The sequence below is a fragment of the Rosa chinensis genome, chromosome 7 (assembly GCF_002994745.2).
Source record: "Rosa chinensis cultivar Old Blush chromosome 7, RchiOBHm-V2, whole genome shotgun sequence".
Lineage (NCBI taxonomy): Eukaryota > Viridiplantae > Streptophyta > Magnoliopsida > Rosales > Rosaceae > Rosa > Rosa chinensis.
In genome coordinates this window covers 20,866,192-20,934,734 of record NC_037094.1, presented here as the reverse complement: position 1 = coordinate 20,934,734, position 68,543 = coordinate 20,866,192, and the positions used below count along the sequence as shown (strand labels likewise).

The following is a 68,543-nucleotide window of genomic DNA, read 5'->3' as shown; positions in this document are numbered from 1 at the left end:
CGTCCAGGGTAGGGGCGACCCGGCTCACCGTTCAATGCTCCGACTCCCTCAACTACTACAACTCTGTCTCCGAATGGCAGAGCTCCTGCTCCATTCTCGCCAGCAAGGTTGTCTCCTCCAAGCCTGAACAATCTGCTGAAACCATCGCTGACCTCTCGCCAGCACCTATGCACGGCGCAAAGCTGCGCGTGGCTTACCAGGGCGTTCCCGGCGCTTACTCGGAGGCTGCGGCCGGTAAAGCCTACCCAAACTGCGAGGCCATTCCCTGCGATCAATTCGAAGATGCTTTCCAGGCCGTGGAGCTCTGGATCGCCGACCGGGCCGTTTTGCCAATTGAAAACTCCCTCGGCGGCTCAATCCATCGGAATTACGATCTTCTCCTCCGCCACAGGCTCCACATTGTTGGTGAGGTCCATTTACTCGTCCACCACTGCCTCTTAGCACTTCCTGGGGTTCAACAAGACTGCTTGACCCGAGTCATCTCTCACTCTCAGGCCCTGGCCCAGTGCGAGCTCACTCTCACCAAGCTCGGCCTCAACGTCGAGCACGAAGCCGTCGACAACACCGCCGGGGCCGCTGAGTTCATCGCCGCCAACAACCTTCGGGACACCGCCGCAATCGCAAGCGCACGAGCCGCCGATATCTACGGCCTCAACATCCTCGCCGACGGTATCCAGGACGACTCGAGGAACGTAACCCGGTTTGTGATGCTTGCCCGGAAGCCCATAGTTGCCCTGACAGACCGGCCCTTCAAGACCAGTATCGTCTTCGCTCACGACAAAGGGACGTCGGTGCTATTCAAGGTGCTATCGGCGTTCGCCTTCAGGAACATCAGCTTGACCAAGATCGAGTCGCGGCCGCACCGCAACCGTCCGATCAGGTTGGTGAATGACTCGAACGAAGGGAGCTTCGAGTACTTGTTCTACATGGACTTCGAGGAGTCAATGGCCGAGGTTAGGACTCAGAATGCGTTAGAGGAGGTCCAAGAGTTCACGTCTTTCTTGAGGGTCCTTGGTAGCTACCCCAGGGATATGATCCCCTTGGTGTCCTTTGCGGGGTGACTAGCGCCATTTATTACTTTCAATTTTCTCATTCACTTTGTTCCTTTTTTTTTTTAATGGACTCTCGCTCGCATCCATAAAATCCAAAAATTCACCACCATCGGAAGCTCTGCATGCTTCAGCTTCTTTATCCCTCGAAATTGGAAACTTTCGCGCCGTTGAGAAGGGAGGAGATAGGACGTACTGTTGGTGCAGTCTGATGTAGGACGAGAATGAGCCTGGTTTAGCTGAAAAACTAGAAAAATAAAGAAGTGCCGTGAAATTAAGAAGAGTGATTGGAAAATACGTAACTCACACGTAATCAGATTACTAGCCGCTGGAATATTCAAGAAAATTTGGTTTTGGACTTTACGGATTTCTCGTGCGAAAAGTCAGGTTTTGATTTTGAATCAGATTTGACTAACTTTTGGCCAGAATGTCCGTTTGAGACGCATGATACCTTTCCAAAATGAGAACGACGAGATCTTCAAGACTCACTTTAGTGAGCCATATCAGATTTAGGCCAAAATGTATCGTCTTAATTATCCGATTTGTGATTTAATAATTTTTAGGCTAGTTTTGCATTCTTTTTATTTTAGGTTTTCTAGTTTATTTTGGATTTGTTTTATTTTAGGGGTTTCATTGTTAGTCGCTCTAGGGTTTCTTTTCCCATATATAAGCAACCTTAAACTGCTACAGAACTATCTTTTATCATATTATCAATCAAATTGAGATTTATCTCTGGTGGACTCCAGAACCTTTGTTTTAGGTCTATTGCTTGTAAACCTAGGTGATCTTTTCCGACTGCGTCACATTCACTGAAGAAAGCTGGAGGAAGGTGAAGTGGTGGATGTTAGTGAAAAGATATATGGGCTGAATGAGGACATAACTTAATAGGATATGGTACTGGGTTGCAAAAGGGATGATAGGTTTGATCGATTTTGTGCCTTCACTTTGTGCACTTAATATTCAGGTACATATCGAGTATGTAATGCTGTTTACTTTATGCTAGTTAATTTATCTTAGTACAGGCTCTTTCTTGATACCAATCCACATAGATATAGATATATAAAGATTAAAGAGTACTGCTAAAAATTCTATATTTTACTAAATCCTAAATGATACGGTGTCTGAACTCTGACGTGATAAATGCAACATTGCTGTTGGGAATGATAAGTTAAAAACAATAATGTACCACTTCATTTACGCTACAGATTAGGTAAATATACTTGGTTAATTCTCAAACATTTTGACTAGAAAACTAACTACAACTGTTTTCTTATAGTATTGGAAATTCATTTGGTATAGTGGAATTTTTCTACTTGTACAACATGCCACATTTCACAACGTTCTCTACGCTTTAGCAAGTTAACTGGTCATCCTTTTGTTTTTGTTTTTTAATAAAGAATGGCATGTTCGGGTAAATGACTAAACTGGAGATGAAAAAAATAAAATGTCAGCCAAATCAAGTTTTTGGAAGGTCAGCAATTAAATAATATTTTAGCTTAAACAAACCATCGTCAATTAATCCCTACTCTTTTTTTTAGTAAAAGAGGTCATCCCATTATATAATTTAGCAAGCAATACAAAAACGATTCACCCTTTTGGGGTCTACAGAAAGAGCCGTTCCTTAGAAACTATTAAAAAGTCACCCCTAACAAAAGAGCCAACAAACTAGTAATCTCCTAGCACACCCACCTTTTAGGATTAAGCCCAAAACAAAGAAAAGTAGAGCCCCGAAGAAAATAAATTGATAACAAGGTCTCTCTTTTCTTTGCGATCTCTCCCGCTCAATGCAAGAAGTAAATAGGCCCATCATTCCCAAAAGAATGAAGGCCCAAAGTTACATTAAACCCGAAAGACAATATTACTTCCTGGGTCAAAAAAACCCTAGCAGCCCCATACCAAGCCCAACCATAAGACCTATAGTACAACCTAGATGAAAACATAGTCCAGCCGCTGCCGCCATACATGCTGGCTGCTATCCTGCCTCCATCGCCGTCGCAAGCACCAGTGGTGGCCACCAGAACAGTTCCAATGTCAACAACCTGAGATCCACCACCATCAAAAACCATATACCCTGCCGTCAACACCCAAAGCCAACCAACTGCACCGATCGCGAGATCTGCACCGCTAGGACCATCAGAAGACGGCGAAGACATGGAAAAGAAGACGAAGTCGTTGCTTCGCCCAGATTCGCCATACTGTTGCATACAGTCCCGCCACAGATCACCACCACTGCCAACAAGAGGAATTTGGCCGCCGCCATAGATTGACGGATCAAGAGCAAATCCATCCTCACCCTTAATAGGAACATCCCACCAGAAATGGTCGATCAAGATTTCATTTCCAATCCCCCCAACATCAGTAAAACCGCCTCCTCTAACCGAAGAAAGAGGCAAACGAAGAGATTTATTGCCGCTTCCATAGAGAAGCAAGCAAGAATTTTAGTCGCCGCCGCTCGCCAAAGAGAGCCACCAACAATATTTCGAGAGAGAGAGAGAGTCATTTTTTTTGTTTTTTCTTATGTTAGTTCTCCCAATTAATCCCAACTCTTGACTACATGTCATTACATTTTTTTATTTTATTTTTAAGAGAAAGGCTGGTGCGGCTGCCCTTACTCCTTTTTTTTTTAGAACAGAAAATAACCATTAATCAACAAAACTTGCAATGGGGGGACATGAACCAAAACCCCAAGAAACCATGGTTACAAAGACCATTAGGGCAAAGGGCCCAAACTCTAACCATCAGACGCCTATTTCCAAGGCTATTTTGAACATATAAACCCGAAAATTCCAGTAAAACCTCGTAATCAACTGCAAAGAAGGCAGCGTCCTCTTCAATACCGTGTCCAAAGGTACTAGACCACATGTAAAGGATCGCTTACCAGCAAATCGACAATAAAAGTAAACCAGAGTCGAACAAAATCGTCCTCGTCCTCAGGAATGACACCATTTACATGGCATAACACCTAGACCAAATCCTATCTCAACATAGTAGGAAACCCACCATAGCTCATAAGAGTAGGAACTTATTAAACCTAAACAAACCAAACAGAAAACCCTAATGAAAACACAACTAAAACCAAAACAATTGGAAACCATGCAGCACCAACAAGGCCAAAAAACAGAGGCCCGGCCCAACACCCACTTCCCCCAACAGTAATCCAACAGTGCAGCAAACCATTCCAGCAGCCGGAGAGCACCATCAACACCACCCCTCGGCCTCACAGCATCCTGATACCGCCCCTCCACCTTGCCAAAAAGCAAGCAGATTCTACTCCCAGTTAACGATCGCATCCAGATCCAGAACCATAACAAAAACAGATCCCAACAGGGATCCCTTCTACCACGATTTGACCGCATCCGCCATAACCCAAATCGCCTGGTCGATGACACCATAACCCACCGCCGGGAAGAAAGCAGCCCCAGAACCGCCGTTGCTCCTTATCCGAGAGGGACAGATCGAGATCGATCTACCCAACCCAAGGTCGAGAGCCCACCCTCCTCCCCTGGACCACGTCTCTGCTTTGAGGACCCACCACTAACCAGCAAAGACATCCCCTCCCAGGCCGGAACGCAACTGCAGGATCGCCGGTAGCGTTCGGCCGGGAGAGAACGAACAAACTCCGGTTTTACCTTTTCTTCTTCGCAAGTGGTGCGTGTTCTAAAGTGAATGATGGGATTGGCTGCCCTCACTCCTTAATCAATGAAATTGTTGAATACATTGGAGGGATATAAGACCTAAACCCCATATCAAAATAAGCAATGAGAAAATATCCCAAATAATAACATGAACCTCCACTATCCTATATATTTAAACATGCACCAACTAGCAAGGGTTGACATATCATCATCCTAGGCAATACCATTTGCTTTACAATTGATATCTTTTAGAGTACGTAAGTGATCAATACGGTGTGTTATGAATTTCTGCAATTTACTCTACCAAGGCCTACTCGTGTTCCGGATTCAGTGCTTTCGTCAGTTTTTTAGACCCCGCCTCCTATTGATTTGTTAAAAATTAATACTGATGTGGCTTGGCATTCAGAATCTATAATGACATGTAGTCAAGACTATCCTGTATATCACAGCGGTTTTGACTTTCAGGAGGATGTGTCATCATGATTGGGCGACAAATCCACCTTGCTCCTATTCAAATCTGTTGTTGTTTGATAGTTCCCACATCAGCCCTCAGGATTCTGCTCCTTGTGATTTATGTTGGTTAGTTTCTTTTGTTTTTTTTACTTCTGTTTTCTTTTATATGTTTTGTTCTCTCGTCAAAAGAAGAGATATCAGTATACCTTTCTTCCGATACATTGCATTGTTTTTTTTCATCAGTAAAGGCATTGTCAATTATGAGGAAAAGACAAAGCAGAGTCAATAATCATTTAGATAAGAGAATGGTAGGAAGAGAACCGTAAAAGAGATTATAAAAACTTATGAATAAGCTAATTCATTATGTATAATATATAAGAGGTTCGACTCATTTCCAGTATAAAGGCAGAGAAGGTGCACCCCGGAGTTCTAGGAATGGCTTTCAAAGCATAGTTTCCGAGGCATTTCTTCAGAAACTGGAACCGTATGGAAACAAAGAATAAGGGAGGTACTGAGAAGGGACGTTTCTACAGCATCTTGTATATCCATGTAGCACGAGTCAGAGTTCAATAGGTAACACCAGTTTTATGACAATTAATATGACACTAATAAGGGAGGCACTAATGACAATTAATATGACACTAATAAGGGAGGCACTAATCCAAATCTTAAGCATTACTTTGGTGAGTTCGGTAGATTCAAGTGGAAATTTTCTCCTGAAAATTGGATTTGCAAACACCAATATGTTGCCCTTGGAAAACACATAAGTAAATAATTAATAGTAAACAAAGAAATGTTAACGTGAGTCATTACTTAACATTAGGAATATAATATATTGTAATTATATCGTAGTTAGTACTTACATTTTCTATGTGTGGTAGAGAATAGAGACGTAAGTCAATTGTATTTATGTAATCCTCTTTATATACCTCCACTGTGAGATGAATCATATATCTGAAAATTCATTCTCTCAACCTTGTTCTATTTGACTTGGTATCAGAGCAAAGATCCGAGAGGACTTTGTTTCTTATTTTCTATTTTCTATTTTCATGATTGAGGAATGAATTCAAAAACCCTATTATTAGGGTTATTGTTCTTTTAACTGCGGTACATCCGTCTAAGAACGATATGACCATCTTCTTCTTGCACTTCGACGTTATCAGTCAGCCGCCTTCTTCAACGTCAGGCAGCTATCTTCAAGCTGACGTCATCTGCCACCTTCGACCGACTTCAGCCCAGACTGGCTTCTTCACTTTAGCCGACGCCCAGATTGACGTCCATCAAAGAACAACTAATCATCTTCTTCTTTGACTTCGGCGTTCTCTTGCTCAGATTGACCCAATCATCTTCTCTAGTTAGATCAATTCCGGCCTTGTCTTGCCCAGATTGATTTCGGATTTTTCCTCAACCAAAGGTCAGCGTCGCTCGCCCAGGTCGATTTCTAGATAGATCGATTCCAGCCCAAGACCGCCTTCAAAGACCGCTGGCGCTCCTTTTGCCCAAATCGGTTTCTTCAGCAGTCCCATCGCGCCATCCGGCTTCCTGCTTCGTTCGGTGACAACATCCTCAGATCGGGTCATTTGTTTCAGTAGCCCGGATCGGTTTCTTCAACAGCCCGGATATCCTCAGATCGGTTTGGCATTAGACCCGACCCGCGAATTACTTTGGGCACCCACCCAAAGATCGACTCAATCCATTCGGTCCTTCTTCAGCCCGAACCCGTCGATCTCAGTCTCATTCTCCATCTCAGGCCATCAATTTCTCTCTTTTAGGAAGAACACAGATCATACTTTCAGTCCTCAGGTCACCATCTAACCCGAGTCTCCTTTAAAAAAAAAAAAAGCTGCACGATATATTCTTTTGCTTTATTTGGTTATTATTTGAAATCTCTTGTCCTTCCGCTGCATATCCTGTAATTTTGTGCTTTTTACTACTATTGTTACGATGGGTGGTGATGAAAGTGAAGTTCCAAGATTCATGAGATCTAGAAGGCTTCACAAACCGCCCGCGTCCTCAATGCTCTTACTGCAATGACCTTGGACATGTTCAAGAGACTTGTTGGAAACTAAACGGGTACCCTAAAAAGAAGGGTTATCGTCCTAAAGCGAAGGCAGCTGCGGTTCAGCTAGTCCACAAACCAGACTCCCATGGTGTGGCCGGACAGGATCATCGTACGACAGGTGGGGCTACTCCTATAGCCTCTATAGCTGGTCGTGGTAAGATTGGTATGGCTTTAAAGGTTTCTAACTTTGTTGGTTCTGATACATGGATTATTGATTCTGGTGCCTCCGATCATATGACTTATGATAAATCATATTTTATTGAATTGTCTTCCCCACCAGTGTCCTATGTAACCAATGCCAATGGTGAGGCTTTTCCTGTGTTAGGGTCAGGGTCAGTTCATATTACTCCTACTTGAGAACTTCATAATGTGTTATATGTGCCTGACTTGTCTCATCATCTGATATCAGTTCCCCAGTTGAATACTGAGTCTAAATGCTCTATAACATTTTATCCTATGTATGTGATTTTTCAAGATCTTCTCACCAGGGAGGTAATCGGTCGGGGGTATCTGAGGGGCAGGCTGTTCCATCTAGACCAGACATACGCAGGGGAGAAACCAAGAGCACAGTCCCGCGGCCCTTTGACTTCAAATTCTGATAAGCTAAGTGAAATTTGGTTGTGGCATCGCCGTTTAGGGCATCCCTCTTTTAGTCTCATGAGAAAAACCATGCCTACTTTGTTTATTGGTGTGGATGAGTCTGTCTTACATTGTGAAACATGTGTTTTGGCCAAGAGTCATCATGCTACTTATTCTCCTAGTATTTCTAATAAGAGTGTTATTCCTTTTGAGTTGATTCATTCTGATGTTTAGGGACCTTCTAGAGAGCCTACCGTGTAGGGTATGAGATATTTTGTATTGTTTATTGATGATTGTACTAGATTGTCATGGGTTGCTCTTCTTAAAACCAAAGATGAAGTATTTCCAGCTTTTCAAACCTTTCGCACTCTTGTTCAAACACAATATCATAGCACCATTAAAGTTCTTCGTTCTGACAATGGGGGAGAATATGTTAATCATGTTTTCCAAGAGTTTTTTAAAACCCATGGGATTGTTCACCAAACTACATGTCCACAAACACCAGAATAAAATGGAGTGTCTGAAAGGAAAAACCGTCATTTACTTGATATGGCTCGTGCCCTTCTTTTTAGTGCTCATATGCCTAAGTATCTTTGGGGTGATGCTGTATATGCTTCCTCCCATCTTATCAATCGTCTTCCATCTAGTGTCCTTCATGGAAAAATTCTCTTTGAGGTTCTTGCATCTCATGTCTCCTTACCTTCATTTCATAATCTTCCAGCTCGTGTCTTTGGTTGTGTTGCTTTTGTCCATGTTCCTAAAAACCAGAGGTCTAAGTTGGATGCCCGGGCACTTAAGTGTGTGTTTGTTGGCTACGGAGGTTATCAGAAAGGGTACAAGTGCTATCATCCACCTACCAGAAAGTACTATGTCATTATGGATGTTACTTTCTTTGAAGACATGAGTTATTTTTCCCCTTCAGATACAGCTCTTCAGGAGGAGCATTCATTTTTTGAAGTATCATGGAGAGGGGGAGGAATCAGAAGGAGGAGAAGAAGTCACACAGGCAGGAGGTCTTTTGACGGATCCAGTTGAGATCATCAGCTCGTCACCTCCAGAAGTAGAAGCTCCAGACATTCAGACACCAGTTTCAATCACTGAAACCACTGAAAATGAAGTTGAAGACGCAACTGCCCCTCCTGCCATCACTTCTACCCCTGACCCACAACTTCCTGGTACTGAAGATCACCCATTTGAGGTATGTCCACCCACTGGTACCCGTAGTAGTGAGTCTAATGTTGAGCAATATGTGTTACCAAATAGGACCACTTGAGGTCAATCAGCCAAAAGATATGAACCTACTCTTACTGCCAAATCAAAATACCCAGTAGCCAATTATATGTCCACTAGGAGGTTGTCTAAGTCATATGAATCATTTGTGAATCAAATATCTACTGTATCAGTACCTAACAGAGTGCAGGATGCATTGGGGGATCCAAAGTGGAGGAAGGTAATGGAGGAAGAGATGGAGGGATTGCATAAGAACAATACTTGGCAACTTGTGTCTCCACCACAAGGCAAGAAGGCTGTAGGTTGTCATTGAGTGTTTACCGTGAAACATAATGCAGATGGATCAATGAATCGGTACAAAGCACGCCTTGTAGCAAAGGGGTTTACTCAGACGTATGGTATAGACTACGATGAAACGTTTGCTCCTGTTGCCAAGATGAACACTATTCAGGTTCTGCTCTCATTTGATGCTAGTTTAAACTGGCCACTCCGACAGTTTGATGTCAAGAATGCATTTCTTCATGGAGAGTTAGCCGAGGAAGTTTACATGAGCCTTCCACCTGGGTATGTAGTTGCTTCTCCTGGTGATTTTGTATGCAAATTGAGTGTCACGCCCCTGATTTTACACACATGAAAATCGATATATATAATTCCATAATTATACATGCGTGAATGTTTAGTCATCAATACAAATACCTGGAACATCTTTCCCTTAAAAACAAGTACATACTGATGCCCTAAACCAATCCGAGTTAATATACACTCGCTCCACAGAGTTATGTATTGCACAAATTTACGAATTAAATTGTCATCACAAAATAAAACGTAAATACTCCTCAGAGCTTACTACATTACGGAAGTCATACACTGGCAAAGCCAACAAAATTTGCTTCCTACCCGTTCAGCTGCCAACAAGCTACCTCAGCTTTAGCCATGATTTCCCTGACCTGCAGGATTAACCCCTACACCAAAAGAATGGTGCACCGGGTTTCCACACAACAAAACCCGGTAAGCTTATGAAAGCTCGTATGAGTAACTCATGAACATCAATCAACAACCCACTCACATCAGCTAAAGGAAACCATGCAACCATGATTCCTTCTAACACTCCATAACCTTTCCATCTAAAGGAAAACATAAATCACCGTTGTGACAATGTTTTATTTGCTAACTTAACCATCAAGAAGCAAATCAAGTCTCATCTAGACAATAAAAGAAGAATACTCAAGAAATTCTCCTTTCGCTACATACTTATGAGTCTCTAGCAACCTCGACCGTTACCCCCATAATCTATAATGGCAGACAGACTATAGCTCTATTGAAATCGTAACCACTCGTCCGACTACGGACGTAATTACCTATTTCCTGCCTTGGTCACCATATGCAACCTGTCACCATCTTTGACATGTGATTTCAGACCCCGTCTGGTCTCAAAATCAACATTAAGGTCACCATCTGTGCTCTGTCATCATCTGTGACACATAATCTTCAGACCCCGTCTGGTCATGAAATCAAACATCAAGGTCACCGTCTGCAACCTGTCACCATCTGTGATATGTAATCTTCTTAGACCCTATCTGGTCTTAAAGTCAAACGTTAAGTAAGTCGCACCCGACCTAAAAATGTTGCAATCATCTAGCCTCCGCTTTCCTAATCCCTGCTCACCATCTGTGACTCTTGGTACAAGGACCAATACATTTAAAATGAGTCACGCTTGACTCAAAAATGTAACATCAAGCTCAATACTTTTCAAACAATAAAAAACATCTTTTTCCACAATATTGTTTCCTGAAGTCACATTCAACAATAATATGAACAACATCATGCATATTATTATTCATCACAATCATCCACAATGATATATATATATATATATATATATACGTAGTCATTCACTCAGGAATGCCTACTAATACCAACTATAGTTTGCAGTTAAATGATTAACGCTAAAACAATAATGGTAATTCTGTTCATAAAGAATCTTGTGAGATTACTCACCTCGAACTCCTGCTGCGTCTTCAATAAAGCACAAAGCCACTAATTCACAAATAATCGTCCACTGTACTTCGTCAAGTACCTAATCACATACGGTTCCAACTTAGTGACGATTCACATTTGATTTAAGTTCGAAACCCTTATTTTGAACTAAAACCCCCAAAGTGGCGCCAATCGAGGCAAAACCACATCCGAGACCTCCCAAAGTCTCCGGAATACGTCCACGATCGATGTGACCAAACCACAGTCGATCGGACGCTCGAATCCTCACGGATCAAATAAATTGATCGGTATGAAACTGTAAAAATTATAACAATTTCATACGAACTCCAAAATTTGCATATTATATATTGAAACGCTCGTATCAACGACTAGAACATATGTAATACCACAAACAGTCCCTTTTATGGCCGGAACATTGCCGGAACGCCGCCACAGGCGGTGGCTCACCGCCGCCGGCCAAAACTCAATATTTCACAAAACTCCCAACATCAAAAAGCTTCATCTAAGCATGCTTGTGAATTCTCATAACAAACTCGAAGTCAGAAAACAAGCATAAAGGGTCGAAAACTACCTCACAAGCTTTGAATTTATGCTCAATCCGAGTTGAACCGATTTCCACGTAAATCGATCCAAACAAACACTATAGATCGACTCAGACGACCCCCACAAAGCCAAGGAAGGAAACTTGAAGCTGTGCCGTCGCCGGAGCTACATTTTCTGGTCGGGTCCGATTTCCTCAACCTGTGCCGTCTTGCAGCGCTGCCGTGAAGGAGAATCGCCGCTAGAGACCACCACAGAGACGACCGGAGCAAGGAGGCGAATTGATCTGGGCTCGTTTCACAGGAAGAGGTCGCCGGAGCTGTGAGTTCCGACCGGGTCGGATCGCCGGGTTCGGGTCAGGTCAGTCGAAAAACTTCGACTCTGAAGGTGCAGACGAGAGAGTGAAGAGAGAGAAAAAGATTATTTCCGGAAATGGAAATATGGAATTATGAAAGAATTTCTGATTTTTCTCTATTTATACTAAAACGGAAACTTCTTCCGCTAGCCATAACTTTCTCATACAAACTCCGAATGATGCATTCCACATGTCCACGAACTCGTATCGACGCACTCTACAACTTTCATGAAGCAAGTTTTCCGAGAATCCCAACATATAAAAAGTCAAACTTCACACAACCCCCTAAACTGTGAAACTCGAATAATTATACGTACAAAAACTATTCCACTTCACATACAACCTACGAATAAAGCACAATAACAAATATTCGTACAACTGGTCCATTATTAATTACCAAAATTAAATAACAGAAAACCAGGTCATCACATTGAGAAAGTCTCTGTATGGTCTCAAACAGTCGCCTCGTGCTTGGTTTGGGAGATTTTCACAGTTCATGCGGAAGGTTGGTTACAAACAAAGAAACTCAGATCATACCTTGTTCCTCAAGCATCAACAAGGGAAGGTAACAGCTCTAATTATTTATGTGGATGATATGGGAATCACCGGCAATGATACTATTGAGATGGATAGACTACAAAGACAACTAGCCTCTGAATTTGAGATGAAGGACTTGGGTGAACTTAAGTACTTCTTAGGAATTGAGGTAGCCAGGGGGAGAGAAGGGATCTATTTGTGCCAAAGAAAGTACGTTCTTGACTTGCTAACAGAGACAGGCTTGTTGGATTGCAGACCTATTGATACTCCTATTGAGCAGAATCATTGTTTAGCTGAGTATCCAGATCAGGTACCTACTGATCGAGCTCGCTATCAGAGGTTAGTTGGGTGCTTGATTTATTTGGCTCATACTAGACCAGATGTTGCATATGCAGTGAGTGTGGTGAGTCAGTTCATGCATAACCTGAGTAGAGGTGGCAAATGGGCCGGGCTTGCCCATTTTAAGCGGGCCTAGTCGTGCTTCGTGTAGTGCTTGGGCCGGCCCATTTATTATCTTACTGGGCTCGTGCCGGCCCATTTACTTAAACATTAAGTCCGGTCCAGCCCATGGCCCAAGCCTATATCGTACCGGACCAATAAACGGGCCGTGCTCGTGCCTACTCACTATAAAGCATGATTTTAAAATCTTAATTTGAATAAATAAAAAATAATTTTATTTAACTATTTAGAAAATTCAAATAAATTAAGTTCTACAATGTTTTTCTCAATCTTAGCTTTTTAAGATTAGTTTTCTAATAATTTTTTATATTCCACTACAAAAAAAGAAAGAAAAAAAATAACTCAAAATATATTGCTTTTAGTATATTATTGTGAGATTAATCTTTATTAATATAATGAAGATTTAGTATCATATTATTTTTCCTTCATTCTATAGTGTATTATTATGAGATTAGTCTTTATTCATAAACATATATTTCATATTTAGAGAAATACTTTATGTCAAAACAAGGATATAATGTTTTTTTTTCACTATTTTGACAACATAAAAGAAAGGGAAAATTTCAAGAAGAGTACATGAAGTATTGACCATTCTAACCTTTCGTGAATCAAGTTTTGTAAAAATCAAAACCGTACATCAAGTTCAAATTTCTACTCAATTTGAGTACATGTCGTTACAGACTCCGTTAACTTTATGTAATTATTCATTTGTTAAAGGGTACTATAGTATTTTTACAGTTTCCTCTCTCTCTCTCTCTCTCTCTCTCTCTCTCTCTCTCTTCTCAAGAGCTAAGAACTTCTTCAAGTTCCTGGGCTTCGTCTCTTAGTTCTCTCCTTCATTGCTAGCAGAGCGATGGAAACCAATTCCCCATCATCTTCTTCACCTCTATCGCCCAAATCTAGGGTTAGGCTCTTCCAATAATTTCCCTAACCACTCGTTTACAAACCCATAATCCATTAATCCCTATTCACTCACCTCTTCTTCTTCTTCTTCTTCTTCTTATTCTGCATCAATTTCATCCCCACAGCTTCAACCTTTAACCACATTCCTAATCTTGATCAATTATACTCCAAACTCTGCAACGACGTCGTTCCCAAATCAGAGACAGCCTCCAAGTGGTTCCTCACCACCTTCTCCATCAAAGACATCGTAGTTACTGTACCAGCGATTGGCTTCTCAATCAGACCCAGAAAAGCTCCGGTGACCACAAAGCTCTCATCTTTCTGCCCAACTACATAGCTCGACAGTTCCTCACCACCTTCTTACTCCATGTTGCGACTACCGCACCTCCTCCACTTCCAAATCCACACCCACCAAACCAAACTACCCTGTATTGTTCTTCACTGCTCTATTGGGCAAGTACCAGAAAGGAAAACACAAAATACCCATTGTAGTGGAACGCACTTGCACGCGCCTGAGAGAACAGAGAGTGAGTTTTGTTCCCTGTCCGGCGGCAAGCCCTTCCGCCGTCGTCGAACGGACCTTTGTCGACTCCTGTGGGTCTGGTGCGAGACCAAGCATCTTGATAGATCGGATTGGGGAGATCACGGTGGCTGTCGGTAAGGTGAGGGAAAGGGAGATCGCGGAGGTTGGCTGGGATTGGTTCGCTAATTACAGACCTGGCCGACGGGGTGGTGTGCTGTTGAAGATTTGGAGGCGGTCTGATGGGGACGACGTCGGGGAGGCTTGGCGTGGCTCGGGTCGGATTGTTACGATCTGGGTTGGCTCGTTTGCCTACGATCTTGGTATGGATTCGATTTATAGGTTTGGTGCCTCCTCGAGGCGTGTTATGGCTGGCAGAAAGTTGATGGTGGAGGTCCGGCCAAAGTGGTGTGGTGGTTGCGGTCAGTACGAGGGGGAGAGAGAGAGAGAGAGAGAGAGAGATGGGTGCTCAATTTAGTTTGGTTTTTTTTTTTTTCAATTATCATTGAAAAGACGGATTTACCCTAAAAAATTTGACAGCAAACACATTAATTAACAGAGCATGTAACGGCATACACCAAAATTAAGTCGAGATTTGAAATTCATGTACCTTTTTGATAGTTTCGAAAGCTGATTCACGAAAGGTTAGAATGGCCAATACTATATATACTGTTCTTGAAATTTTCCCTAAAAGAAATAGCATTAGTAGAATTGTCATGAGATTTTAAATAAGGAGGTCTAATATTCAAATCTCATCATTGTGGTTTTTTAATATTTTTAAAAACAAAATGAAATTTTGTGTTTGAAACGGGCCGGCCCAAATATGTCGTGCTCGGGCCTTGCCGGGCCGGGCCAATGGGCTAATATTCCTAGGCCCAACCCGGCCCGTTATTCTAACGTGCTCGGGTAGTGTCGGGCCACTAAAGTGCTTGGGCCATGCCGGGCCCGTGCCGTGCTCGTGCTTAAAGGCCCGTTTGCCACCTCTAAACCCGAGTGAGAGTCACATGGATGCTGTTATGAGAATTTTAAAGTATCTAAAGTCAGCTCCAGGAAGGGGAGTATTGTTTTCTAAACACAACAACATCCTTGAGGTTTGTGGCTTTACAGATGCACATTGGGCTGGAAATATTACAGACAGGAGGTCGACATCAGGTTACTTTACCTTTGTGGGAGGTAATTTGGTTACATGGAAGAGTAAGAAACTGAAAGTTGTGGCACGATCTAGTGCTGAGGCTGAGTATAGAAGTATGGCTCACGGAGTGTGTGAATTGATGTGGCTGAGGAATCTGTTACGTGATCTGGGTTTCAAACTCAAAAGTACTATGCAGTTGTATTGTGACAACAAGGCAGCCATTAACATATCACAGAATCCAGTACAACATGATCGTACTAAGCATGTGGAGGTTGATCGTCACTTTATAAAGGAGAAGCTAGATGCCAAAATTATTAGCTTTCCTTTTGTTCCAACTGAAGAGCAACTTGCAGATATAGTTACTAAAGGAGTTTCCAGGAAGGTGTTTTATGACTCACTAAGCAAGTTGGGCATGGTTGATGTGTATGCGCCAACTTGAGGGGGAGTGTTAGCGTGAGTCATTGCTTAACATTAGGAATAGAATATATTGTAATTATATCGTAGTTAGTACTTACCTTTTCTATGTGTGGTAGAGAATAGAGACGTAAGTCATCAATTGTATTCATGTAATCCTCTTTATATACCTCCACTGTGAGATGAATCATATATCTGAAAATTCATTCTCCCAACCTTGTTCTATTTGACTAGAAAAACACATTACATATACATGAAATTATTGCAGTACCTAAAACACTCATGTGAACTCAAGTGAACTACATCATAAGAAACATTCTGTTGTGTTAACTGAGAAACAAAAGCAACGAGGTACAAAACACTCACTGCGTAGTGCATCCTTGAGCTGCTGAAAATAGAGATAAACGGTCAGCTAAAACTTAACCTTCCCAAACCTTGGCCAGCTGTATGTACTTATAAAGTGATTGATAACTAAGTCGTGGCTATTGGGGTGTGCCCACAGGCCTGATTTCTAGTAGTGATTCCAGTTTCCATAGACTGTAAAAGCTCTTCATTGCAACTGATTATTGTATTTCTTTGTTACAAAAGTGTTCTACGACTAAATAACAATTTCACTTGTCCTAAAAAAGTCCAACTAGATTAGAACAAACATCACAATTGATGGAAGAATCTTGAAACCCTAAATTCATATATATTTTTATAACTCAAATAGAGGATTAAGCGATATCAGCCCTCAATAACAGTTGTGCATGAGGCGCCAACTCCTCTCCGAAGAGAAGAGGACCGCTATATCCGGGAACCCACCGCCCATCCCTCGTTCACTATACTGATAACAAAGATATGACAAAAAAGAAGAGGGGGCATAGAGCAAAACCTCTCACAATCAAAACTAAAAGAGAATCCAGCAAAAGCTTTACAACCCTACAATCATACTTGTTTTCCTTACAATTAACTGACATGAACAGATACTACGTACATCCCTGTCCATAAATCTGAAGTAGTCTCTCTGTGAACCTAGCTTGATTAACAACGCTCCTGGATTCTCTTCACTCCATTTAATACCTTCTTTCTGGAAAAATTTGATGACAGAGTGTTTCACAATAGACTTCCCTGCACCATGTCCTGTAATAACCCTGAGGAATCGAAGCGATTGTGTATTGGTTCCATACTGAATGTGCATCTTCAAAAACTTCATCGCTTCGTTCACATGCTGCCCATGCAAATCAATTGTCATCACATCATTTTTTATTCCCTTGTCCTTGTTTTTAGCTTTAAAGATCTCCTGGCTTGCCTTCTCGTCCACCTCTCGTGCCAATTTCGCCTTTGCCTTGGCCTGCTCGGATAGGTAACCTGCATATGCCCGTGATCCGTTTGAATACGCAGTCGCAGCTTTTTGATGGTAGGACTTCACTGAATCCCAATGCTCCTTTGCAGTACTTCTATATGCGTCATATTCAGCTCCTTTAGCAACATCAAACTCGGGTCCCAAAGAATCTTGCAATTCCTTGACACTGTTCTTCCAAGAATTCATAGTTCTTGGTTCTTCATTCTGAAGACTTCTCTTGGAGTTGTTAAACAAAGATTCCACCATCTGAGACAGATTTGCACTCGTACTCCTATGTGCTTGAGAAGGACCAACAAGAACCTCGGCATAGTTCTTGCGGATATATTCTGAAGAGCACCGTCTCTTTCTTGAGGAAGAAGATAACTCGAGCAAGGCATCCAACGCCTTTTCAACCTCACACCCACACTGACCAAGGACATCTTTAACCACACCCAAGCTTATCTCCGACTCGTCTCCAAACATGGAGCAAAGAAACTGCTCGGCATCCTCTTTGGTTGTAGCAGCAAGAGATCCCTGCCGAGTCTTGGACGTCATCTTTGGTTTGTAAAGACAACCGGCCAAAAAAAGAGAGAAAAATAGAAACTGATAGTTGAAAATGATAGAGCGTGTTGCATGAGTGAGCTGAGAGCACCAATTTATACTAGACGTAGGGGTTACAGATTAAAGGCACGTGGCACAGGATCAATGGTCAGTATGAGACAAGAACTAGTTAGATTAATTAAGCCAAAATTGTTCCAACACTGACCACATCAACAAACATGATTCTAACACAGTAAATGGTAAAATTTGATAACCCTAACATATTTAGGGATCGAAAAAACTAAATGATGTAATAACCCTAATACAGCTGCCCCAGGTGCCAAGCATGCACAGCACTTAGTCAATATTACTTCTCCTACTTAAAACAGGAAATGATGAATATAGCAAGAATCATAACGTACATTTCATCCCCTTTGAATCTGAGCTTCAAGCTTCAGATCCATTACTAAAACCCTGAGTCTTGGACAGAGCCGTCTTAAACTTTTCGGAGGCCCTGTGTGAAAGTTCAAAATGAGGCCCTCAAAGCTTCAATCTTATATGAAATTTATACTTGAACAAACTCACAATATAAAATCAAATAATCGTAAAGGGATGATCAATATCATTAGATGAGCCTACACAAGAGGCTAAATATTCAATACAAACGTGAAGTTTGCAGCAAAAATTAATTACAAAAAGATGCTTGATCTGACCCTTAAAATAACACATTCTAGCAGTGTTGATTGATATTCATTTGAAAATCCATCTCCTTGCCTTCTTCCCTGCAAACTGATCAATTAGCTTATCACAATTGATTTTTCCAAGATATTCATTCTCAATCGAAATCAAAGCGAGTCCATTTAGCCTTTCTTGTGACATAGTTGATCGCAAATAAGACTTCAATAACTTTAACTTGGAAAAACTCCTCTCAGCTGAAGCAACAGTAACAGGCACAGTTAACAATATTTGATATGCAAGTCTAACAACTGGGCAGCTATTCCTTTCCAGTAAGAAATTCAATATATCACTAGCTGTCATCTTCTGTTTGGGTAATATCTCCCTTAAGAGTTTTAACTCTCTAAACATGTCTTCCCCATCAACATCTGAACTCTCTCCATATCTCAAAACAGTCTCAAGATGAATACAAGCAGCTTTCAAATCATTATCATTCAAGGAATTCAAAGTTTCAGAAGTGAATAAAAATCCAAAGATATCATCATAACGTTGGTATTGTTCAAACCTTCTATTTAATGACCCCTTAGCTTGATCTATAATATATAAGAAATAATGTAGTCTAAAAGATTCCTCACTTGAAGATGATGGAGATGGCTCACTGCTGCTTTCATCAAAAAATCTTTTTCTTTGAATTTGACGCTTTTCAGGAAAAACAGGATCAACATCTAATGCAGCAGCAATTTCTTTAGCAGTAATTATTGCATCTGTGAAGCCAGTTTCTCTAAACTTATCAAGCCAAGCAATTAGACCTTTTACTTCAGCTATAGCAACACTAATTTGCATATCATGAGACTGCAGCACTTTGCTAACCCTATTAAAAGCAAACAAAATTTCATACCAAATCACCATGCTTAGCAAAAACTCAAAGTCTCCCAGATCATTAGTTGCTATTGACTTTGCACCACTTTTAATTTTGGGATCCTTGTCAATTTCTGCCAATTGAAGTAATGCTTCTCTTATTTCAACGGCGTTGAATCGTAGAGGCTTAACACTTTCAATACGACTCTCCCAACGCGTAGTGGATAATGATTTGAGAGTGAATCCTTTTAGGTTGTCCTTCAAAACCTGCCATCGCTTTGTAGAACCTGCAAACAAGGTATAAAGACGTTGTAATATTCCAAAAAAATCCACTGCTTTCCCACAGGAATTTGCCACATCACAAAGAGTTAAGTTTAAACAATGACAACCACATGGAGTGTATAATGCCCTAGGATTGATATCTAACAATTTTTTTTGCACCCCTTGGTGTTTGCCTTTCATATTTGACCCGTTGTCATATCCTTGTCCCCTCACATTGTTAATATCGAGATCCAATGATTGTACCACAGCCTGCAGCTCTTCAAATAGTCCCTGACCAGAAGTGTCATGTACATTTAAAAACTCCACAAAGAACTCTTCAATTTGTATTGGACTCTTTGAAGCATTCACATATCTAAGTATCAATGACATCTGCTCTTGGTGACTAATATCTGGTGTGCAATCAAGAATAACAGAGAAATATTCAGCATCTTTAATTGTTTTTATGATTTCAGCTTTGATTTCAATAGCTATCATATGCAGCAACTCATTCTGAATGTTATGACCAAGATAGTGATGATGAATCTCAGAACTATTTATGCGTCTACAATGCTCCTCCATCACTTCTTCACATTCTGCCACCATTTCAACTAGACCCAAAAAGTGTCCATTATCAGGTTCATAAAGCCTCTCATTAGTTCCACGGAAAGCTAAGTTATTTTTAGCAAGAAATTTGACAATTGCAATTATTCTTTTCAGCACATTCCTCCAGTGTTCTTTCTCTTTCCTAATCTGGTCTTGAAAAGCTTTATCAATGGTTTCATGCCTCTGCAATCTAAGACGCAAATCAGTCCAAGTATTTGCATTAATGAGATGATCAGTGCTCATTTCATGCTCCTTAAGTCTTTTACTAATTAGGTGACCCCAATCATTGTACCCATCATTCGGTAACTGACCTCGCATTGGCCCCCTCTTAAACAACTTGCAACAAAAACAAAAAACCTTATCAAGCTCCCTTGAGTACACTAGCCACTCTCTATCATATTTCTCTCCATTTCCTAAAAACCGAGTGTAGAATTTTGAACTGAAACGTCTATTGAACTTGTCTGGAGGACCATTTTCTATTGAAAGATCTCTAAGAGGACCCTTCTCTACCAACAAATCTATCAACTTTTTATCCAAACTATCCCAATTTCTTGGGTCAAAAATATTCACAGAAGCATCATTCACATTATCATTATGTCCTGTACCATTTTCATTTTCATCATGACCCAAATTATCAGCAACTACATTACCATCAGTGGGCTCTTCCACATTATCTTCCCTATCAATATGCTCTTCCACATTATCTTCCCCATCAGTGAGCTCTTCTGCATCTTCATTAACTAAATGTCCACCCAAACCTTCTGGTTCCCTAGTAATGAACCTATCAAGACTTCCCCTTAAAGAATTAACCAACTCTACATCTTTTTTCTTCTTTAAGCGTTTTGCATATCTGGATAAATATTTTCTTTTAGGAGGCATGCTTCTAAATTTTAGCAAATCAATTCAAGCAACATGACCAACATCCCCAGACAATTCAAACAAAATGAGCCAAATCAGCCAATCAATTTGAAGGAGAGAACCTGATTCCCTGAACTCAAAGTATAGTCTGAGACTCTGAGTTTGTTCAATTGTTCACTGCTTGACTTCTCCAATTTTCTCAATTCCAGAATCCCACAAAATTGCTAGAAAGGCCTACTGGCCTACACCTTTGCAATCTGGAAACCAAATCAAACCATTAGGAATAACGCATCAAAGAATCATTACGGGGCCGAGTAGATAACGCAGCAAACATTGGTTCAATCATACCTGAGACGGCACCGTTCGTCTTCATCTCAACCTTTCCGGAGAATTTGAACTTCAGCAGAAATGAGAAATCAAAAGAGTAAAGTTCTTCACCGGAATCACTGCCAGATTCTTCATTTCTTCACTTGATTAATTTTCCTTTACAAAACCCACATCTTCTTCTCACTCTTTCAGGCTTTTAAACCCAAACCCAAATCGTCCGAGTCGACTGGCTCAGTGGCTCGTCGTCCTCCCCAAGATCGTCGACTCGTTCACCGTCACCAACCTCACCGGCACCTAGTTTCGTGGTTCGTTGGCTTCGACGTCTTCAACGGTCCTGAGGTCGAACGGCCGATGAGAAACTGAGAAATTGAGAATTGAGGAGAGCTGAGAGGAGAGACAAAACGCGGAAAAAAAGAGGGGATAAGGTTCAGTTGTGCCACACATTTCATATTATCTTCAGTTTTTAATGTCTATTTATTTAAATATAAAACTATTAAAAAAAAAAGGGCCCTCTAGATGAAAAGACTTGTCAATGAAGTCGTGAAGCAAAAGGGGTTCTGCCATTCTAGGGCCCCCTATTTTATATTATTTACAGTTTTTAATATTTATTAATATATACATAAAACCCATAAAAAAAAATTGGGGCCCTCTGAATTAGGGGCCCTGTGCTGTCGCTCACTATGCACACCATCAGAGCCGGCCCTGGTCTTGGATGTCATCTTTCACGAATGTTGTATATTTAGGGCTCGACTTCCGTACTTTTTCCCAAAACGGTCAAATATTGGAGGCAACAATTAAGAGTTGAAGATCGACCCTTCTGCTTACTTATATTTCGTAAAGGGATCCAGCGAACCATATCGAATAAAATACATTTCATTATTTTATGTTTGTCCTAGTAATTTAACCAACAAAAATAATAATTTTGATGACATTTTTTTTTTTTTTAAAGAAGATTTCATTGAAACTTTTAACCAATACACTCGTTTAGAATGACATCCTTTATCATTTCAAGAGCAATAACAAACAAATTTTGGCTATCACCAGTACATAAAGTTTGACTTGCTAGAATATGGGGGTCGTCTAGGGTACCTTGATGTATGTCATACCTTTATTTTTTATTTTTTATTTTATTTTTAATAAATTAATATAGTGGAAACCTACTGAACTAGTTAACAGGTTATCCACTTAAATGTTGACATGTGTCATTTTAAAAAATAAAATTTACTATATTAACAACACATTCTATCTTGATATGTAATACTGTTCAGAAACATGTAACATATATTATCAAAATAATAAATTACACCTAGTAGAAATGATGCTCATATGAACAATAGGCGGTAGAAGATCTTGAGAGTGATGGGAAAGGTTGAGTGCAAGTGCTCCACTTCCTTTCCAATCCATCACCTCATTGTAGAAACATTGACCACTTAATGGTGGATTGAGAGGTAAAAATACATTAATCTCAATCTTCTCATAAAGAACATAAGTGCTCAATGTCCTACTCTCCACCTTGGAAAGCTCATGATGGATCTCCATGGATGTGGGAGAAGAGAAAGTCCTTGCCTCTTCAATTACTTCACCATCACAAGGCACTAAAGGACTCTCTTCCTCCATGGGAATATCAACCTCAACAAATAAGGGATTTTGGTGTATGACTTCAAGCTCCGCATCCTTCTCAATGAACAAGGGGTTATGGTGTATAACTTCAAATTCCTCATTCTCCTCACTAGACAAGACATCTTCCTCTTTAGAATCATCTTCAAGCATCTCCCCTCCATTTGGAAGCTTAGATTTCCAATATTGCATCAATTCCGCCGAAGTGTAGTCACTCACCCCACTTGCATTGAAACTTTCATAACCAAGCTCACTTTCTTTTTCATGAACATCACCATCTCGATCTTGAATAGGCAACTCTTGCTCATGATGCTCATAATATACTTCTTCTCTTGAATTAGGCTCCATTTGGTCAAAGAAAGATTCATGCTCATAAATGGTGAAGGGTGGCTCTTGTGCAAGACTAGCCTTAAGTTGCTCATTGGAATGTATAAGCATCTCTTGAGAAGCTTGCAATCGAGCTTGGGAGGCTTGCAAGAGAGCTTGAGAAGCTTGCAATTGAGCTAGTAGTCATTCAACGAATTCCTTCCTAGGCTCATAAGCTTGATAACCTCCACCATATAAACTTTCTTGCTCATATCCCTACGGGTCTTCCCATCCATAGTTCCACCGATTCATAGCTCAATGTAATAGAAAATAAGTACCTATGGATTCCCAAGAATGAGATAAGCAACCAAAACTTAAAAAGAAAATAGAAAAATAACCACACAAAACATAATAAACAATTTAGATCAACAAATATTCCCTTTTTCTTTTTTTTTTCAAAGAAACAAAAATATGCTAAAGTGACCTAAAGAATCGATTCACCAAGGGATTAAGGCTATTAAACCCTAATCCCCGGCAACGGCGCCATTGACTTGGATACACATTTACGCAAGCGTACGTATCATTGTCAAAATAGGGAAGTATTAAGCCCAAGATTATCGTACCACGGGGATTAGTGGCCAACCCACAATTCTTGGATAGTCGGAACTAGAGTCACTAAGCAAATAAAGGAAAAAGAAAAAGATAATAAATAAAAATGTTATTCTAAGGCACCAAGCCTTAGCAATGCTCGGCTTTAATTTTCACTAAAGCCTAATCAAAACTAAGAGCCTAGTGGTGGATATGCACAAATGAGTCGAAAATTGGAGGAAGTTTTAAATTGTGAATTAACTAAATTAAACGCAACCGAAAAGTAAACTAAACAACTAATTAACGAACTAGAAAATTAAATTTGGGTTTTCAAATTAATGGGAACATGGGAGTGTCGGATGATTCACACTAACTATCTTGCAAATATCGATGCCAATTTCATAAATGCATACATTTCCTATATGTGTCGAGTCCCGTATCTAGTACCGGTTAAGCCTACTAAACCAATTATCCTTTTGGTGTATATATTGACTATGCCGGTTAAGGCCACAATCAACTCTCTAATTTGGGCATTATGCCGGTTAAGGCCGTAATATCCAAAATTAGAGGCCTAGAGAGCAAGATAATAGAGACCTAAGCAAGCTTAGCTACAATTAAGCTAGTTAATGGTTACCACACTTAAAATCTTAGATGCAACAAGACCAATAAGTTGTCAATTTATCAATCTACTCATCACAATTGCCCACAACATAATTTCAAAGGATGACAAAGCCTAGAAACATACTTGTAAGGACCAATAAATTTCGGATTTAAAGCATACACAATGGAAATTGCATTTATTAAAAGTAAAGCTTCAATATTTATACAAGATGTGTTAGGGCTTCACAATCCTAACTCCCAAAATGAAACTACTCACTATCCATAGTCAAATACATCATCAATAGCAAATAAAATTATGGAATAGATAATAAGGAAGAGAGGGGAGAGTTAGCTTGGTCACTTCTAGCTATGAGCTTGTATGAACCAAGTAATTTATTCACTCAACTACCCAAAATAGAGGTGTGGTGCTCTTGATGATGATTATTTGAATCTTGAGTGAGAAATCCTCCAAATACCCATAAGAAAAGGAAAGAAAATAAGAGAAATGGAAGGGGAGGAGTGGAGTGGAAGGGCAGCAGCCCTCCCAAGGCTTTTGTGCGGCACTCTATTGGTTGGGTTAGAAGGAGAACGGGTGCTGCCCTTTTATTTGTGTCGAAGAGAGAGAGTCTGGATAGCTCTTCCGTAGTGGTCAGAAAAAGGAATTGGAGCTGCACGTGTAAGCATCCAATTGGCTCAAGGCAAAGCATAATTAAGCCATTGCTTAATTAATTAACCAACACGTGCAACAAGCAGATTCCACTCCTCCTTTTTTATCATTTTTTTTCTTTTCTTCTTTTTTTTTTTTTTTGGTTACAAGCGGGGTCAAAAAGACCCAAACAAAAGAAAAAGAACAACTAAGTGTGATAGCACATGCCAGATCTTCTGACTCTAGACACAGCAGCAATATCTTCTAAGTATGCCTGAGCAGCAATATCTTCTTTTTCTTTTCTTCTTTTTCTATTTCTTCATTCTCTATAAATATATATATATATATATATATATATTATAATCTTCTCCGCGATCTCAATATATTTTCGCACCCACCATCAAGAAAGTAGTAAGGTTTCACTTCTCTCGCTGACATTGACCATGGTTGACCAGAGCCGCAATTTCGTCTTTTTGTCGGAAACTCCAAATTGCTCTGTTTTCCTGTCTTTTTCACTACAAAAAAAAATTGCAATAGCCACGGCGCGTCCCCGTAGCAAAAGGCTCTTTTGCCGTCTCAAAAGACCATTGGCGACGGCAATGCTTCCAACGCCGTTGGTGGCGTCGCCAATGTTATTTGCCACTGCAATTCCCCGTCGCAAGACTATTAGCGACGGCAAACGTGCAAGAATTTTGCGACTGAAAAATGCCGTCGCAAATACCAATGGCGACGCCACCAACCGCTACTGAAGTTTTTTGCCGTCGCCAAAAGTCATTTGCGACGGCAAAAATGGCGTCGCAAAAATATTATTTATGAATAAAAAAAAATATCTGGCATGCAAATGCATGCCATTTTTTTTTTTTGGAATAAAAGCTATACAAAAAGGAATGCAACTTATACAAAAAGGAATGATACATTCATGAACGTTGCAAAAGGAATGAAGCTTCTACAAAAGTTTACAAGATAATTAAGCTTTGTTTTCTTCCTCTACTTCAAGATAAACTTTGAAGGGATCTTCTTCGTTCTACTTCACATACCAATTACTCTATTGTTATTGCAATCTCTTTCAATAACTTCAATAGCCACTGCACAAAAAGATGCAAATCTATTTCAATAGCTTAATGTTCAAAACAAAAAATCTTTATAAAGACACTAATCTATTACTCCTAGCACATGCTTTCTTTCATCTATACAGAAGTGTGATGACTAGATACTAGTTTTAAACTATACAGAAGGGAAGAATGGCATGGTTTCTGTAATGACCTTTTTCAGAGCTTCCACAACTCATGCTTCTTCATGAATCCTTTTTACCTTCGCTCTTCCTGATAAAAAAAAGAAAAGAAAAAAGGTTGAGCTATTAACAAAGCTTAAGTGTGTACTTTTATATAGTAGGTAACGGACATGCTCCAGCAACCATACCTACCAATATACTTGACTGCTATGATATGAAATGAATAAATAAGATAATCATTTAAGCTAATTAATAAGCATATACACGTGAATACATTTAGCAACAAACTCTAATTTACCTTTCAGATTTCCTTCCTTTTAAACTTTTGTAAAACTACTCACAGCATGAACCAATGTACTATTTGAAATGACTACACCTGCAATGGAAAAAATAAGCATCAATCACGTGACACACGACAACCTACAACAAAAACACAGCATACAAATGTACAGAGCTTATCTAGAGAAAAACATATAACACAACACTATTAAAGAATGTCCAGGGGTATAGTTTGTTTAATATATCTCTATTCATAATTACGATTTATGCAGAATTCTCTCAAGCGAACGAAACCTAAAGCTTAAGTTGACTTTGACACCAAAAAGACAAAAAGAACTAAAATTGTGGATAGCTCAATCAAATAGGGTGGAGGGAAAAAAAAATTACTTTTCAGTACAAAAGAACCAGCCAATGTTGGTAATCATAATCTTGGACAAGTGCCAATAGATCTAGGATACACTAGACAAAATTTACCTGATCAATGACCCTTCTTCTTTTTGTGTGCTTAGATTTCAATCAAGATTTGGATCTTTCATTCCTTAAGAGAATTCTGTTCAAGAGTTGCTGATCCAAGAAGCAATCCAAAAATACAAAACCAATGATCAGCCTTTTTATTAAGGTCTCAATGAAAAACAAGCATAAGTAAACTGCTTACTCAACCAAAACTGGAAAAGAAAAAAAATTGAACAACAGTGAACTGAAGTACCTTTTCAATCCCAACAGTTTGCTTCCACGTAAATTCATGGCAAGTATTTGAAAATTTCAAACTGTAATTCAACAAAACACTTCATATGATAGACTTTACATAACAAAACAAAACAACAAAATCCATGAAGCACCCTAGTAGATTAATGCAAAGAAAAGAATATAGACAAGATGATAAATTTATACGAGTGGAGGAGACAGCCAAAAAAAAAGACACAGACAACACATATTAGGATTGTAGACTCACTCTAGGCTCATCCTAGGATTCATCAGTTACCACCATATACTATTAAACCTAGAGGATACAATTGTATCTTCACCAAACTGTACTCAGCTAAATCAATTCTCTAAAGGGCAACATTTAAATTATATCTATCAAGGCAGCTTATATTTTGTATCTTCTTACTACCTAAAGAAACTTTTTATTCTTAGAGTTAACAGTCCTCACAGTAATCTAAATTATCATAGAGCTCTTACCTGAAGTAACAAAGTCTTTAAGGCATATATGATCATGCAGTACCTGTGAACTCCACCAAATTTTCTAGGCTGTAATTGATTCCTCAAGGGCTCGTCCATTCAAATCCCCATACACATATACTGCCAAGTTCAAAGAAGAAGAAAAAACTCATATAGTGCAGAACTCATATAGTACAGAAAAGGAAGCAACACTAAGACAAAAATATTGACTTTATCTTCATGTAGATTTGTATGTGTTTAGCTTCAGATACAGATTCAAAGGGGACAAACATTCTTGTTTTTTTTTCTTTCATAAGAAAAAAAGAAGAACACTACTAAAAAAAACTCCAATTGCTTCGCCTTTTTACTTTGGCATCAATTGCCGTAGCAATTGAGACCCTATTGCTATGGAAAATGTTCCGTTGTGATTAAGAGTTATTATTTGCGACGGCAAATCTTGGCCGTAGTAGACTTTATAATCAATTGCGACCCTTTTCCCTTTTGCCGTCGCAAAATTTATTTATAAAAAAAAAAAAAAATCAAATCAAATCTTACCTCGGAAAAGTGAGAAAACAGCCGTCGGAAAAATAAACAACATCTTGGCGAGTTGGCGCCTATCCTAATTTTTTTCCCTCTGTTTTTTCTTTTGTTTTTTGTGCCAAAATTCCCACTAACCTAATTCTTTTTCCCTCTACAGCCTCAATTCGCTCTCTCTCTCTAGCTCTCTCCCTCTCTCTCGCCCGAGCTCCGAGTCATATCTGCCGTCTCGACTACCGCCTACGTCGACAGAGACCCAGATATAGCCAAGCACGCCCAGAAGGGTCAAATTGCTGCAACTGGAGTTCTCTCGGAGCTTCAAATCGTCGGCTGCTGCTGCTTCTACAGGTAAATTGGTTTCTGGGTTTCGTTATTGAGCTTCCGTTTTAGAGGGTTTTAGTGTTTGAGTGTGGTTTTGGTATTGCACACCATGGTGGCCGTGGGAGTCGTAAGCGGAGTAAAAAATATGCTGTCCGGTGAGGACTTTCTTAATCTCGAAGCGGTGGTCAATTCGGATGAGGGCGAGGACGATACACTTTAGCTAGTGCTTCTACTAATCTCGTTTGATTTGGAATTGTGTATTTGTTGATTTTTGTTCTTAGATTTAGGGCATCATCATCTTCTTCTAACACCCGAACTCCTGTTCAGCACTTCTGCTGGTCAGCTCCGACTCCGATTCCGAATCCCATACTGAGCTGCTTCTCCTCCAAAATTAAAAGGCCTTCGGTTCGAGTGACTTCGGAGTTCGACAACGACTCGTCGGTCTTCTTCCACAAGGTGTCTTGCAAGCTGTTCGATAGCGTGGCTAAGCTGAAGGTGTTGTTCAACAACAACCACAAGGGTGCGGTGTCTCCGCCTCAGGTGTCATTTATCTCTCAGTACCTCTCCATTCACTACAACTTCGAAGATCAGTCTACCCTCCCCAACAGCTCCGTCGATGTTGGTCCCAGATTGCAATTCCGTGCTTCCCATGATCTCAAGGTGCCTCTTTTGCCTCTCTCTCTAACTCTAACTCTGCTTCCATTTCACTCTTGTAATTGGTGTATTTTTTATGTGCTCATAATCTGTATCTAATGTTGTCCTTAGGCACAACAAGGAGAGGCAACTATGGTTGCGAAGCTTGCTGACCCTGGATATGCATTTCAACTCTCTTCTTCTTTCCATTCTGCTGGTTTGGTGAGTCAAATATAGCATTTTTGGACACACTAGCTTTCAACTGTCATCTGCGACCTGCCATTCCATTTAGACATGCTTTCTTTGTTTGTTTAAATTCTTAGCAAGTTACTCGAACTAGATGCAGTAAAGACTCTGAGGCTAAGATTGGTTGAGGATGTATCTCTTGGAGGTCTACTGCTCTGAGGTTCAGTATTATTGCACAGTTGTTTTTGTTTTTGCACATTTGATCTCTCTGAAACATGCCTCATCATTTATGATCTGTCTTGCTGAGTTTTGATAAGTCAAGATTCATCATTTGAATTTCCGTTGGTCAATTTGTTCTTTGATGTGATTGCACTGTATTACAGGTTGTTCCAGTATGCATATGTATATGTATATATAGTGACAAATAGAAAAGTAGCCACCTTTAAGTAGTTCACTATCTTTCTGTTGCAGCTACCAAAATGATCATAGTAAGTTTTATTCCCTTAAGTATTTTTCTGGTGCTTGAAGCCAAAAGCTACCCTTAAATTCCCCCTTGGTGAAGTTACTTTGGAGGAAAAAGAAGAGGAGGAGACGAACAAAATGTTGTCTATAAATGGCATTGTTAAAGGCCAACTTTTGAACGGGCTCTGCACTGCTCACTATGTGGATGATGAGTTGAAGTAACAATACTCATTCAAGGTAAGGATTATGTATTATTCTGGTCTCCTCCTTTTTTTTTCACTTGCAAAAGATGCTTGGATTTGTTGCGTTGATATGCGGTCCAGAAGACTGCTTTCTCTACAAACATATTCTGTTTCTCTTAGTTGTATACTCTATTATGTTGTTTCCTCTTTGTGAAAATTGTTGCTGATAGTTTTTGAATTTATTACAGGATGAGTTGTCGTCTTTTATCCCATCTATTTCACTGCCTTCAAATGCATTGTCATTTGCTTTTAAGCGTCGCTTCGGTCCTTCAGACAAGTTGAGGTTAGTAATCTCTTCCATTTTTCTTTCTTCCCTGTAAGCGTGCAATTTTTATTCATTTGTTTTGGTTTTGTCTGTTGGGTTCATGATTCACTTGCTTGGTGAGTGGTGACAGATGTAAGTACTTATTAATATATATATATATATATATTTTTTTTGGAGGATAATGGAACGCTATATATGAATGTTATGTGAAACAAATGAGGTGCTTTATTTTGTGCTTATGAAATTCAATTCAGGTTGAGTTGGCCACTTAACATGTTCTATGTCCTTTGCTACTTACCTAATATTGTTATTTCATGCGTGGTCATTGTAATGTTGCCAAGCAAATCCTATCTCCAATAATTAATCGTTTTAGCATGAGTGATTCTTGTAAGTTGTTCCTCTCAAGCATTTGAGAATGGAAGTTGGAAATGGATGATTTGCACCTATCTGAAGCTATTCTGAGCAGTTTGAGCAGTTTCAGCGCTTTGGGAATCTGATGAAATTCTCTTCGTTTCTGATTTGTTTTGAGATTGAAAAATTTGATCTTTTCAGGTTCTGTGGTGGCTACGTTCATCTGCCCTTTGGATGTCATCAAGACCAGGTTACAGGTCCACGACATGCTTACCGGTCAAAGAGGTAATTTTTGGTTCAATAAGTTATTGAATTTGATGCAAGTTTCAATTTTTAATAAGCCCAGATTTAGTACCTAATGTATTGGAATTATGTGTTTTGATTTGTTTTTGTGATTTTTGAATTTGTATGAAGTACATAATAGTGGTTTATTTATGAGCTCTAGAGACTATTTAGTAGTTGGTTCAAACATTCTATATTGTCATAATGTAGAGGATGGTGGCAAACTCTCAATTGGTGAAAATATGATAGATGCTGCTGGGACTGCCACAGCCATTTCAACAAATCCATTGTGGGTTGTTAAGACAAGACTGCAAGTAAGTTTGATGTTCTTATGCTTGTAATTCATTTGAAATGAAATACTCGGAATATGTGTGTTTGTGTGGATATAAAATCTGTAAGTAATGGTCTTAGTTTATAATACATTCAAAACTGATTACTAGAACATATATAATCAGGACATCTCTGATTCCCTTTCATCTCCGCTAGGCTGCATGCTCATTCTACGGTTAATTGTTGAATAACTTAATGGAGTTGTCTGTGTCCACACATAAGTGTTTCTATATTCAGGGCTTTGTAGCTCTGGTTAAGACATTAAGTATAGTTACTGGAGTTTGTTTTTGTCAGCAATAGAAAATGCTTCGTTGTGTTGCAGTCTCACTGAAGAACCTAAACCAGGCCTTTAACTGGAAATGGGTGGGATTTCAGAGGTCAAAGTTAATCCAATATCAGTCTAAGATGGATGCATTGGCCAAGAAGGCATAGATGTTGCACCATAAAAACATGGTTCCTAGGATTTGGATATGATGACATATGAATTAAATATGATCCAACGTACTTAAAAATTTCTGTTTTGTAGTAACATTTTTTTTTTTGGTTATTTTGTTTCATTATGAGCCGAAACTTTGCTAGCCTCTATATATTATAGGTATTTTCTGTTTTCGTTTTTGAAATTAAACGAAATAGTTTGTCACAAAATCTATACTACAAACTCTCTCAATATCCACCTACTAACTTACTGCCCTGTTTGGTGGGACAATTTTGAGCGAACTCAGGTGGATCAAATTACACAATAGCTGAAATCTGGAATATCAGAGTTTGGAAACAATGAGAACATGTCATCAGCACCTGAGGATCCAGACCACATATCCTCTGCATATCAAGTTGACAAGGAGGTACGATTTTCTTCAATTTCATATTTCCATGGTTCGTTGATTACTTGTGTATTTTCTGGCTATATGTTGTGATGTTTTGATGTTTGAACTATTAACTCTTAAGCACTGATTATAAACTACATTGAGTTTTTTTGCTGGGTGAGTTAATATAGGAGAAGACATCTTTGGCATACTTTAAACTGAAGGTGCCTATATTGTTGGTTTAGTATATATATGCTATATTAGTCTTGGCTTTGTTGATGTTATATCTTCTATTATATGAAGTCTGCTGGAACTTTGAACTACATTTGATTCGTTGTGCTTCATCCTTGTCATTGTTCTACTTAGTTATTTTGATATTATCTCATTAGTGCCAACTTATAAGTCATTGTTCATTTTGATTCTAAAAGGTTACACTATTGAAAAAACTTTATTGGTTGTTCACTCATTTAATCAAACTTATGCATTGTATTTATTGATAAAGAATAATAATAGTAATAGTGTTAGTGGTATGATTTTACCCCTCACCCTTAGATTGTTAACCTGACTAAAGCCATTGATATCAATTAGTTTAGCCAGCAGAATAAATAGGATTACACATTGTCATTTTGTACTTTTTGTTCAATGAAATGGAATATGAATTTCTGTCATTTACATGAACTTTAAATTGAGTTCTGTAGCTTTTTTTTGGTGCAGGGGTGGGACATGTATGTTATGGTGAGCTACTTGATGGGAATTCTAGAAGTTTACTTACTTATTACTGAGTATGTGGTTTTGTCAAGTGAATTCAACACTTTCCAAAACCTGAAGAATTTTTTACTTAATGCCCCAGCTTTTGATAATGCTGATATTTTGGCCATTTCTTCGACTTCTAATGAAGGTGCTGCAGTGTTGGCATGGGTTGCTTTGGCTGGTCTTTGTTTTAAAACAACCTTTGGCTGGTGCTAGCTTTGGTGTGCAATTCAACCTTTGACTGATCTTTGCAATATTTTTTAATTTTTGATATTTGTTGTAGATGGTACTAGCTTTGGTGTGCAACTCACACCATTTTTTTTTTTAATAAATGAAATATCTTTTGCGACAGCAAAGTTTTTGTCGCAACCAATTCACCCCATTTTTTTTTAAATGAAATATCTTTTTGCGACGGCAAAGTACCCGTTGCAAATAGTTTAGCTATTGCGACGGCAACAGTTTTCCGTCGCAAATACTTTTTGCAACGGAAATTTACCGTCGCAAATGGATCTTGTGACACCACCTATTGCAACGCTAACATTTCCGTCGCCAATGCTCAATTTACCGTCGCGAAAAGTATTTGCTACAGCAAAATGACTATTTGCCGTCGCAATTGAAGTTTTTTTTAGTAGTGGAAGAAGCAATTTCAGATGATAGGGGAATGATAGATGGAAACAGACAATTAGTTCTAGTACTAGCTAAACCACACCACGATTGAAATACCTAAGTTCTCTGATCCTGATTAGCAGATCTAACCAATTCAAACTAAGAGTATCAATAAAAAGAAATTTAAAAAAAGTTTTGTTCTATGTTCTTTCACATAGATGCAACAAAAAGAAGAAAAGGAAAGACTCACCATCTTAAAGTGAATCTAGCGCCCAGATCAGTTCAAAGTTGTGCAAAGTGAATTTGCTGATCACGCATATTGAACGATTGATCTTGCAGGCAAAGATAGGAGCAAGCAGAGAGATTCTTAAGACTGAGATGGCTCCATTGAAATACTTTCCTGAACACAATAAGAAAGTAATTTTGCAAAATACCAACTGAATTAAAACAAGAGAAAGAAACACACTCTAGGAGAATAGATAGATAATGTGAGTATGGATATGCACCTTGACATTTTCCTTTCCAAATAGCATTCTAGACCTAGATTTTTTCGCAGCATTCTGGTTTCTTAATCCCATTTTCTGCCTCACTGGTATTCAGAAAGAAAATAACTTACTAATTTACAAACTAAAACTACAAAGAAGTAAATAACTCGTGTTTGTGTACATTTTGACCAATCTTACTTTGTAGAACCAAGCAGATGGACTGGAGATTCATCCACCTCAACTGGTCTTTCTGTCATTTTTCTAGCAACAGATATAGCTTATCATCCTTCTAGCAAACAACAAAGAATGGTTTTAACTTTTAATTTAGAAAAATGCATTTCAAAAATACTATCAGCCATTGACAAAATACCAACCTTGATAAGACGACATTAGCTAATATTTTCCCTTTCATGCCCTAAGACTTCTAATCAAAAGAACAACAGAACCCACAAAAAAGAAAAAAGGAAAAAAGAAGAAAAAAATCGATTATTTGATTTCTGATAAAAGTAGAGGAAAACAGAAAGATCAAAGCTCAATTCTCACACTCGGAATTCAAACTAAGAAAGCCAAATTTCTCTACTCTACTCCAATCGTGTACAAATTATGGTTCTTTCTCAATAGCCAAGTAACAAAATAAATCCCAAAGAAAAACATCAAACACTTTGTCCAGAATCAAAGACGCAACAAAACCAAAAACGAAGTCAAAAGAAAAAGGGTAGTATGCAGTCTTGTACTGAATAGAGAGACAACCTACCAATTTTTTGCACTCAAACAAAGACCACGGATATAGAGCAAGCATCCACATAAAAATCGCAGTTGTAACAAGGCAATTAAAACCCAAATTACTCCAATTGAGGTAATCGAATTAAAAAGAAGAAAACGTAAATCCCTAATTTGGAAAAACAATGGAATCCTGTACAAAAACATATCTGAGAAAAAGCGTAACAAGGAATTGATGAACTGAAGAATAAAGAAAAGAGAAGAGGGATAGGGAATCGTACTGGAAGAGGCGTAGGCTGGGGAAGAGTCGAACCAAAGTCGCCATATTGCAGTCACCATGAAGGCAAAGGAGGTGCAATTGAACACACGTTCATGACCGTCTCCGCCCAAGGCTTGGCTTCTTCGCAAGTCTTAATTGGTAGTTAGCTCATTTCGGAAATCTTTGCTTCTTCTTAGTGGCCATAGAAATAGTGCAAATTGAATTGGATTCAACAAAGAGAAAGAGGAAAGACCGAGGGGAAAATGAAATACCCAAAAAGAATAAGCCTTGGATCTAGATCAACCCAGTGGCCACCAAGTTTTACGATGCTCAATTTGTTGGGTTAGATCGAAAATGGAGAGAAAGAGAAAGAGGGCTGCAGTAAAGAACAAAGATTGAGGAATAGGGTTAGGGTTAGGGCTTTTTTATTAGAAAATAGATTTACTAAGAGAATTATGTTCTCTCGTGCGACGGCACTGTAGATGCAGTAGCAAAGTAGTGAAACTTTGCGACGGCTAATGTTCACCGAAGTAGAATATTAGAGTTTGGCTACCCCTATTGCCACGGCACAATAACTCAGTCGCAAATTCTGCCACGGCGTAACTTTGCCGTAGAGAAAAGCCAATTTTTGGCTACGGCAAAAGAACGCCGACTCTAACTGGCGAAGCCATTGCAATTTTTTTTTGTAGTGTTTCTCTCGATTTCCACAACTCCACTTATTACCTATAAATAAATAAAAATGGATTAATTACATAATAATTGACTTGAGGATTAACTTATTTTTAGTGTTTTAGATACAATTACATGCATAAAAATGTGTGTAATCAATATATTATAAAGCTCATAATTGTAAAAGTAAAATGAGAATTGGAATTGGTCTACTAATTTCATTTCATAGTCCCTTTATATAGGGAGAGATTCGAGAGAATTACAACAGAAATATCAATTACAATGATGCCATTAAATGCTGATTGATCCATAATCCTTGCTGATTGATGATAATCGCTAATTCCTTGATTCTTTCTCCATCAGTCACTTTGACAAAGGCACATAATGTACTGCTGCATGGCATGTACCAACAGCATGCAACCAGTCTCAAAGACAACGCGGTCATAGTGCAACATCTCATCCATCTTCAAGCCTTCTTGCAGCGCTGCCAGCTTTGCATGGAAAGGTGATGACAAGTGAATGAATTGTTTATGCCATGAACTCATGTCCAGTTGCATCTTTAAGTATCACCCTTGAACCACACTGTGAGTGGCTTGAAGAAAAGCCTCATCACAGTTACATTTGATCCAACCATCATCAAGATGATTCCAAGCCAAGCTGTGTCCTTTGTGATTGTTTGATCCACAAGTCTCAAGATCATAACAACAGTTATGTTGTTAGTAACTATTTTTTTGTGATGTTGATGAGTTAACTTTGGTTTTATTTAGTTATGTCAAAGCTGAATGTACATTTCTGTAATATTTTTATGTACGTGTTCCATAATTAAGTATGTACAAACACTACTCGAATTATGCCTGTATGTCTTTGTAATTTAATTTATGGATTAAATACTTGTTACTCTTTGTACTTTTCTCCATAAAACAGTTTAGTCCCTCATCTTTTAAATTAAACAATTTAGTCCTTATTTTCTCTAATTCTCACCCAATAGGTCCAAAATGATTATACCCTTACTTATTTTTTCTATTTATTATTTCTCTCTCTCTCTCTGATTTTTAATTTTTTTTTTCTGCTTCTCTCTCGTAGCTCTCTCTCTGTCCTACTAAAAACAAAAACCTAAAAAGTCGATCAAAATCTAATACCTCCTTTTCTCCTTCCCAACAAGTCAACAACCCAATCCCGATCCCCATCACCGATGAAATCGACGACTAGGCCCTCTTCCCTATTGTTGATGATGAGCCCTGCAATGGAGTGATTGAACAATAAGCCCAGTGCTTGGGATAGAGCTGACTTGAGAAACTACAGCTCCTCCTCAATCGTGTAGGTGTCGACGACGAAGATGAAGACCGGCAATGTGGATGATTTTTCAAGCGATGAGTCGTACTCGATGGTGGTGTATTAGGGGAAGAGCTCGGCGGGGAGGTTTTCATCGGAGATGGAGGTGTAGAGGGACGGAAGTGGTTATAGGTGAAGCAGAAAGCAGATCTAGATCTTGGTGGCGTACTCGACGGTGGAGAAAGGGTTAAGGATAGAGCGGCAAGTCCAGCACCGGAGATCGGAGTAGGGGAGGGCTGACATGTTGGGGATTCGAGGTTGACGATCTCATTCATGTTTGTTGAGAGAGTGAGAGAGAGAGGGCTCAGGGGAGGAGAATAGAGATTGGTGTTTTTTTTATTCTCCAATTCGGGTTTGGAGGGGGGAGGGAGGAAGGGAGGTAGAGAGACAGAGAGAGATCAGATTTGATTGATGAGGATATACGAGATGGTGATGGAGGAGATAACAGTGTAGATGGGGCTATCACCGGCGATGTTTTTCACAATCGCTAGGATGGTGCTTGTCGTTTACAGATATGTTACCACAATGTTTATGGCTCTCGAAGATTACAACAATCCTCCGGTAGTGAGTAGTGCTAATTCAGAATTGGTGAACAAGTATTTCAAGCCCAAGATTGCCACGACGCCAAGCTCAATCCAAGTCGAGGATATGACGGAGCAAGAGCTTAGAGGATATGATGGGTCTGACCCCCATAAGCCCATTCTTATGGTCATCAAAGCTCAGATCTACGACGTGTTTATACGCTCTGTTTACATTTTGGGGCACAACCAAAGAACCTTACTGGAAAAGATGTCATCGAAAGTTAGAGACTTCGCCGGAGGAGCAAAGCTAAAGTTCCAAAGAAGTGAAGAACATCAAATGGAGAAAAGAAATAGAAGGAGGGAGAGAGAGAGAGAGAGAGAGAGAGAGAGAGAGAGAGAGAGAGAGAGAGAGAGAGAGAGAGAGAGAGAGAGAGAGAGATAAAAAATAATAATAAAAAGATAAAGAAAGAGAGAAAAATAATTTCAAAAAAGGAAGTAAAGGTATAATAGTTATTTTAGACATGTTATGAACCTGTTGTGCGAGAATTAGAGAGAATAAGGACTATTCAGTTTAATTTAAAAGGTGAGGGACTAAACTGTTTTTCAGGGAAAAGTTTGAGGAGTAACCCCAATAAGCCCCTTCTTATGGTCATCAAAGCTCAGATCTAGGACTTGTTTATACGCTCTGTTTACATTTTGGGGCACAACCAAAGAACCTTATTGGAAAAGATGTCATCGAAAGCTAGAGACTTCGCCGGAGGAGCAAAGCTACAGTTCCAAAGAAGTGAAGAACATCAAATGGAGAAAAGAAATAGAAGGAGGGGGAGAGAGAGAGAGAGAGAGAGAGAGAGAAATAAAATAATAAAAAGATAAAAAAAAAGAGAAAAATAATTTCAAAAAAGGAAGTAAGGGTATAATAGTTATTTTAGACATGTTATGGACCTGTTGTGCGAGAATTAGAGAGAATAATGACTATTCAGTTTAATTTAAAAGGCGATGGACTAAACTGTTTTTCAAAAAAAAATTTGAGGAGTAACAAATATTTAATCCTTAATTTATTTAAAGTATATGAAAGGAGACTTGTGTGTATCTTTTCAACAGGTGATTACCTTACTTATTTATTGCATGTTTAGAATTATTTGTGAATAATTAAAAGACTTGAAGGAAAGCTTGTATCTTTTCACTTGGATCTTGTGTGTTTGGATGTGGTTGACTTTCTAGTTCTTTCAAACGATTATACACCGAAAACTTTAACTCCGATCCAAATGTTATAGCTGCTTGCGTAGAATTGAACAAAGCACATCCAAGTAGCTAGATAATATATCCAAAACTGTTAGGGGTTTAGGGTGATTGAATTGTATCCTGGGAGAATGATTACAATCTAACCATTTCTTACTTTCTTTCTCTCAGGGATTGATTAGGCGCTTCAAGAAAAATAGACAATTGATAAACTCTTCGAGCTAGACCATAATTCAGGACCATGAACAAGCTAATTAATAAGACCAAGAGTACTAGTACCTAACAACAAGGCCATCACCATGAGGAGGATTTTGTACACACGTTTTTGCTTTCGTTAATGAACCAGCCATCAAATCCCAATAACCACAATGAACAAGTGCATCTAATGGACCGAGCAAACGTGAAGGCCGTCTTTTAGACATAATCATAGCTACTTTCAAAACTTCAGCTACCGTAGTTGTCTGGAACTTCGCTGAGCTCCTGCAGCATCCGAGGGTGATGAAAAATCTCCACCTAGAGCTCCAAAGCGTGATTGGCCGGCAAGGACCGAATGGTGGAAGAAGTTACTGATTACCTAGTTACGTGAATATGGTGGTGAATGAGAGCTTGAGATTACACCTCATTGCACCGCATGCTAGTTCCACATGAATCCATCAATGACACTACGGTTGATGGATTCGACATAGCCAAGAAATCAAAGAATTCTAGTAAATATTTGGAGCATTGGAAGAGATTCTCAAATTTGGTCACAAAATGTTGAGTTCTATCCTGAAAGATTCCTGAATAGCAATGAACACCTCCAGGGACATGACTTCCAGTTCATACCATTTGGATCTGGTAGAAAAGCGTGTCCGGGTCGATCTGCAATTAGGCCTAACCACAGTTCGGCTAGTTGTGGCGCATTTGGTGCACTGCTCTGACTGGGAGCTACCAGGCGGGTTGCAACTTAAAACTTTGATATGACCAAGAAATTCAGCCTATCTATGATGAAATGCACTCACTTACTCGCCAAGCTGACCTACCGCCTGCATATGTAATCCACCGGGTAGTCTTGACTCTTGAGTGGTTTCGAGAAATGTTTCCAACGTCGATCACCATCAAAATACCATGTTTTCCATGGAGCACTTGGAATTAAAGACTTAAATTAAAGATCTTTTAGTTTTTTTTTTTTTTTATTGAAATTAAAGATCTTTTAGTTAGAAAAAATAAAGGCATTTTTACCGTGACTTGAAATTTAATGATAAAAGCTCTATTTTAGGTCCTCGTTCAACAATTAATCAATTTGTCTGGCAAAAAAAAATAAACAGAACGAAAACTGTTTAATATTCAACAATTAATCAAATTTTTCAGCAAAAAAGCAAACAAATTGAAAACTGTTTAATCATTGGGTGCGTCTATTGCCAGTTCACCCTACAAACATTGAATTATTGAAAAAATATATTACTCAAGTGCAGTGGCGGAGCCAGAATTTTAAGTTTACTGGGGCATAAATGGATATATAAAAACATACAAAATCTCTAAATAAAATTTCTATCTATTAACTTGATTATTATCATCGACGTGATTTCATATTTTAAAATCGTTTCAAAACAGTATTCTTATCTATGTTAGTAAAATATTTTCTTAGTAAATAAAATCCAGCAATCATTTAACAGAATGCAATAATATTTAATTTTCTTTTAAATGAATATATTAAGTAAAGAAAAACATCTATAATTATTTAATAAATTTATTTTTATAATTAACTAAGCATAAAACAGCACGAATTAGAAACAAACAACAGAAATTCAAAAAGGAAATAATTACTTCAAGGAAGTACTTTCAATAACACAACACACAACATACCAAAAAAAAAAATAGTAATAATGCTGCTAAAGAGAATTGAACCCTAGACCTCCTTACTAGCAAAAACGCATCCCAACCACTACACCAAGCTATCACTTGGTGATCAAAGGTAGCTAAATTTTATTTGTATGTTAAAAAGTCAGTGGGTCACAGGACCCACTGTGCCCCTATGTGGCTCCGCCTCTGCTCAAGTGTAAAATGACTACTAAATACATTAATTTTCTAAAATCTAAATTTGTAAGGATAAATAAATAAATAAATAACCAATGAATTAAATAGAAAGATTACTTAATTTCTCATTGGATAACATTAATATATCTTCATCTTCTCCACCCAAATTTGCATTTATAACTATTTTTTTGTCTTTTTGTTACTTCTTTATCATGAATTCATTATTTAATTCACAAAATCATTAGTGTTAAGTACATCAAAATATTTACAATACCTTTTGTGAATACCGAAAGTAAAAATTTAAAACACAAAAGAAAAATCTCAATATCTTCTTCATTGCTCATAGTTGTTAACTAACTAATTTTTTGACATAGATTGAAATAAATGAAACATTGAAGCAGAAAGAAATTTTTTTAAAAAAATGGAAGTAAATTAGATTATGATTTTGTTATGAATAAAGAGCTGGTGCGGCTGCCCTCAAGTATTGATTAATGAAACTGCTGAATACAAGGGGTGAAGGTAGGGCATTGAGCCTAAACCCCTTATTACAATATGCATCTAGAGTATAACCTGAAATAATATCAGGAATCTCTACAAAAATCATGTATTCTAACAAGCACCAATTAGCAAAGAGTGCTCTACTGGCTACTCCATTTGCTTTGACATAACGGAAAGATAACTCGATATGTAACCCGATTACAACGCAGCATAATTATCAATTGCACAGCTTTCCTACTATGTTGCCGCCGGAGGATAAATCTGATGACACTTAGCTTCACCCTGCCACTAGGAGGCAACGACCATTTGACGAAACAACGAACTCGCCGCCTACCTAGTGTTTGGACCCAAAATGAGCATTTTGGCCTGACAAGGCACGTCTTGGAGAAATTGAGCCAATGTCAGTGGCTCAAGCTATATATTGTCGACAAGTTAAAAATATATATTTAGAGGCTAAATAAAGCCTATTATGGAAGCATGAAAAGTCAACTTTAGCACATTTTCCTACTTCGACTAGGAGAAACCGAGCTAAACAAGGAAGGAGGGCGGAAGACTAATCAAATGAAATCCAAATGAGCTAAAACTGTGCAGATTAATTCTAGACATCCCAAGGATCATTTCTTATGAAGAGTTCCAGAGCTAGTTATGAGTGGAAGGCCTTCAAAAAATCAGTCCAATTTTCTGCAGAAGCAAAATTGGAAAACTGGACCTGTAATAGGTCCAGCAGCTTTTTCTTCCCAAACACTATACCAAAAGCTCTGAAATTTTACCATGATTATCTACACTCATAGTGGAACATTTGTTATGAAGAAGTCACGGTCAAAATATGAATTCTTGATGGAGATATAATTGAAGGAATAAAGGAGCCGAAAGTGCAGCCGAAAGTGCTTCCTTATCTCCAAAATTCATCATTTCTTATCTCCAATTAATGCTCCACTATCATTTGTTTAATGCCAACTGCTTTGGCATGGTAGCCTATAAATAGAGGTTACAAATTCATCACTAGAAAACACCAATTCATTCATAAAAACATCTCTAAGATGATCTAAGTTCTCTCTAGAGCAACCTCTCTAAGAGCAACTCCTCTCCTTCTCTTTCTCTTACCGGTGATTACACTCCTAGTCCTAGTCTTCTCAGAAGCCGACTTTCAGTGCCACCAAACCCTCTGTCAACGTACTTCAGTCCTAGTCTCCTCGGGAGCCGACGGTAGTGCCTCGACCACAACGGTTATGGAACCAGCCAAGCAAGGGTAACACCCTCGCACAAAACAAGACAACAATCAACAACACAAATTCATTCATCAAAACATCTCTAAGATGATCTAAGTTCTCTCTAGAGCAACCTCTCTAAGAGCAACTCATCTCCTTCTCTTTCTCTTACCAATGATCACACTCTTAGTCCTAGTCTTCTCAGAAGCTAACTTTCAGTGCCACCAAACCCTCTGTCAACGTACTTCTGTCCCAGTCTCCTCAGGAGCCGACGGTAGTGCCGCGACCACAACGGTTACAGAACCAGCCAAGCAAGGGTAACGCCCTAGCAACCCAGCCAAGCTAAAGTCATGCTTTAGCAAGATCTCAATACTTCCTGGTGATTTCGCTCTGTGCAGTCTACAATATTGAGTATCGACTTGTGAACAAGAAGAAACTTCAGCAAAGTCCTCACCACGAGGCACAAAGAATCCCACGACGAGGTTGGTGCTCTCCTCGTCCACAATCGCTTGAAAGAAGTCAGGTCAAGGGACACCCCCGACGACCACACAGGAACGGTGCTGGCACGCCCGCGCAAGAAAAGAGACTGTTGACCAGCTGCAACAAAACTGGAGCCAAACATTTTGGCACGCCCAATGGGACTACACCAGAGTCTTTTTATGTTCACCATCAAGGGACACCCCTGACGACCGCACCCGAACGGTGTTAGCACGCCCGCGCAAGAAAAGAGACTGTTGACCAGCTGCAACAAAACTGGAGCCAAACACTTAGAGCAAACAAGGCACTTAGAGTGCACACACAGACACAAAGCTCGACTAGCCTTACATGACAAGCGTGGGGACTTATTACTCGCAAAAAGCGCAACCAAACTAAAAAACATAAATAAAAAACAACTTTAAAGACAAAAACAGCAAGAGTCGGGCCCAAGAATTGAGCCCAAACCCAATCTAACAGAACATAAGACAACAGACAAGGCCCAAAGGGGTCTAGGCCCAAAGCTAAGTCCAAGGAGGCTTCCAGAAGCCCACCAACCCAAGCAGGCCCAACTTCACTACCACTATTGCAGCTACCATGTAGGATCGCCGCCCCACGTCGCAACAAAGGGAGATCACCGTCGCTCCACATCCGTCGCGCCGCCAGACCAGATCGCCCACCACTCGCAGCTTGCCAACCACGATCCGGCAACTCCGTCATCTCTGCACTCCCTCGCTGCCAGCGGAGAGACTCAAGAGGAACCCGATCACGCACCTCTACCTCCCCATTCTCCAACCACCCTCCGATCTGAAATGATTTTGTTATGAAACTTTAATATATTATAGCATTTTTATTGGTGTAAATTAAATGCGAGATTTTCATTAAAAAAATCTCTTTAATTTCGATATGTCATATAAGAAAATTCTTGGAAATAGAAATGGGTTACATAAGTAAATTTAATAATTGAAATTAAAATGTAAGGTGTAATGAGCAAATAGAGTGAACAAAGAAAATAGTAGGGTGATAATAGCTGCACACGTAATCATTTCGATTTCTATGATCATCATTTCAATTTCATTTGGAAAACTCTATTCATTTGAGCTAGACCCTACACAAAGTAGATGACCGAAGTGCTTTTGATCGGGTGACTTCTCCGACGATGAGGGTTTGGGTGCTCTTATTGGGCCTCCCTGGTTTGGGCCCTTATTGTTATTTAGATTGTTTTGTGCTTTTGGGCTGTTGTAATGTTCTCTAGGCCTTCTGCCATTTTGGCTTTTGTTCTGTTGTAATTCTGGTTCTGGTCTTGATTCCGCTGAACTTTTTAAGGAATGAATGAATGATACTCCAAAAGACACTTTAATCATGTAGGATTTAAGAACCTCAGCTATAGAGAATATATGCTAACAGCTTGGCGGTACGTAATAGCTTGGAACAGTCTCTAGATATGGCGGAAATTAGATTTTTTTTTCTGTCGGTGCGACTTTAGATCATAATTGCAGATTATATGAAGTTCTAAATTCATAAAAAGAATTTACATGATATTGGCGTAAATATTAACACATACTAAACTGTCACTAGTCACTACCTTAACTTAAATCGTCTTTGCCCATGTGTTTGGACTCCAGAAGGAAATGTGTGAAAGCTAATCGTAACCACGTGCGCAGTGCTCTTGTACCCGTTTAAATTATATGTTGATTTTTTATAGCATATTAATCTTTGTTAATTAAAAAGACTACAGAATATACTTACCTTTTGAATTAAAGCTTAAAACGATTAAGATCGTTTACCAGCTACTGAGAGCTGTAAATACCCGCTGCAGATTTCTTCTCAAATTAATATGGTCGACTCATTTGTAGACTAGAATTATAGTAGTATCTGGTTTTTCAGCAGAGTTTGTTTTCCAAAAAATAAAAACAAGAAGTTCAGCAACTTTGCACATTTGCACTTGATCCGATCGATTTCACCTTTGTAGCTACTTAATTACGTACTACTGTTACCACCAAACCTACTCTATACAAACTTACAAAGACTAATAATTATTAAGAGCTTTTCGATCAACTCACTTTAGGATTCACTATAGTTTCGAATAGTTCCAATAATTAATTTGTGAAACTCCCAAAAACGTACAAATCAATATGCATGATGGACCAACGTTCCAAAGTAAGTAATTAACAAAGTACCAAATCCCAGAAAAGAAAACAAAATACCATTAATTTATACTATCAAAATATCAATATGCAAAATATCAATATGCATATAAATTATAAATACAGTAATCACTCGGTGTAGGATTCAACACCGTTGGACTAAAATCTGTTACAGATCAAATTATGAAATCCACCCCCAAAAAAAAAAGGCCATGGATATCATGCATATAGATTATTATAGAGATTCGTATATATGGCCTCACCTAGTTATACATGCAATCGAGCTCGCTTAGAGAGCAATCATGGCGAGAGCATGAATGCTTTGCTCATCCAACTGCAAGGCTTCTGATGACCGTCTGAAGCCGTTCGTCACAGTCCGGCATACTAGCCGAAGAGCTCGTTCCAATCTAGTGTTGTTGTTGTTGTTGCCAACAATAGCTGCAGGTTCATCATGATCAGCACGAACATCATGTTCATCAAAAGCTCTGACTATCTGATTCAGTTGGAAGAAGAAGAGCCTCGAGAAATGGATCACATCGGCGTAGGCTCGACGAACGCTCCTGAGGCTGAAAGAGACTTTGATGACAAATGGCCAGATCAAGCCACTGACAACCGGGGTTATTAGGCTGTGGGAGGTACATGACAGGAGTTTGAGTTTCACAGAAGCTACAACTGCCATGTGCAACACCATGGAAGCTAGTGAAGCACTGAGCTAGCTTGTAAATCTGGGATGGGAAATGGGTTTGGTCTTATGTCAGTAGCTAGCTAGCCTTATGACATTTATATATCTATATAATGACATCAATGTGAAGCTTTCGATTTTCATTTTGTCAATTTTGGTATTATTATTGGAATAAGTTAAAGAACATTGATGTATATAAAGCTTGTGTCTACGTATCCCATATAATCAGATTATCAAAATGAAAATTCTACCGTATGTTAATGTCTCAATATATTAATAGATCGGCTAGCTCCATGCCCCGGTTACTTGGTAGCTAGACTTAGCTCCACATGACTCTCTATTAGTCTTCCACTACATGAATTTGGCTTACCTTTACATCAAGTTGATATTGATTTACATATACCGGTACATTTATGCAAAAAAAAAAAGTCCCTAATTAATGCTTCTTATAAATCAAGACCACATTTGATAAGAAATAAAAAAGATTGCACGCATAGTTCAATGAGCTTTAGTATTCCAATAAAAACACTACATTTGTTAGATCTCTCCGCATTTTCTTTTTCTAGATTGGAAATGAGTTATACATTATTGATTATCTAATTAGCTATAACCAAGTAAATAGACGTTTATTTTTGTTGGCATGATGTTATGTCGGGTAAATTGGATCGGCACGAGGTCTCAAATTTGATTGGCACTTTGTTTTTCACCTATAATCAATTATCCCATACAAACGTGATTAATGATTTAGTGAGAAGATAGACCTATATGAGACACTTTTCGGACCACAGACTATGATTGCCTTCTACATCAGTGAGGTAGGATAGGTGGAGCCTATTGGTTTGGCAATGCGAAATTTCGAGGAAGTTTCTCATCATTTTGGTTGTCGATCTAGCTAGCTTTCATTTATGGGGGCGAGCATAAGAATGAAGGTGCTAAAGTCCCTACTAAAGTTCATATATTCAATTATTCATTCTTTGTGCAATCGCATCAATCTATGGATTCTGGACTGACCTGCAATGCTTGGTCGACCATCTTGTTTTCTTCTGTAGATACACACACACACATATTGTTATAGGACTACACGTATATATAGACTCAAAACATATATGCATGTGTGGTCTCACAGATGCGGTTTACCGCTCACGAGCTTATGGTATACACATTTCTTCTAAAACTGGCTTTCCCTATCTGCTAGCTAGCTGTGGAAGGAGTTCAAAAGCTGGAAGGTATGGTGTGTGATGGTGTACTTGCTATGGGGATAAAAGAAAGATTTCCTATATTAGTTGGGTAACCAGAGGTTGAGTTTTGCAATTTTCACTGTTGGGAACTCTTTATGGGAGTGGGGTATCAAAGATTAGAAATATGGGCTTGACCCCTTTAGAGGAGCAAATGTGCATTTTTGCTCTTTAATCTTGCCTCGATCTCTCTTCAATTTTTGCTCCCACACACTAGGGGTAAAAATGTAAAATGCAAGAACTTAAATTACATTCTACAACTATTTTAGGGTTTAAATTAAAATCAATGAGATTAATTTTAATCGAACGATTCTTGGTGTACAAAATTATATCCACCTACAAAAGATGTAATTAGTAAGTTTTGAAGGCTTCTCAATGTGCAGTACGTGCTATGTGCCTTTATATTCATTTCTCCTTCAAAGTTTAGAATAGAGGGCTTTCATATTATTTTTGACTATTTCGTTGTTGTGAGTAAATGAGGTAACTTCAATCTTGTTAGGTCACTTTGTTTATTTTAATATTTTTACCTAGGAATGAGACTTACACAAGTAGGATTTGGAAGACATCGTACCCGCCAAGAAACCAAAGTGCCTCTTTCCTCTCACATAAACTGAGCCAGGACAATCTCAATAGACCAATCTGCCAAAGGGCTGAAGGCCAGCCGTAGTTGGTGGTGGCCACGAGAAAATCTATCACCACCACCTCCGAGCCAAAGTCCCGAGGAGCCGCAAAGAAATCCTAGAGATACCTACCAAAGAGAGAGCATTTTTTCTTCAGGATATTTTTTCAACGAACCAATTTTTAGTTGATTAACCCTTTTTCATATAAAATGGGTGGTGCTATATATTCACACACTCATTTTCTCTATTCACACATCTTTTTATTTTTCTATTACTTTAATTCAATTCTTTTTTACAAATTATCCTAATTACCCTTCTTTACAATTTGCAATTTTGATTTTTTTATATTTTATTTGGCAAGTCAAACATGAATCAAACATCAATACATCATTATACAATAAATCAAAAATAAAAAAAAATTTACCCATAAATGAAGAAAAAATAAGACGTTCATTAAATGGAATAACATGTATTATTAGACAAGGAATATACTTCCCAGATAATTACGTTCATCAAACTGAATTTAAATTGCAAAGTTTGTCCTCAACTTTGCATAATACATTCTTATTATTTATGGGTGAGTGTTCTTTCAATATAGTTATCTAAAATACATTATATTAAGAGTTCATAGCCTTGATTATGCGTGTGTCTACATTTGTCTAGCCCCTCAGGTTAGTCTTATTCAAACAATTTGTTAGCGTGAGTCATGACATAATATTAGGGATTGAATATATTGTAATTATATTGTAGTTAATACTGACCTATTCCTTGTGTGGTATAGAGTAGAGACGTAAGTCAATTGTATTCTTATAATCCTCTTTATATACCTCTATTGTGAGATGAATAGATTATCAGAAAATTCATTCTCTGTATCTTGTCTTATTTGACTTGGTATCAGAGCAAAGATCCGAGAGGACTTTGTCTCTTATTTTTCATTTTTATTTTTCCTAGTTCGAGGAATTAATTCAAAAAACCCCATTGTTAGGGTTATTGTTCCTTAACGGCGTTACTCTCCCGTTGTTATCTTTATTGACGTCCGTCCAAGAACGACCAGATCGTCTTCTTCTTGGACTTCGACGTTTTCAGACCAGCCGCCTCCGTCTCCTGTCCAGATCAGCTTCATCTTCCTCATTCAGACCCAACGTTTTGCTTGGGCACCAGAACTTCTCCAGATCAGTTTCCGTCTAGCCAGTTGCTCCGTTCGGTGACGTCATCATCAAATCAGACCCGTCCAAACAGACTCAACCCACGACTTCCTCAGCCCAGTCGTGCACACCACATCGTCGAGCTTCTCAGCCTCGTCGTGCGCAACCAGTCGTTGATCCGTCATCGAGCTTCTCAGCCCTGTCGCACGCATCCCGTCGTCAACTCAGCTCGAACCCGTATCGTTGTGCGCCAGACTCACTGATCCATCCGCATTATGCTTTACGGTAAACACCCAACGACAACCTACAACCTTCTTACCTTGTGGTGGAGGCATAAGATGCCAAGTATTGTTCTTCTGCAACGCCTCCATTGCCTTCTGACTTGATACACATTTACGCAAGCGTACGTATTATTGTCAAGATAGGGAAATGTTATGCCCAAAGTTATCGTACCACGGGGATTAATGGCTAACCCACAATCCTTGGGTGTCGAAACTAAAGTCACTAAGCAAACAAAAGCAAAAGAAAAAGAAAATAAATAAAAATACTATTCTAAGGCACCAAGCCTTAGCAATGCTTGGCTTTGGTTTTCACCAAATCCTAATCAAAACTAAGAGCCTAGTGATGACTATTTACAATGAGATAGAAATTGTCATTCGAAATTGTAATTGTAATTTTCTAAAAGACTAAGCCAAAAACTAAATTAACAACAACAACTAAAAACAAAGAAAAAAACTAAAAGAGAGATAGAATTGGGTACTAGGGATCACTTTCTAGCAATTTCAATGCAACGAACACATTTCAAGCGAACAAACATATCTTCATGAGAACCAAATCCCGTACTAAATGCCGGCCAAGGCCACTAAGCCGAATTTCCTTGAGGGTATTCACATTTTCGGTTAAGACAAATATGAACTCTCTAACTCATGAATTAATAACTTACCAGAGCTACCAAAACATGAGCTAAAGGCGTAGAGCTCTAGAAATTAGGGATTTAAGCATGCAATAGTTACAACCTAAAATGTAATGATTACGTAGTTCTCTACCTAATACCGGTTAAGGTCACTACGTCAATTTCTCTTATTTGGTATCCATTCTTCCGGTTAAGGCAAGAATGAACTCTCTAACCCTAATCATTATGCCTTGTTAGGGCCATAACATCTAGGATTAAAGGCGAAGGGCACAAGAAAATAGAAACTTAGGCAATCATTAATTCTCGATTAAGCAACTACTTGACACACCACACTAATTACATGAAGCTAGTAAACAAAAGAACCACCAATTGTATCACACAACACAAATCTCAAAACATAACAAAGAGAGTGGTCAATTCCCTAAAATTTATGCATCAAGAATCAATTGACATAGTAATTAGAGTGATATGAAAATACATTATTTATCACTTGAAAAATATGTCAATTACATCAAAATTGAGCTAGAGTTAAAAAAGCTCCCAAAAGTAACTACTCACAACTCATATTCATGAACATCAAAATTACAAAATTCAAATAGCAAAGAATAGAGAAGTGTAGGAGAAAACAAGAATAGTCACAAATAGCTATGAAGCTAGCATGACTAGCCTTGAATTACAACCCCACAAAATACCCAAATCTTGAATCTTGTAGAGATTGAGCCCTTTGATGGATCCTTAAAGCTTTGTGTGAGTAGTCCTTCAAATCTCAAAACAAAATAGAAAGAAAAGAGGAAAAATGAAGGAGAGGAGAGGTGAGTGAGAGTAGCCCAAGGCTGCCCCCAAGTGTGTGGCGTTGTAGAAGGGTGTTCTCTGTTCTTATAGGGTTGGCTGCGATGGTATATATAATAAGGCACGGTCATGGTCGCAAAGGGAGAAGGATGAGAGTATAATTGATGGATGGCTGTGATTTTTAAGGAAAAGATGGTTCGTGAGATCATGGGTGGCTGGGAGAGAAAGGAGAAATAGAAGATTAATAGAAAAGCCACGTGTCAGGGGCTTGATGGATAAACGAAAACTAGACCACGTGCCTGCATGCTTCAATTAACCATTGGTTAATTAAGCTGCAGTTCCTTAATTGCATATTAATAATTTTTCTTTTTCTCAAGCTTCTCACATAATGTCAAATATAACTGATCAATTTTCTCTCACTTGATGACACTGGTAACTGTTTACTCGCGTCAACTACTTTGTCCTCATGTAGATGACTCCCGTTTGCTCTAAATTTGTGTCAATTTATCTCAATTTCCGCAACTCCATTTATTTTCTACAAAATAAATAAAAATAAATTAATTACATATTAATCAACTCAAGGATTAACTTAATTAATGTATTTAAGATATAATAACGCGCATGAAAATGCGAGTGATCACCTTCCACCACTTTGGATCCCCCAATGCATCCTGCACTTTGTTAGGCACTGATACATCAGTTATTTGATTCACAAATGATTCATATGACTTAGACAACCTCCTAATGGACATATAATTGGCTATTGGGTTTTTTGATTTGGCAGTAACAGTGGATTCAAATCTTTTGGCTGCTTACCCCAAGTAGTCCTATTGGGTAACACATACACTACTACTACTACTACTACTACAACTACTACTAAACTACGACGACCACCACCACCACCTGGGTCAGGGGTAGGAGCCATAACCGGAGGGGCAGTTGTGTAATAACCCGAAACTTAGTATCACTGTAGAGCACTCTAAGATACCTTCAACTTAGAAATAATCCAAGTATCTTCTAAGCATTTTTTTTTAGAAACCGATGATACATGTCATTTTGGTACTAGATATTAAGAAAGCATTAATGTTCCTTACTTATTAAGTAGATGTGTATCTATGTGTATATCTATGTGTATATATATACATAATTCAAATGCCAATACATCTAGAAGAGCTAATCTGATTTTTTTTTCTTTCTAACAACCATAGCATTATAGGAAATTTCCTTGTAAATTTCCTTGTAAATGCTTTGTAGACTTCCAATTCACTTTTGACTTACAAGTCAAGTGAGAATTGATTTTTAATGCATTTTTCTAGCCTATATAAACATGGATCTGAATCATTCTTTCCTACAAGCTTGAAGATCAAGTGCAAAATTGATCAAAAACTTCCTTAGTTGTAGAGAAAACTCACCTCACTAATCGTTCATTCTTTTTCTCTTGAGAAGCTCCCTTTGTTTTTCTCAAAGAAGTCCAAGCTTGAATCCAAGACCAAAATATTCACTCCATCTCTGAGTTTCTTAAGTACATGAATACATTCCTATATTCTTTTGCCTTTAAGATTTATCAAAGTGCATAACCGATGATAAAATGGAAAAGAATCTGTTTTGCTGCAGTCATATATTTTCGTGTTTGATAAAAGTTAATCTTGTCAAAACTAATTATATTTTCAGTTTCTTCATGAAAAATCCTTCAGTTTAGGCTTTTGAATCACTAAAAAAGGTTAAGAAATGAAGAAGTTATGGCTAATCAAAGTTTTCAACTTTCAAACCCGCTAGAAATCTCATACAGCTATCACAACTTCAAAAATTCATATCTCTCTCATTTCTTAACCAATTTCTACAAAATTTATATCAATTTGAAGCTTAGGACCTCTACTTTTATTCTGGAAATTTTGAGAAGTAATGGTGAAATATGTAGTACGTAAAGACTTAGACATCAAAGGTTAATATTAAGAAAATCGGTTTCTGCGCTGTTCTGGTATTTTACCATTTATGGACTATATCACTCTGATCTGGACTACATGACTTATTCCATTGAATTCCTTATGAAAAATCCTATGACTTGGTGTCCTCACTTGACTATTTCGGACATGAATTGAACAAGTTATAAAAACAGAAAGTTGACGGTACTTGGTATATTATTTTGATTGACGAATGGACACTTTGGACTAAGATTTCCAATACTATGGAAAAATGACTACTGACTCTTTGACTACTAACTAATATTCTCTTACTACTTTTAATTTGCAGTACCTTTATTTTATTGCACATTTACTTTCAAGTTTAATTTGCAGTACCTTTATTTTATTGCACATTTACTTTCAAGTTTAATTTGCAGTACCTTTATTTTATTCCGCAATTACTTTCAAGTTTAATTATATATATATGTACACACATAATTATGTATGTGTGTATATATATATATATATATATATATATATATATATATTAATTTGTCCACACAATTTCAGTTATATTTATGTAAGCTTGTTTATATGCTTTGTTACTATTTATGTAGCTGTTTTATTTACTACTTAAAGTTTACTATGCTTTATTGACGTAATTATATCTGGAGATGTGAAATCGGGTGATTAGTACTATCCCGTGCTTAAGTGAATTACTGGTAAAAGTGTGTTGTGATATGAGAAGTTAGCCTTGGGCCCTAGTCCCTACAGATAGTGCACTATTATACTCTTAGGAAGGTTGCTTACTTTGAGTATACATACTTTGGTAGTGTCCTTGGTATGCTGCTGTCCCATGCTTTGGTATAGTACGTTGGACCCTAGCATGTGGATTTATGATTTGTTACCAGTCAATCTGGCTTACCCGTGCTTTGGTATTATGGACCCTAGCACGTGGATTTATGATTTATGAATTGTTGGGCCCTAGTCCCTACAGATAGTGCACTATTATACTCTTATGAAGGTTGCTTACTTTGAGTATACATACTTTGGTAGTGTCCTTAGTATGCTGCGGCTGTCCCATGCTTTGGTATAGTACGTTGGACCCTAGCATGTGGATTTATGAATTGTTACCAGTCAATCTGACTTACCCGTGCTTTGGTATTATGGACCCTAGCATGTGGATTTATGAATTGTTACCAGTCAATCTGACTTACCCGTGCTTTGGTATTATGGACCCTAGCACGTGGATTTATGAGTTGATACCAGTTAATCTGAAATATTCACTAAGAAGAGAAGTATACAAATATTTATTTTGATCAAATATATGTTTGCAACATGTTATTAATATGTTATGGTGTTAAGTGAGAAGAGAATCGAGCATGCATTGTTTTAAGGTTATTTGCACCTATTATTGCTGCAGTATTTGTTGATTCGATAAAGAGATGTGACTATGTGATTTATTACCAGTTTTATAATCGTTTATATATATGTGTGTCTGTTGTGTGTATACAAATACATAATTAAGATTTGGTGTGAACATATAAATGGTTCTCGGTACACTTTTACTTGGTTGTTCAGTTTTGATTTCTTATAAGACACATTAATATAAGAATGTAAGCTATACTTACTGGGTCTGTGTTACTCATGATGCTACACCTTCATGTTTTCAGGTAACGAGTAGATGCATGGGAAAAAAGGGATGAACCTACTAAATAAAAGAAAGTTTTTCCTACTACTATTTCAAGAGAATGAGTACTATAATATATTTTGCTAAACTTTGGTATTGTATAAATAATGATTTCGTTTCCTAATAAAAGTACTATTCAGACATACCTATATATAGTCTTTTACTTTCTTTCAATTTATTCAAAAGGAAGTTTTTTGTTTAGTTTGGCTCACGTCACAAATTCATGAGCCATATTTCAGTACAATATTGGCCTCGGATTTGGGGGCGTGACAAGTTGTGTTTGAAACTTCACTTTCAGCGACTGAAACTAGTGCCTGGATGTTTGGAGCTTCTACGTTTGGAGGTGACGGGTTGATGGTCTCAACTGGATCCGTCAAAAAACCTCCAGCCTGCGTGACTTCCTCTCCTCCTCCTTCTGATTCCTCCCCCTCTCCATGATACAGCTCTTCAAAATATGAATTCTCCCCCTGAAGAGTTGTATCTGAAGAGGAAAAATAGCTCATGTCCTTAAAGAAAGTAACATCCATAGTGACATAGTACTTTCTGGTAGGTGGATGATAGCACTTGTACACTTTCTGATAGCCTCCATAACCAACAAACACACACTTAAGTGCCCGGGCATCCAACTTAGACCTCTGGTTTTTAGGGACATGAACAAAAGCAACACAACCAAAGACACAAGCTGGAAGATTATGAAATGAAGGTAAGAAGACATGAGTTGCGAGAACCTCAAATGAAATTTTGCCCTGAAGGACACTGGATGGAAGGCGATTGATAAGATGGGAGGAAGCATGTACCGCATCGCCCTAAAGATACTTGGGCATATGAGCGCTAAAGAGAAGGGCACGAGCCATATAAAGTAAATGAAGATTTTTCCTTTCAGACACTCCATTTTGTTCTGGTGTTTGTGGACATGTGGTTTGGTGAACGATCCCATGGGTTTTGAAAAACTCTTGAAAAACATGATTAACATATTCTCCCCCATTGTCAAAACGAAGGACATTAATGGTGCTATGATACTGTGTTTGAACAAGAGTACGAAAGGTTTGAAAAGCTGGAAATACTTCATCTTTGGTTTTAAGAAGAGCAACCCATGACAATCTCGTACAATCATCAATAAACAAAACAAAGTATCTCATACTCAATACAATGGGCTCTCTAGAAGGTCCCCAAACATCAGAATGAATCAACTCAAAAGAAATAACACTTTTATTAGAAATACTAGGAGAATAAGTAGCACAATGACTCTTGGCCAAAACACATGTTTCACAATGTAAAACAGACTCATCCACACCAATAAACAAAGTAGGCATGGTTTTTCTCATAAGACTAAAAGAGGGATGCCCTAGACGGCGATGCCACAACCAAATTTCACTTAGTATATCAGAACTCGAATTCAAAGCGGCACGGGACTGTGCTCCTGGTTTCTCCCTTGCGTATGCCTGATCCAGATGGAACAACCTGCCTCTCAGATACCCCCGACCGATTATCTCCCTGGTGAGAAGATCTTGAAAAATCACATACATAGGATAAAACGTTGCAGAGCATTTAGACTCAATATTCAACTGGGGAAGAGAAATCAAATGATGAGACAAGTTAGGCACATATAACATATTATGAAGTTCTAAGGTGTGGGTTGTACGAACTGACCATGACAGTAACACACTATTGGCATTGGTTACATAGGACACTAGTGGAGAAGACAATTCAGTAAAATATGATTTATCATAAGTCATATGATCAGAGGTACCAGAATCAATAATCCATATATCAGAACCAACAAAGTTAGAAATCTTTAAAGCCATACCAATCTTACCACGACAAGCTATAGAGGCTGTAGGAGTAGCCCCACCTATAGTACGATGATCATGTCCAGCCACACCATGGAAGTCTGGTTCTTGGACCAACTGAACCGCAGCTGCCTTCGCCTTAGGATGATAACCTTTCTTTTTAGGGTATCCATTCAGTTTTCAACAAGTCTCTCGCACATGTCCAAGGTCATTGCAATAAGAGCTGAAGGAAAGGTGTCGGTGACTTGGCCTGAATGGCTAGGCTAGATACTTCAACTTGTCCATGTTTGACACACTACTAAAAAATTGAATCAGACGACGCATCATAGTTTTCCGTCGTCTGATTGATTTTTTTTTTTTGACGTCGTTTTTATAAAACCTGTCATCTGATGTGGAATTATGAGTTAGTTCAGAAGACGTTTAAGGATAGAACCATTGTGTGACCCTAAAACAATTGAGCAGCAAGTTTCCTACCAAGTCTGTGGTGCCAAACCCCATCGCGAACCTCAAATTTTCCCCCAACATGTATTAATCATACCACGAGAAACAATAAAACTGTGGTCTGATTAATATATTTAACAGAAAGGAGGGAGATTTCCCACCACCATTTTTCTCCAACTCCCCAAGGAGGGAAGTCAATTTAATAGGTGACAAAACCTAAATTTGAATGGCTACATTCAGAGCACATTCTTACACAAATCTGTTGTGTGAGTCCTTGTCCAAATTGATAGGACTGGGCTTGAAACCCTAACACTAAGGATGTTATTTAACAAAATTGGGTACCAAAACCCTCTCTCGACAGTACCTCACTCTCAACTCGTCTCACTCTCTACAGTCCCAAACCCAAAATCAAAATCATCTCTCAACTCGCCTCACACTCGATACTCACTGGCAACCTCGACACTCTCTCTTCTTGAGAAACCCCGACCTCTCTCTCTCTCTCTCTCTCTCTCTCTCTCTCTCTCTCTCTCTCTCTCTCCTTGGCATACCCTTTCTCGTCAAACCCTATCTCTTTTTCTACAAACCCCAACCAAAGCTCTCTCTGTCTCTCTTCTCGACAAACCCCAACCAAAACCTAATGGGTTAGCGAAGGCCTTCATCGACGACCACTTTGAGCTCGCCGTTGACCTCTACACCCAGGCCATCGCCGTCGACCCCAACAACTTCGGGCTCTACTCCGACCGCGCTCAGACCAACATCAAATCTAACAATCTCATTGGTAACAACCCCCCTCTCTCTTGCAATTTCTGATGCCTGTTCTTCATCGTCATCTTCTTGTTTCGTTTCTGAGACCTAAAATTAAAGGAATTGAATTGTGTTTTTTTTGTGTGAACTGATTGGTTTGGGGTTTTCTAAGTTCAAAGGCGGTAGAAAACCTAATGGGTAACCTCTAGGGTTCTTCAGATCTTTCGGCAATGGTGTTCTTCTCTCTAATTTCTAACTTTCTTCTCATTGCAAAATTTCAGAGTTTTGGGGAGTTCTTATGGTGGTATCTTTGAGGATGAGTGAGCTTCTTGTTCATAGCAGCAGATGGCGGGTTGGTCTTAATGAAGATATATATGCTAGTTTGTAAGTTTGTGTTTAACTCGCTTTTACACCACTTTTTAAGTGATTGTAGCTTAATCTTTGTAGCATCATTTAGTATTGGAAATTATGTAGAATAGTTATTCTGTTCCTATCTCAGTTAAATGCATAGTAACTTTAGCTGTTTGATCTTGTAGCATCATTTAGTACTACCAATTTGTTTGTTCTTTTGCATTAGATGGTACGAATCTTGCTTTGTTGAAGTTTGGCAGAGAATTATTCTGTTGTATTATTGGGCATCTTGGTTGAGTTTTTTTTTGTTTTGATGCTTGATTTGGTATTCCCATGTAGTTTAAAGGTAGTCAAACCCCAAACTTTTAATTTAGGCATTATAGGATGCCCTTTTAAGAAGTAATTTGCCATGTAGTGAAAAAGCTAGATGCGAATCAAATCAAATGTTTCTCATTTATACGAATGTACACAAACACACTTGTGCACATATCATTTAATATGGTTACTATTGATTTCTAAAGTGATGTGTACTTGATATATTCTGGAAACATATTATTAGTTCCATGGGTCACTTATTATGATGATGACCAGAAAAGTTTCAGTTGATTTTAAGAATGTTGTCATTCAATGCAGACATCACATGTAATTTACCATAGGACCAATTTTCTATCAGTAAAATTTGGCCGCCTGCTCTGTGTTTGTAGTGTCTATAAACTATGTTTCCTAAAATGATTTCTCTGGAGCTGCCTAGGTTGTAAGTGCAAGATAAATCAGGGAAAGAAGAGCCAGGCAGCCTATCGACTCATCCTGTATAGTTTACCTACAGTTTACCACTTTACTAAGCATGTGCATATTAATGTAATCATGATTTCTTACCAAGTACTTCCAGGAATTAATCCAATGATAGTTGTCCTAAAGTTCTTGATCACCTTTATATTGTAAAAAGTGTTATCATAAGCATGAGCATCCAGAGATTTGCTTTGAAGGACAGAGACGCCAAGATTAGGTATTGCTTGAGAACTTAGTAGTGTTCCATGATTGGCCTTTCTGATTGATATACATGTGTAGTTGATGTAACGTTGAATCTAATTTGCAGGCCAAAATTCTCATGGAAAAACTTCAGGAGCATACAAATGGTGAGTGATGTATTATATTTCCTTTTCAATGAAGATTTGAACCTCCGATCTCGCTGTTATTTAGAACAATTTTTGTACTAGTTCTTTAGCACAACCTTTAAGTAGCACACTAGCACACTATGTTACTGCTTTTCAAATGCAGGTCTTGATACTGACATGTTACTGAAAAAGGACTTGGTAACTTTAGATGAGGTTGTTAGGACTACAAATAATACAGTTTTAATGGCAATAACTGCTGTATCTGTTCTAACATCTGTGACTGTACTTCTTCCATATATTTTTGGTTCTCTGAGTTAACAGTAGCTTCGTTCTGACTTAGTTATTGTTGGTGCACTCACAGGATATTTTCTTGACCACCTTTATATTGTAAAGAGTTCTGTCTTTGCAAGTTTTAAGAGTGTGTTCTCTTCCTTTGTACCTTTTAACAAGGCTAATGCAACCGTGTATTGGTTTTGGAAAGATTTAAAGAAGCAAAAATTGGATTTGGTGCCGGCTATATTTTACGATTCATGTATGGCTGCCCTTTCCTCAGTGTGGGTGTAAAGGTATGATTAAATTGGACGAAATATACAAATTGGTTGCCTTTCTATTCCTCCTTCCTCTCAATAGTGAGGTAGACATGTTTTTCCACTTTTCTATGTCACATAATTCTGTTATTTGAATTTTAAAGTTTATTTGTTATTTGAATCTCTTCCATCATTCTGTTTACCAACTTTGATTCCATTGTTTTGATGCTCTTTCATGTTTCTGATCAATTCTGGATTGTTTTTTTATGTGTTTTTATTATGCAATTTGATTGGATCATGATAAATAGCTCTGTGTGTGTGATTATAATAGAATTGAGATTTTTCTCTTGCTATAGCAAGTTTGTATGTCTTTCTTTTCGATCTTTTTCATGGCAAATGCATGAGCTATTTCTCAGTGAGTGCACCTTATGTTATGTTGCAGGTCGAGCATTTTCGATGCCATGGTTGGAATTTGAATGACAACTTTATGAAGCTTGTGTCTTGGTATGATAACGAATGGGCTTTGGTTTTAAGTATGGTGAATATGTATTATAAATAAGTTGCTGATGTCAACAAGAGGTTGCAGAGAGATGCCTCTTAGTCAAGAAATGGGATTCTAGGACTTACTCTGCAGATTACTATTGATTTCAAGCAGCAAAAATGGAAGGAAGATGAGAGTTAGATAAAAGAGACTTGGTTTTGATACATGGAAGGAACAGATGCCTATTAGTGTTTTTATGTATGGATATTAGGGAAATACTCCCTTTTTTATATCAATTTACTGAATACATTTTACATATGGTAAGATTTGAGTTAATTTGATTGTTTAGAACCTTTGTAACAATTAGACAACAAGAATAAATAAAAATTATTGTCCAACACGTTATAGCACAATGGTAAAAGCTCAATGTGTCATCTCAAAGCACAAATACATTGAATTGTTTGTCTTCACACCACATTTTTTGTCACAAGAACTGTCGAATGTATACAAAGTCACGACAGCTACAAAATAAAAATTGTTGTCTGAATAAAACTCACACAATGGTCATAAAATAAAGCGACCTCTGAATCGCAATTACACAACAGTTTTTAAAGTCGCCCGTTATCTGGAGAATAGTCACATAACTGCTAATGCTGTCGACAGGCTGCCGACATACTGCCAACATGCTATCGATCCCTTCATACGACGGTTCCCTACAATAGCCATTCATCAGACGGCGCCTCGATATACGACGGTCAGCCTCTATGTCAGACGACAGTTTTTGCCCGTCGTCTGTTTCAATTTCTATAGTAGTGACACTTTCCTGTTGAGACTCATCCTTGCGTACATATGTGAAAATTGTGTTTAGACTAGGAGGATCTATCATTCTAAGCAATTCTCCCTTTGCACTGCTATGCTTCTCATCAAGCCCTCTCAAGAATACATGAACCCTTTCAAGTTCCTTTTCCTTCTGGTACCACACAAGATCTTCCTGGTTCTTGATCTTGCAAGGACGCTTCTGATCAATTTCAACCCATACATTCTTCAGCTTGGTGAAATACACAGCTACTGGTTGCCCATTCTGTTGCATACTGCCAGCTTTGCACATCAATTCATGAACCTGTATAAAATCATACTCATTTGTGTATAGGTGCCCCAATGTCTTCCCTATTGCTTTAGCAATCTCACACTCTTCCACCAATTGTAGCACATCTTCAGTCATGGCTTTGAATAAAATTGTCATCACAAATCCATCATCATCCTCCCATTTAGTAAAGGCATCCACATCTTCCTCACTAGGTGCTTTGGTTGTTCCTGTCACATGCCCCATCTTGTGTATGCCATGAAGGTGGACAGACATAATCTTCTTCCACATTCGGAAATTGGTCCCATTGAGCTTCGTACCCCCAAAAGAACCACCGTCTGAACTTCAGACATAAACCTCAACTTTTTGGACCTCATTGATCTTGGAACTCTGACCTTCACTTTCATTACCACCCATTGCAATAATATAGTAGGAAAATCACACAATCACAGAGTATGCAGCGGAATAACAAAAATAACAATAACAGATCGTGTCTATTTCTCGTCTTATTTGACTCAATTAATTATGAACTACTCTATTTTTTTTTTTGTACCTACAAATTTCTCAAATTTGCAAACTGCGTTTAGCGTTTGAAAAAGGTTTATTGCCAATTTATAAGAGACGAGAAACTCTAGTAAGCTAGGTGCAATATTGGAACCCGAGACAACAAGGGAGTAAAGCATGTGTCTTACCCCTCCTACTTGTATGAGGACAAACTTTGCAATTTAGATTCAATTGGATGAACGTAATTACCTGTGAAGCATATTCCTCGTCTAATAATACAGGTCATTGCCCTTAATTAACGTATTATTTTTCCTTTATTTATAAGTAAAAGAAAATTGATTTATTGCATAATGATGTTTGATTTATAATTGACTTGCTAAATATAAAAAGAAAAATGAAAAAAGAAAAAAATATTTTAAAAAAAATTACAAGGGAGGGTAGTTAGGATAATTTGTAAAAAAAGATTTGAATTGAAGTAATAAAAAAAACGAAGGGGTGTGTGAATAGCACCACCCTATAAAATATAATATGTAAAGGTTTAAATGGTAACTTTAAATAAATAAAAACAGAAAAGGGAATATAGTACATGATAGGAATTTTATTTATTTATTATAGAATAAATGACAAGGAAAATGATTTGTGGCCTCAATGAGGCCTAAGATTTGTGGCCTCAATCCTAGGTGTCATGTCATGTCATGTCAACTATTTGCCAAATCATGCCATGTAATTCTTAAGTAAAAAGACTATCTTATCCTTCCAAAATCTAATGGCTCTAAATTATTTTGGTTTTCATCTAAAAATAAAATATATTATTTTAGTTTTTTTTTTTTTTTTCGTTATATATATATATATAATTTTTTTTTAATTTGTATACACATATTTGTATATAATTTTTTTAACGAATTATATATATATATATATATATATATATATATTCACAAACATATATATAATTATATTATATATGTATATATATAATTCATACAGAAATTTATATATGTATATTCGATATTGAATTAATATGGTATAAATAGGGAAAATGATCATTTACCCGATTTTAGGCTAAAAATTGCCCACTTGCTCCACCAACTGTTTTTTAACCCCATTTACCCAAAACACTCTAAGGGATTATTTCCCCTTTACCCAATTAATTCTTTTTTCTTTTTTTTTGAGACTTTTTTGCCATCTCCTTCTTTCTCACTTAGAGAGAGAAGTCACCTTCCACCTTGCTGTGCTCCGGTGACCAGTGACCGGCGCGGTCTCCGGCGACCGGTGACCGGACTCCGGCGAACGGTGACCGGATTCCGGCGACCAATGACCGGATTCCGGGAACCGGTAACCGAAATCCGACGACCGATGACTGGAATCCGGAATCCGGCTATTATTGCCCCCCAGTAATCATATTACTGCCCCCCAGTAATCATATTATTGCCTCCTAAAAATCATATTATTGCCGTCCAGTGAATTGTATGAACTCCCAAAACCAAAATGAATACACTACAGGCACAATTGATCAATTTATAATCATATTATTGGTTCCCAATAATCATATTATTGCCCCCCAATACTAAGTCCAATGTCTCTACTGCCTCCCAATAGACCACCAAAAATGCATCTTTTTGTAGGATTCACAGATAATTTGACTTTAATACACAGAAAACAACATGTAACTTATCAAAACACCACACTATAGTGATCCCGGTCCCACGTATCAAAGTCTACTGGGGCCAATAATGTGTCTACTGCCTCCCAATAATTATATTACTCCCCTCCAATAAACATAATTCCGATCAATACAAGTCAAGTTTACATATCCAATTGACCCAAATAGATAATCACAATGTCTGAAATTGCAAGAAGCTGATTAAGGCTTTATTGCCCCCTAGTGATATGGGCACCCAGAAATTGCTCTGGGCACCCACCGGAGTGTGAGGCCCGTGGAGGAGTTGTCGGGGCGTGGGCAAATTGGGTTGGGATCGGTGTGGGATTGGCGAACGGGCCTTGTGGACTACGTGTGGGTCTGGTGCGAGGCCGGGTTCCTCGATTGACATGGTTGTTCCGGTTGATGAGATCACGGTGGCTGGCTGGAAGGGGAAGATCGAGTTGGTAGTTAGGTTTGCTGCCTCGCTGTACTCATCGGTGGAATGGCTTGGAGGTGCAGGTTCGAGGGTTGCCGGGCGATGTCGTATCTGTGGCGGCTTGGATCGCATCGGATCGGACTGATCCGATCTGGACTGGGTTTCACAGATCCAAGCTGGGGATCAAATTGCTTGGAGGAGGCGGCGCTTTTATTTGGCGCGGCGGGGATGGCGGAATGACGGCGTTGCCGGAGTCAGTCTCCGGTGAGAGAAGAATTCGGTGAGGGGGAAGGAGAGAGAGAGAATAAATCGCAGAGGGGAGGGAAAGACTCTCTCTCTCGTGAGAGAGAGAGAGAGAGAGAGAGAGAGAGAGAGAGAGAGAGAGAGAGAGAGAGAGAGAGAGAGAGAGAGAGAGAGAGAGAGAGAGAGAAATATGAGTGTAATTTATAAATTAAAATGAGGGTAATACTGTCAAATACTGTTGGATTTGGTAAACGAGGTTAAAAAACTCTTGGTGGAGTAAGTGGGCAATTTTTTGCCCAAAATTGGGTAAGTGGTCACAGCCCCGTATAAATATATATATATATATATATTAATGTCATAATTCTAACCCACAAATTATATATATATATATTAATGTCATAATTCTAACCCACAAATTTTTTTTTTAAATTAATTAAAAAAAAAGTCAAATTTAAAATTAATTTCACAAAAATGGAAAGAAAATATATTAATATCTTAATTATAACCCATCAAATTTGGTAAATTGAAGTAATATTCAACTCTTTTAATAAATGAATGTAATAAAATTAATGGAAGATTAGTTTACCTTACAGGCTTACACTAACAAGTTAATTAGAAAAGTCAAAAATTAAATTGGATCCACAAAAATGGAAAGAAAATGTATTGAAATCGTAATTAAAACATATGAAATCTGGTAATTGAAGAGGCAAGAAAATATCATTAATAAATTGAACTGATAAAATTCTAGATTCCATCATTTCAAAATTTCTCGATAATTTAATATTGTCGCATCCAAACTCAACATTAGAGAGTGTTCCTTAAAGGTCAAGTGAGACTTCATTAATACAATTGTGGGCACGTTTGCAGCAGGTATGTGTGATCTCATCACTTTGGCAATATCAGAAAACACATCAGGTAGAGTGTCTGCTACGTTCTGGAGCTCGATTATTCTTCGCACTTCAAGTTCGGACTGTGCGGTAAGGGGATCGAGATGAGACATAGTGGGGACAGACCACGATAATTCCTGTCGTTCCTGTTGAACATATGTGTTCGTATCTCCCCCTAACGATGGGAAGACTGTCTCATCAAAGTGACAATCCGCAAATCTAGCGGTAAAGAGATCGCCTGTCAAGGGTTCAAGGTAGCGGACGATCGTTGGAGATTCATATCCAACATAAATGCCCATTCGTCGTTGTGGACCCATCTTAGTACGCTGTGGCGGCGTAATAGGCACATAAATGGCACACCCAAAGATGCGTAAGTGCGAGATATTAGGCTCGTACCCAGTCACTAGCTGTAACGCAGAGTAAGATTGGGTGGCAGTGGGTCGTAGACGAATTAGTGTCGCTGCATGCAATATTGCATATCCCCAAGCAGAAACATGGAGATTGATGGGCATAACCAATGTCCGTGCTATCATCTGTAGTCGTTTGATAGCGGCTTATGCGAGACCATTTTGGGTATGAACATGGGGAACTGGATGCTCTACATCAATCCCCAGTGACATGCAATAGTCATCGAATGCTTTCGATATAAACTCCCTAGCATTATCAAGTCGAATTGACTTAATAGGATGGTCAGGGTAGTGAGCCCGTAGACGGATAATCTGGGCGAGGAGTTTAGCATAAGCAGCATTTCGAGTGGACAGTAGCGCGACATGTGACCAGCGTGTCGACGCATCAACCAATACCATAAAGTATTTAAAAAGTCCGCATGGTGGTTGAATTGGTCCACAGATATCCCCTTGGATTCTCTGTAAGAACGTAATGAGTATTTTGGGATCCTTTGCGTAGGACGGTCTCAGTCCTAATTTCCCGAAGGAGCAGGCTTTGCAGAAAGAGCGAGGGGCCTTAGAAGCAACCAATGAGGATTTTGGTTGGGGCTGAGCGTCTGTAGCGCTATTAGAAGCAAAGTGTGTGACTACATCTCCCATTATGGTGTTAGAGCCATGGAAATTGGTGTGTGTGGCGTCATGGCCACTAGGAAGAACAACCATGGCGTCATGCTCATGGTTGGCGCCATTAATGGCGTCACCACATGGGACTTGGGAGGCCCTATGGCGCCCCAAGACGGCTGCAGCTCCAGATGCTGCAATTGTTGTGGTCTTGCTAAGTCCTGGAATCAATTTTCGATTCTTGCTTCTTCTCACTCTGAAGAATGGATGTCCGTGTGAAGTCTTTAGTATACAGAGCATCATATCACGACCAGGATGTCCTAGTCGGTCATGCCAAAGCCAATATGTGTCTAAATCCAAGAGATCTTCTCTTATGACATTATTGGATTCAATAGGTCGAATTGTAGTGACATAAAGTCCATTAGATTGACACATAAGTTTCTCTAAGATGCGCTTTCTTCCGCAATCATTAGAGGTAATGCAAAGGAATTCTATTCCGTTCTCACTATGCGTTTCCGCATGGAATCCGTTGGCTCTAATATCTTTAAAGCTCAATAAGGTTCGATTTGCCTTAGGAGCGTAGAGAGCTTCAGTGACTTTAATCAAGGTGCCATTAGGCAAAAGGAATTGGGCCATTCCATGTCCTTGAACTAAACCTGATGGCCCAGCCATCGTAGTCACAGATGAATATGTAGGCAACATCTCCAAGAATAATTGCCTATGTCGTAGAATGGTGTGCGTAGTCGCACTATCCGCAAGACATTGAAGTTCATCCATTCCAAAAAGAAAAGCTCGTAATTAAAAAAGGAGTCATAAAGAAAAGAACTCAACTTTTATTAATAAGTCAAACGGAATTACATCATCGTTTCTTTAACCAAAGGAAATCTAATCCAATAAACTAGTTAATGCAAAACAATGGTAGTCGTCTAACTCCTTTCGGTAATTCCAATGTAAATGTGACCAGATGAGTAGAGAGATGTCGGTGGAGCGAGGCTCACTTAAGTACCACTGATCTCAAAAACTTTCCTAGACATCACACTCACATTGGATGCGCCTACTTTGAAGAAAGACTAATAGCGTTGGCATCTACTACAAAAATAATATGGCAATTGCCTACATCTCTTGGAAATAAAAAGACTTAATCAAAATCGCCAGTTTCTGGGTCTTGATCCTTGTAGTCTTCCACCCTTAGATCGAGATCTCCATCTTGATCTTCTTGTTCCATGTAATTTGCCTCCCTTGCTTCACGATACATCTTGTATGCGTTTGCAACGTTCTGGGATGCAGTACACTTCTTTGCCCAATGTCCGCAAAACTTTACCCCTATGCTTATACTTGCGAAGTTTTTTCACTTCTATGTCATCTGCAACTTTAATTATGTTCTTGCTTCCTTTAGGGTGCCCAATCTTCTTCTTTTTTGGTGAAATCATCAGCTTCCCATTCTTGTGCTGCAAGACTAAGGAAACATTCTCCTCAACCTGAAACATGGAGTCAGGAAAAGCTAAGACCCTCTTCCCAAACCTCTCCAAATTGTTCATCGCTTTTCTTTTTTTCCCCAACTGGAGCCACTTGCATGGACGAGTACTCCACCCGAGTAGCAGCCTTTCTAGCCGTGGTCAAGACAGGTGCCATTGCCAAAGCTGTCGGGTTTACCTTGCTTAAAAAAGGTTCCCTAGTGTGAAAACTCCCCGCTTTCTTAAAATCAGCCAGGGTCGGTTGCAAAATTATGGAACTTCCCATATGCACCGACTCATCCATTCCATGAGGAACATCTACAGCTTGATCTCCCTTCTCACTAATGAGACCTTCGACACGACCCCTAGAAAATTCCAATTCCTTCCCTCCATGTCCTATGGCCTTGCTACGATGATCTGGCACAAGACTTAGACTCCCAGACCTGCCAGAATCACCGGAAGAGTATGTCGTCTCTGAGGTTAGCAAAAGGCCAGCCATTGCGGCCTCAGGAGACTTAGTTTGAAGCTCCTCCTTCTCCTTAACCAGCAACTTGTCACAACCCAAAGCATAATGAATGAAAAGCCCACAGTCACGACAAAACCCTTTTACCTTTTCAAAGATAAACACCAATTTCGGTTTCACAGCAGCAGAGAACTTAAAGACCTTCCACGTTTGAATCCAGCGACGGACATCAATCACAGGTTTGATTCGTTTTTCTTCCTTCTTACGCTTCAACGCATTCAGATCAAAGCGTAACATATGCCCTAGTGATGAACCCACAAAAGAGAGAGCCACTTTGTTCCTCAAAGCCATTGGGAGCCCCTTCACGGCAACCCAAGTTTCCATCCTATGCAGTGGCACATCTGCCATCGGACTCAGGCCATCATACTCCCCAACCACGAGCATGGTGTTACGATAAAACCATGGTCCTCCATGCAGAATCCGGTTATGCACAGCCTCGCTATCGAACTGGAAAACAAAGCACTGCCCCACATCCTGAATAGAGAGCCCAGATTTGATATGCCAAATGGTAGAGATAGTTCCCTTGAATCCAGGTAACTTTGCCTTCAGAGCCAATAAACAGCCGACCATATACCAGTGACTGTCTTGAAATGTAGCAGTATCGACTACTCCCAACGAGACCAACAATGAATCAGAGTGTGGCAGATCAACAGCAAGGTTATTCATTGCTTCTGCCATTGAATTGGACAAGAAAGAAAAGGTTTGGGACTTTTTGTCGATGTAGGAGATACATCGAGAAACCCTAGCAGAGACTGCTAGGTCTGGAAGGCTATCAGATTAACTTTCATTACATTAGAGTCTAGAATGTAGAGGACTACTCCTTGGGAGAAACCATGAGATCTTGTCCCATCCTTTTCAGCCGATACATTGTCACGACGATTGATGATGAAGTCTTGCTTGTTCTTGAGAGCCTAGTTGATGGTGTTGTTGACGGTGTCAAAGGTTAGGTTTGTACACACTTAATTAGCTTATTCATAAGTTTGTATAATCTCTTTTACGATTCTATTCCTACTGTTCTCTTGGGTAAATGATTATTGACTGCCTTATTTTTCCTCTCAATTGACTATGCCTTTACAGCATTACTGATGAAAACAACAATGCAATGCATTGGAAGAAATGTACACTGATTTGATCATCTACTTGTCCAAAAAGAGATATAGTTCATTGAGGAAACATGAATATTTGGTCTGTGCATGCCTTTAATTAGGGCTGGGCGTCCGGACCCGAAAGACCGAGGACCCGACCCGAACTGAGGAAAAAAGC

At 38.7% G+C, this 68,543-nt stretch overlaps 4 protein-coding genes, 1 long non-coding RNA gene and 1 pseudogene across 5 annotated transcripts; 4 read left to right on the top strand and 2 right to left on the bottom strand.

Moving 5' to 3' along the window:
* Positions 1-1,065, top strand: part of LOC112177577 — a 1,117-nt pseudogene extending 52 nt beyond the window's left edge.
* Positions 1,066-16,599: 15,534 nt separating this feature from the next.
* Positions 16,600-17,745, bottom strand: LOC112177576 (SMR domain-containing protein At5g58720). Its single transcript, XM_024315860.1, has 2 exons — positions 16,843-17,745; positions 16,600-16,692 (listed from the first exon to the last, which is right to left on the bottom strand). The coding sequence occupies exons 1-2, from the start codon at positions 17,743-17,745 to the stop codon at positions 16,600-16,602; spliced, it is 996 nt and encodes a 331-aa protein (XP_024171628.1).
* Positions 17,746-18,480: 735 nt separating this feature from the next.
* Positions 18,481-21,006, bottom strand: LOC112177575. Its single transcript, XM_024315859.2, has 2 exons — positions 19,719-21,006; positions 18,481-19,550 (listed from the first exon to the last, which is right to left on the bottom strand). Exons 1-2 carry the CDS (start codon positions 21,004-21,006, stop codon positions 18,481-18,483), a joined length of 2,358 nt encoding a protein of 785 aa, XP_024171627.2.
* Positions 21,007-28,844: 7,838 nt separating this feature from the next.
* On the top strand, positions 28,845-30,071 carry LOC112177574 (outer envelope pore protein 37, chloroplastic; the record flags this gene model as incomplete). Its single annotated transcript, XM_024315858.2, has 2 exons — positions 28,845-29,258; positions 29,364-30,071. Coding segments are annotated over 2 exons (519 nt in total), but the record flags the coding sequence as incomplete, so codon positions are not given.
* A 573-nt stretch (positions 30,072-30,644) lies between these two features.
* LOC121050365 lies at positions 30,645-31,763 on the top strand. Its single transcript, XR_005802775.1, has 3 exons — positions 30,645-31,022; positions 31,230-31,333; positions 31,644-31,763. It is a non-coding gene; the product is annotated as an uncharacterized LOC121050365 (long non-coding RNA).
* A 5,702-nt stretch (positions 31,764-37,465) lies between these two features.
* LOC112177573 (membrane steroid-binding protein 1-like) lies at positions 37,466-38,163 on the top strand. The gene is made up of 2 exons (XM_024315857.1): positions 37,466-37,817; positions 38,102-38,163. The coding sequence occupies exons 1-2, from the start codon at positions 37,466-37,468 to the stop codon at positions 38,161-38,163; spliced, it is 414 nt and encodes a 137-aa protein (XP_024171625.1).
* The last annotated feature ends 30,380 nt before the right edge of the window (positions 38,164-68,543 follow it).

What these genes read in the sequence shown, in the direction of transcription:
- LOC112177575 (XM_024315859.2), bottom strand. Translation starts at nt 21,006, where the DNA reads ATGCCTCCTAAAAGAAAATATTTATCCAGATATGCAAAACGCTTAAAG. An exon ending in CAACGGGTCAAATATGAAAG is followed by an intron (nt 19,551 to 19,718) that starts GCAAACACCAAG and finishes CCTTGTTTGCAG; the next exon opens with GTTCTACAAAGCGATGGCAG.
- LOC112177573 (XM_024315857.1), top strand. Translation starts at nt 37,466, where the DNA reads ATGGTGCTTGTCGTTTACAGATATGTTACCACAATGTTTATGGCTCTC. An exon ending in AAAGCTAAAGTTCCAAAGAA is followed by an intron (nt 37,818 to 38,101) that starts GTGAAGAACATC and finishes ACTGTTTTTCAG; the next exon opens with GGAAAAGTTTGAGGAGTAAC.
- LOC112177576 (XM_024315860.1), bottom strand. Translation starts at nt 17,745, where the DNA reads ATGACGTCCAAGACTCGGCAGGGATCTCTTGCTGCTACAACCAAAGAG. An exon ending in TCAGATTTATGGACAGGGAT is followed by an intron (nt 16,693 to 16,842) that starts GTACGTAGTATC and finishes CTTTGTTATCAG; the next exon opens with TATAGTGAACGAGGGATGGG.